Here is a 72,089-nt window from a genome sequence, read left to right as displayed (position 1 = left end):
CTTAATTCTAATTCATCTTTAGTGCCAGGGGGAATTAACAGGCTGGCTGTACATGAAGATAGAAGTCATCCAACATTGTGTATTGTTAATTCGAAGTATCCCAATATTCCCTTCTCCTATCCCTAATTTATAGTAAAACACAAACAACCAAATACCCCTGGACTGATTATTGAAACGAGCCAGAGGAAGGAGAACAAAAGAACTGTATGCTGGTAGCCGAGGGGGACCTGGAAAGTCTGACTCTGGCAGTCCTTATGGGGGCAGTGCTACATACATTCTATGCTTGCTTTTAGCTGTGAATTTAACTGCTATAGGCAAATATTCTTACTGAAGGACAGTGTGTTGTGATTGGCCACAGCTAATCACATGGAACAAATAGGCTGTGATTGGCTCTGTCTGTACAATGTGATCACTGTGCCCAATCACAGCTAGCATACAATAAATGCTATGAAAGGAAACCATTCATTGTTTACAACTGTCACGTGATCTGCTGTGTTTGTTTACAGCAGTCACATGATTCCGGCAGCTATTGACAGATCATTCCAGAGCACGGCCCGTTCTCGGGAGGATGTCATATGATGTGCTCCCAGAACAATAGGGTTCCTGCCTGGCCGCCATTTTACAATGGCATGGGCGGGAAGCAGTTAAAGGATTAGTCCTCCAGGGCTAGTATGAATTTTAAAGGGGGCCCCATGCAAAAAAAAAAAAAATGGCATGGTGTCCCCTCAAAATTACATTATAAATAAATACATTTTCAGAGTGAACCCCACACAAAAAAATGAAAGAAAAGAGCGATGTCCCCCCCCCCCCCGAAAAAAAAAAAAAGAAACATGAGGTTCCGTCCAAATTCTATACCAGAGACTTTAGGTCTGGTATGAATTTTAGGAGGGAATCCCATACAAAAAACAAGAAAGTCTTCTAAAAAATCTATACCATCAATCATGGTGGGCATTGTGCTTGACATGGTCTGTATCGCTGGGCAGTGACATATTGGCAAAGGATGTATGTTTTGTTTTTTAATTAAAGGACTTGTCATAAACTTTCTCTATGTTTTTTTTACACTTTTTTTCTTGAATAAGTAGAGGTTCTATGTACCCCTTACTCTTTCACATGGGGAAATATAATATAAATGTGGTGTCATTTATGTATGTTGTATGTTGGTTTTACACATTTTCAATAAAGGATGCAATTTGTACATGGATGGGAGTCAGCAACATATGTGTATTTTCATGGTATTTCTTTTACATGTATCTGAAAGTACCCTCTAGAAGTCTTTTATAATTAAACAATATAGAGGAGGGGGTTGAGCTTGTATCCATCCTAAGTTTGGTGTTTATAGTGTATTCTAGATTGGTGGAATCAGTTCCCTCTATTGGATTAAAGGGGAAAGCCTTGTATACCTTGTAGGACTTTGTGGTGTGTTTTTTTCGAAGGCGTACATTGACTTCCCCTATGGGGCACGCATCCAGAAGTGTCCATGATCACTGGGTCTTCCAGACCCAGCGCATTACAGATCGGGGTAAAGGGCCAATGACAGAAGTCCTTTACCACGTGATTGCTCTGTCCAATGACGGAGCGATCGTTTGTCAACAAACCGGCACATGTTGGGTTCAGCTGTCAGTGAGCCAGTGCAGCAGTGCAAGTGGGCTGGATTCATGCCTCATCTGTGCTAATCCTTGCCTCATCTTTACCCATCCATGCCACATCAGTGCTCATCTGTGCCTATACATGCCATATCAGTGCTCATCTGTGCCCCATCCATGCCACATATGTGCCCATCCATGCCACATCAGTACTCATCTGTGCCACATCCATCCCACATCTCATTCATGCCACATTCCTGCCTCATCCGTGCAAATCCTTGCCACATTAGTGCTCATCCATGCCACAACAGTGTTCATCCATGCCACATCAGTGCTCATCCATACCACATTTATGACATATCAGTGCTCATCCATGCCTCATCCATGTCACATCAATGCTCACCCGTGCCTCATCCATGCCACATCTGTGCTCATTTGTGCCACATCAGTGCTCATCCATGCCACATCAGTGCTAATCCATGCCACATCAGGGCTCATCCATGCCACATCAGTGATTATCCATGATTCATCCGTGTCACTTAAGTGCTTATCCGTGCCACATCCATGCCACATCAGTGCTTATCCGTGCCTCATCCATGCCACATCAGTTCTCATCCGTGCCTCATCCATGCCACATTAGTTCTCACCTGTGCCACATAAGTGCTTAGCCGTGCCACATCCATGCCACCACAGTGCTCATCAGTGCCAAATCCATGCCACATCGGTGCTCAACTGTGCCACATCAATGTCATTAGGCACTGTAGTGGTACTGAGTGAGCACAATGCTCATCAGTGCCACTACAGTGCCCATCAGTGCCACTACAGTGCCTCACAAAAGTCAGGAAATTAGATGTGTAATTTATGTCCCTAAAACACCTGACGGTACTCCCTGCATGTTGGGCCTCTGTATGTGGCCAGGCTATGTAAAAGTCTCACACATGTGGTATTGCCATACTCAGGAGGAGTAGCAGAATGTGTTTTGGGGTGTAGCTGCAAGTATGCATATGCCATGTGAGAGACAAAAACCTGTTAATATGACAATTCTGTGAAAGCATAAAATAAATAAAATCTTTATTTTTCAAAAAATTGTGGGAAAAAATTGCAACTTCAAAAAACTCACCATACCTCTTACTAAATACCTTGGAGTTTCAACTTTCCAAAAAGGGGTAACTTGGGGGGGGGGGGATACTTGCAGTGACCTCACTTGTCTCAAAAAATGAGAGGCCGTCAGTACATTAGATGTGATTAGGTGTGATCAATTTTCAATGATTAGTACCATAGCTTGTAGATTCTATAACCTCCACAAAGACCAAATAATATATGCTTATTTGGGTTATTTTTACCAAAGATGTGTAGCAGTGTAAATTTTGGACAAAATGTATGAAGAAAAATTACTAATTTCCAAATTTTTATAACAGAAATAAAGAACAATTAATTAATTTTATCAAAATGTTCAGTCTTTTTTCATCTGTAGCGCAAAAAAAAAAAAAAAAAACAGTGGTGATTAAATACCACCAAAAGAAAGCTATATTTGTGAGAAAAAAGTACATACATTTCATATGGGTACAGTGTTGCATGACTGAGTAATTGTCATTCAAAATGTGAGAGCATTGAAAGCTGAAAATTGACCTGGTTGGAAGGGGGTATAAATGCCCAGTGGGCAAGTGGTTAATCAATCAAGGCATTAAATCATGGCATTGAAATAGATACTAGAGAAGTGGGCTACTTGTACCACAATACTGCGTGTGCTGGTGGATAGACCTCAGTGGTCTCTGCTCCTGCATGCCACTTGTATATGCGAAAAACAGTGACCTCACTTCCTGTATATACAGAAAATTAGGGACTTCACTTCCTGTAAAAACAGAAAATTGGTGACTTCACTTCCTGTGTTGAAGTTCTTCATCCTGCATCAGTGATTATATTAAATTCTAGGCGTGCACACGGGGGGTGCCGGGTGGTTCTGGGCCCACCTTAATCACCCAGTGTGGTGCAGATTCCCCCTGTTGATATTTCACCAAAGCCCCCTCAGAAGGGCTCTTAAAAAAAAAAAAAAAACGTAAAAAAATAAATAAATTTTTTTAAAAAATACAAAACAAATACTGTCCACTGCTCTACTGACACTGTCCATATTTTAAAACATTAAAAAAAAGTACATTTATTTATAAGAGTGTGTGTGTGTGTGTATATATATATATATATATATTTACTGTTTATATACCCATTTGTGTTTGAGCCTGGGCCCATCCTAATAGGGTGCAGATTCCCCCTGCTGATATTTCACCAAAGCCCCTTTAAGAGGGCTCCTAAAAAAAAAAATTTTAAAAATAAAAAATAAAAATTGTAAAAAAAACCAGAAATACAAAAAAAAATAATAGGAATAAAAAAAAAAACTACTGACATGTCCACTACACTACTCACACTGTCCATGTTTTAAAACATTTAAAAAAAATGTACATTTATTTATTAGAGTGTGTGTGTGTGTGTGTATATATATATATGTAAATATATTTATACATATTTACTGTATATATACCCATTTGTGTTCGAGCTTTGAAGTGCACACCCTAACGCAATAAGCTGCGCACACCGATGATGGAAATATAAATACTATGGATTTTAAAATAAGAAAACTAGGTGTAGTATAATTCATAACCACCTTTCCCTTTTCATTGAATTGATAGCCTACTCAATCAATAATTGATGAGTGACTCAGCTGCCTCTATCTTGTGTTCCACAATCCTAGTAACTAATTTAGGAAACACATCAGTACAGTGTCCTATTAGCTGTAATCTATAGCACAGTAGACTTTGCCTTGATCTGTCTACTTTGGTCTAACTTATGCAGAAATATTGAAACAAATCTTTTTCTGTGTTAGTTCCACCTGTACTGAGACCTACGATATCATTCAACTTCATGCAAAACTCCAAATAAAGGACAAATGAATTAAAATGAATTAAATTGAATTTAAATTTAAAATTACATTTAAATTAAATTAAATTACATTTAATGTAATTAAAGAGGTGAATGTGTGCAAGGATATCACTTTCAGGACTTTGTTTTTATTTATTACTTGTCCTAGTAGCCTTCTTAAAAATATAAATAACAAGAACTATCTGTCCTAGTAGATGTTTCAGAAACACGACCTCCAGCCTGGACACTGTGTGCTTTCTACTTGCAGTAGCTCTAGGCTGCCACTAAAGTCAATGAAGAATAGATACAAGCTGCTCATTTATCCCAATACAAAGCTTGTCTCTTTTCTTCCCTGTAGCTCCCTCTAGTGGTGACCAGGAGCAGTTGCAGTAGGAAGAGAAGAGTTACTTCTGCACTAAAGATCCTGTGCTTCAAACACTTTTTTGTACACAAAACAGCTACCACTTGCAATTTGTATATTTGATCAGAATGAAGAGACACATAATAATAAAGTTATAAAAGTCAGTTCATAACTCCACATGGGACAAAAAAATAGCATAGCAAGAAAAAAAAAAAAAAAACAATAATGTATACAATTGCGATTCAAGTAATAATGTAATTAACCACTTCTGGACCGGAAGATTTTCCCCCTTAATGACCAGGCCATATTTTGCAATTCGGCACTGCGTTAATTTAATGGAATTTAACGTGCGACGCTGTACCTGAATAGAATTGGTGTGTTTTTTTTACTACAAATAGAGTTTTCTTTTAGTGGTATTTGATCACCTCTGCAATTTTTGTTTTTGCGCTATAAACAAAAAAAGAGCGATAATTCTGGAAAAAAAAAATATATGTTTTTAAAAATTCTGCTATATAACATTCTCAAAAAAAAAACTTAAAAAATCTAAATTTTTTAACATTTTATGCCAATTTTTTTCTGATATATATTTTTGGTAAGAAAATCACGTATTTTGATTGGTTTGCGCAAAAGTTATCGCGTCTACTAACTACGGGAAAGACATGTCATTTTTATTCTTTTGTTTTTTTTTACTAGTAATGGCAGCTATCAGCGATTTTCAGCGGGACTGCGACATTGCGGCGGACAGATCAGACCCCTAACTGAGATTTTTGACACTTTTGGGGGGACCAGTGACATTACTACAGTAATCAGTGCTAAAAATATGCACTGTTACTGTAATAATGACACTGGCAGGGAAGGGGTTAACATTGTGGGTGATCAAGGGGTTAAATGGGAGCCTAGGGGAGTGATTCTAACTGTGGTGGGCGTGGCTTTTGAAATGATCATAGAGACATGCGATCCTATATAGAAGGATCACAGGAGCTCTGTGATCATTCCAGAGAGAAGAATGGTCGGCTGTGTTTACAACAGCCAACCGTCCTTCTCTCTCAGCGGGGAGCGATCGCGGGTGTCAGGAATCAATCGGAGCCCCCAGCCCCGTGCAACGGAGTCCCCACTGCTGAGTGGGGGTGGGAGCGCGCCACTGGCGGCGCATGCTCGCCCGCCCCCTAGCTGCAGGCGCACGACTGACGTAGGTCTACGTCAGTTTGAGCAGGGGGGCAGCACTGCCGCAGTAAAAAGGTGGTGGGCGGTCGGGAAGGGGTTAAACGTTACTAAAAAAATTTACCTTTCCTTTTCAATCTGCAGCGCTGTAATTTTCTGTAAAATGCAATGCCATATGGCATCCTGGAGGTGTTCTTTGGTTTACTGATTCTTCCAGAAGTCTGCACTAAGACACAGGTCAGATTTTGGGCATGTAACAAAAATGTCATTCTTTTTGAGATACTCCCAAAGGGAAATCGTGTCTAAAGAGATGCAGACCCTACAGATTCCTTCCGCACATGGACACAGACAAACTAACCGATATTTCTTCAGAATAACCAACGGTAGGATTCTGCAACAAAATTTGTTAAAATCCCTGCAATGTACAGAGATTATTAAGAGGGGAATGTTTTTTACTCTTTAAAATACACTAAACATCAAATCTGTTTTATAGTTTTTTATAGTTTTGGATATCCACAGTCTGATTTTGTTGCCTTCTTTGTATAGATGTGAAAAACTCCACTGAAAATAAAATGATTCTTTGACCCCTGATTAGCTAAAAGAAACCTTTAGTAAGACAGCATACAGGCTGCCATTAAGTTCTTAACCTCCCTGGCGGTATTCCCGAGTGTGGCTCGGGGTGGGATTTCACTGCCATAAGCGGTAACCCTGAGCCACACTCGGGGTACCGCCAGGGAGCATCGCTGGATCCTTGTAGAGGTTACTTACCTTGTCGCCGGGATCCAGCGATGTGTCCCTTCGGCATAAGGAGGCCGGATCTTCCGCCCGATGCTTGTAAGCCCCGACTTCCGTCTCCTGCGACGTGACGCTCGCAGGGGGGGGGGGGTGGAACCGGCGGCAAATTACAAAGTAAAAAACACAAACACACTGATTTCATTACAAAATAAAATAAATTGATATTAGTTTGCCCCCCCAGTGCCCTTTCCTGTAGTTTTACTGTACTTATATATATATATATATATATATATATATATATATATATATATATATATATATATATATATATAGTACAGACCAAAAGTTTGTACCCACCTTCTCATTCAAAGAGTTTTCTTTATTTTTATGACTATGAAAATTGTAGATTCACACTGAAGGCATCAAAACTATTAATTAACAGATGCGGAATTATATACATAACAAAAAAGTGTGAAACAACTGAAAATATGTCATATTCTAGGTTCTTCAAAGTAGCCACCTTTTGCTTTGATTACTGCTTTGCACACTCTTGGCATTCTCTTGATGAGCTTCAAGAGGTAGTCACCTGAAATGGTCTTCCAATAGTCTTGAAGGAGTTCCCAGAGATGCTTAGCACTTGTTGGCCCTTTTGCCTTCACTCTGCGGTCCAGCTCACCCCAAACCATCTCGATTGAGTTCAGGTCTGGTGACTGTGGAGGCCAGGTCATCTGGCGCAGCACCCCATCACTCTTCTTCTTGGTCAAATAGTCCTTACACAGCCTGGAGGTGTGTTTGGGGTCATTGTCCTGTTGAAAAATAAATGATGGTCCAACTAAACGCAAACCGGATGGAATAGCATGCCGCTGCAAGATGCTGTGGTAGCCATGCTGGTTCAGTATGCCTTCAATTTTGAATAAATCCCCAACAGTGTCACCAGAAAAGCACCCCCACACCATCACACCTCCTCCTCCATGCTTCACGGTGGGAACCAGGCATGTAGAGTCCATTCGTTCACCTTTTCTGCACCGCACAAAGACACGGTGGTTGGAACCAAAGATCTCCAATTTGGACTCAACAGACCAAAGCACAGATTTCCACTGGTCTAATGTCCATTCCTTGTGTTCTTTAGCCCAAACAAGTCTCTTCTGCCACTTGTTTTCCTGTACTTAGCTGCTTTTTTCTTGCTATAATACAAATTCTAACCAGGGCCGTCTTTATTCGTGATTGGACCCTGGGTGAAAAATGTTCTTGGGCCCTCTTGAATCCACTTATCAACTATTTGGGGGCTCAAGGGGCAGCTGCTTTGGGCCCCAAAACAATGACTAGAGGGCTACAGGGCAGCTGCCCCTTTTGCCCTGTGTTAACTACTTGCCTATAGTGCACTTTCACCCCCTTCCTGCCCAGACCGATTTTCAGCTTTCAGCGCTCTCACAATTTGAATGACAATTACTCAGTCATGCAACACTGTACCCATAAAAAAATTGTGTCCTTTTCTTCACATAAATAGAGCTTTCTTTTGATGGTATTTAATCACTACTGGGTTTTTTATTTTTTGTGCTATAAATAAAAAAAGACTGAAAATATTGTGAAAAAAACGCATTTTTCTTTGTTTCTGTCATAAAATTTTGCAAATTAGTAATTTTTATTCACAAATTTTGGCCAAAATTTATACTGCTACTTATCTTTGGTAAAAATAACCCAAATAAGTGTATATTATTTGATCTTTGTGAAAGTTATAGAGTCCACAAGTTATGGTGCTAATCATTAAACATGTATCACACTTGATCACACCTGATGTACTGAAGGCCTATCTCATTTCTTGAGACACTAAAAAGTCAGGAAAGTACAAATACCCCCCAAATGACCCCTTTTTGGAAAGTAGACATTTCAAGGTATTTAATAAGGGGCATGGTGAGTTTTTTGAAGTTGTAATGTTTTCCCACAATTCTTTGCAAAATGAAATTTTTTTTTTTTTACAAATTGACGTATTAACAGGTTATTTCTCTCACACAGCATATGTATACTTGGAACTACACCCCAAAACACATTCTACTACTCCTCCTGAGTATGGCGATACCACATGTGTGAGACTTTTTCACAGCCTGCCAGATACAGAGGCCTAACATCCAAGTAGCACCGTCCGGCATTCTAGAAGCAGAAATTACACATATAATTTCCTGACAACCTATCACAATTTTGAAGGCCTTGGAGCACCAGGACAATGGAAACCCCCATAAAATGACCCAATTTTGGAAAGCAAACAGCCCAACATATAATTTTAGAGGCATAATGAGTCTTTTGAATATGTCATTTTTTTGCACAAGTTTTTGGAAAATATGGAAAGAAAATGAAAACGCATTTTTTTTTACACAAAGCTGTCCATTTATGCAATATTTTGAACACATAGCATGTACATAGCAAAAATTACACCCCAAAATACATTCTGCTATTCCCTGCTGAGTATGGCGATACCACATGTGTAAAACTTTTACACAGCCTAGCCACATACAGAGTCCCAACATCCAAGTAGCACTTTATACAAAGTTGTTCATTTATTCACTTTTAAGACTGGGCCTATTTTTGACACTTGGTATTAACAAGCTAAAATCATTTTTTTTTTTGCTAGAAAACTACTTAGAACCCCCAAACATTGTATATTTTTTTTTAGCAAAGACCCTAGAGAATAAAATGGAGATCGTTGCAATATTTTTTATCACACCATATTTGCTCAGCAGTCTTCCAAATGCAATTTGTTTTAAAAAAATTCACTTATTTGAATTAAAAAATAACAAAACAGTAAATTTAGCCCAATTTTTTTCCATAATGTGAAAAATAATGTTACGCCGAGTAATTAGATACCCAACATGTCATGCTTCAAAATTGCGCACGCTCACGGAATGGCGCCAAACATTGGTACTTAAAAATCCCCATAGCATACATTTTAAACATTTCTACAGGTTACCAGCTTAGAGTTACAGAGGAGGTCTAGGGCTCAAATTATTGCTCTCGCTCTAACGATTGCGGTGATACCTCAAATGTGTGGTTTGAACACCGCTTACATATGTGGGCGGGACTTGCGTATGCGTTCGCTTCTGCACACGAGCTAACGGGGACAGGGCGCTTTCATTTTTTTTTTTTTTTTCTCAAATATTTTATTTATACCAAGAAAAGAGCAAACAAGGTCAAATGAATACAACTTACATCAGTGATAAACCAATAGTAGTAATGTGCACCTATATGGGTGCCCTAATAACAGTATACCAAACCTTACATATCAGAACAAGGCAGCAGCCACGGCTGGGGCCAAAGCCCATGAGACACTTGCAAGCAATGTTCAACAGGATTAGGTTGCTGCCGAGACTACGATATCTATTTCGTCTTCTCCTTGATTTTCTAAAGTAAGGAAAAAAAGAAAAAAAAAAAAAAACAAAACAGAAAAGGAAAAAAGAAAAAGATAAACAAACAAACAAACAACACACCAAAAAAAAGGAAAAAATGGACGCATGTGGTCATGATACATATATTATGTGCACCATTCATTTTCTCATTGTTCACTTGAAACAGCGGCCTTTGCCGGGCACAATAAGTTTTGCCCCCGTTCCGAAAGCATAAAGAGATTCCACGGCCCCCATGTTTTATTATATGATTCCTTTTTAAGTTGTGCAGAGAGGCGTAGGTCTTCCATTTTATTTACTTCTTCAATTTTGCGAATACAATCACTAATTGTTGGAGGAAAGTGTGACTTCCAAAACAGAGGGATACAGGACTTAGCTGCGTTCAGAATATGGAATAAGATCGATCTCTTATACTTCTCAAGAGGGATGGTAGAGACATGTAGCAAGAAAAAGGCGGGGTTGTTCGGGATCTCCCAATCAGTGAATTCTTGAATTAAGGCACTTACGTCACTCCAGAAACGAGATAACCGTGAACAGGACCAGAAAATATGCAATACTGTACCCAGTTCCTCCTTGCATCTCCAGCAGCGGTCTGAGTTATTCGGGGAGAACTTGTGAAGCAAGGAAGGGACTCGATACCATCTCATGAGGAGTTTATATTTTAATCTCCTGGATCTTAGTACAAACAGGAATCTTTAGAGCCAACGTAAATATATTGCGTTCCTGCTTCGCTGTGAATTTATAATTCAGGTCTCTCTCCCATTTTTCCAGACAGGGCAAGCGTCTGTCTGCTGACGTCAGAGACAATAAGTAGTAAACCTTAGATAACAGTCTAGGTAGGAGCTCCATACCTGAGCAATATTCTTCAAATAGCGTAAGGTCTCTACTTAATGTCTCCGGATTTGGCAATGAATATAAAAAATGGTTCAATTGTATGACGTTCCAAAAAGGAAGTCGAAAAGGCCCCTGTGGGTCAGTGAGCTGTGCGATAGTAACCCAGCTGCCTTCCTTTAAAAAGTGTGCGGCCTGAAAAAATTCCCTTTTTTTCAAATCCCATAGTGGGCCATCCAATATACCCGGCATAAAAGCTGGGTTGCCCAAAACCGGAGTCAAGGGAGAGTCAAATGTGGTCAACATTGGGCATTTCATAAGTAAGGATGAGACCCTCAGGGTTGGTCCAATCGTTGGATGTTGTAAAAGGTCTCGAGAATGCGAGGTACTGCGCCACGGTGCTCCACCCAGGTCTACTTCTGACTGTAGTTGCTCAATGTGTACCCACAGCTTAAGGCTAGAATGACGTCTCCAGTCAATGATTCTACTCAAATGTATTGCCTGATAGTATTTGAGAATATCCGGTAAGGCCAGGCCTCCCGTTAACTTTGGCCGGGATAGTTGGGCACGAGAGATACGAGGTTTTTTGTTAGCCCATACGAAACTAATGAATACAGAGTGAACTCTTTTAAAAAAAGAGGAAGGAATGGTAGTGGGTAAGGCTTGAAGTAGGTAGAGCAGCTTAGGAAGTATGCACATCTTTAAAAGGTTGCACCTCCCGAACCATGAGTGCAAACCCTGGTTCCATCCTTCTAGAAGTACGCGAATGCAATCTAATAGAGGGGGAAAGTTGACCGTATATGTTGCAGACAGATCGGGTGGGATATAAGTACCCAGATATTGGAGGGCTGTATCAGTCCATCGAAATGGTAAATTGTCTTTGAGCTGATGGAGCAGATCTGGAGGTAGTCCAATGCCCATAGCTTCGGACTTACCATAATTTATTTTTAAGTTGGATAGCCTACCATATATATCAAATTCACGCAGGAGGTTCGGGACGGAGATCATTGGTTTAGTCAGATAAAATAATAGGTCATCCGCATATGCAGAGACCTTATGTTCGGTGTTCCCCGCACATATTCCGGAGATGTCTGGATTAAGACGGACTTTGCACAGGAAAGGCTCCATGGATAAGGCAAAGAGTAAAGGAGAGAGCGGACAACCCTGGCGCGTTCCGTTAGCTATCCGAAATGGTTCAGACAAAAGCCCATTGGCCTTTACTTGTGCGGAGGGATCAGAGTAGACTTGAGATATCCATGAGATCATGTTAATTCCTAGACCAATATAGCGGAGGACCGAGAACATATACCGCCAATCTACTCGGTCAAACGCTTTTTCCGCGTCTGTACTAAGGAAGATGCTAGGCGTAGTGGTCTTAGATGCAATATGTACCAGATTAAGTACCTTGGTGGTATTATCCCTGGCCTCTCTGGTTGGGATGAATCCCACCTGGTCCAAATGTACCAGAGAACCCAGATGAGGTGAAAGCCGTGAGGCCAAGAGTTTGGTAAGGATTTTTAGGTCAGTATTTGAGAGTGATATGGGGCGATAACTGCTGCAGGCTGCTGGGTCCTTCCCCTCTTTTGGGATGAGTGAAATATGTGCCTTCAAAGTATCATAATGTAAGGAAGCACTGGAGCCCAACCCATTGAAAAGAGCAATCATATGAGGCCCCAGAATAGGGAAAAATGTCCAGTAATAATGAACCGTAAGTCCATCAGGACCAGGAACTTTATCTACCCTGAAGGAGTTGAGTGCAGCACTCAGCTCCTCCAGAGATATTGGTCCCTCCAGCTCTCACTGAACTTCCAGCGAGAGCTTTGGAAGTTGAGAGGTAGCAATATACTCCTCCATTTGGGATAATGGTATCCGTCTATCTTGCAGGTCGTAAAGAGATGCGTAAAAGTCATGGAATGTCCTCAAGATATGTTGTGGGAGAGACATTTTCTGACCTGAGGCAGAGAAAATGTGAGGGATGTAAGCAGCCTTCCGTTGTTCCCGGACTGTCCGTGCCAGAAGCTTTCCACACTTGTCCCCTGAAATATATGTGTGTTGGCGGCACCTCTGTAAGTCTGCCCTAGCTTTAGAATATAAGAGATCGTTGACCTGTTTGCGTAAAAAAGTCAACTCCTGTTCTATGACTAAATCTTGTCATCTCTTATGGAGTAGCTCCAGATCATGTATTTTGGTCAAGAGGGAATTCAAGGTCCCGCAGCTCTTTTTCTTAATCCAAGCACCATTTTTTATTAAAATCCCCCTGATTACCACCTTGTGTGCTTCCCAAACGACACCCGGGTTGCAATCCGTCATCCCATTAATAGCGAAGTAAGCATCCAATTCTTTGGATACCTCTTCTATGACCGTCGGTAATTGTAACAGACTCTCATTGAGACGCCAATACCGTGTGCCCGCAGTAAGAGCCTCAGAAAGGGCATAAGTTAAGGAAATAGCCGCGTGGTCCGAGTATGTAACGGGATCAATACAGGTCGACTTAACTGCATGTAAATGGCGGTGTGGGATCAAGAAAAAAACTATCCTCGAGTAGGAGCTGTGAGGGTTCGAGTAGAACGTATAGTCCCTCTCCCCAGTATGTTGCAGACGCCACACATCCACCAATTGGGAGTTGTGTAGTGCCTGCAGGATTCATTTGTGGGTGCGGGGGGAAATCGAAGATCGACCCGCCGACGTATCCACCACAGGTACTAAGGGTATATTGAAGTCACCTCCAACAATTAATACCCCCTCTGCGAAAGCCGATAATTTGGACAAGGTGCGAGTGACGAAATGATCCTGTTTATCGTTGGGGACATATAATGTGGCAAAAGTAACCACAATATCTCCCACCTTGCCCTTGAGAAACAGATACCGACCATATTAATCCCTACAAGTCTCAGTATGTGTCCATGGTATCTTGGCGGAGATCAATATGGACACTCCCCTAGATTTTGCCATAGCATTAGTGGAATGATATGTGAATGGGTAATGACAGTTTCTCAAAACTGGAAGTCGGTCATCCCTAAAATGAGTTTCCTGAATAAAGGCTACGTCTATTTTACGATGTCTAAGGTCATTAAGCAACAGCCTGCGTTTTTCGGGGATATTCAACCCTTTTATATTTAAGGACCACACCTTTAATGCGTCCATGAAGAAACAATAAAAAAAAAAAAAAAAGAGAAAGATTTAAAAGAAAAAAAAGAGACTAAATAAGCAGAAAACCTGCAAAAGCGCACTGAGGAATGATTCTCACACAGTGCGCTAGCCTAAGGAGGGGGGTGGATGGAGAGGGAGGGATGAGTAAGTACAGAGACCCATCCCCGCCTACCCAGCTCAGCCAATTAAATAATAAAGCAATAAACAATACAATACATGGCACTTTAAAAAAAAAAAAATTACAGCATATTTCAAAACAGAGGGCATCATCAATCAATCCCCAATGCACCGTAAGAAGAAAATAAGATAATACAAGAAATGGAAACAAAAAATAAAGAGGGAGAGAAAATGAGCTGCCTCTCTATCACCACCACTGGCATTAGAGAGGCCCCCCTATATCCCTGTTTGAGACGTTCCCTCAAGAAATGTACGTAAAGTCCCCCTCATGCAAGAGAGCCCCCTAGACTACCCCATTCCCACCCCAGGTATCCCAATTCCTTTTCTTCTAAGAGGCCCTACTATATATATTGCTTAAGAAAGCTTCAGTCCTCCTATATATAAACAAAAAAAAGCCATAAATAATAGAATGCTAATGCATAGAGAGACGGTAGGGCGCCCAGGCCATTCCGCCATTGCCGGCCTCTCTCAAGGTCCTAACGGATCCCCGGATTCTATTCCCCGACCGGGATATCCACCAGGTCAGATCTATATTGCAACTCAGTTTCTCCCCTAAGTCATACCAGTAAAAGTTACAAACATTACAGGTATTGCAATCAAATTAACCAAAGAAAGAAAAAAAATAAAAATAAATACAATATAATGCACCCAAGGGAGTCTCCCCCCATGCAGCCCCCCCACCTCCCATCTGCCTACCATATACAATCCTGGAGTTCCATATCCGGTTAGAAAGTGGAAACAAATGGTAACAGAGTATAAGGCACTCCAGACTAACTTTAGGAGTCAATCAAGATATTCCATAAATGCTTGCAGCTATCCCCCCTCATTCACAGTATAGCATAATATATATTACCGGGGGGGACAGCATATCCATCATTGAATGATGGTGGGGTAGTGCAATGTGTTTATTCAATGGAAATGCTATTTCCAAAGGCAATGTTATCAATTCTGATGGCTTCTGTCCTCAGGGAATCAAAGAGTAGGACTAATGGGGGGTAGCAAGAGGGGGGGGGGGGGTGATGGGTAGTGGAGGTAATGAGATATTTATTTTATGTATTCATTTTTTATTTTTACACAGTTTTAAAAAAAAAAAATTTTGATCATTTTGATATTCCAATTACAAGGAATGTAATTATCCCTTGTAATAGAAATAGGCATGACAGGTCCTCTTTATTGTGAGATCTGGGGTCAAAAAGACCTCACACCTCACAACTACACTAAAACAGAAAAAAAAAATTGTTGAAAAAGAAAAAAAGAAAAAAAAAAAAAAAAAACGGCCCTTTAAAACGGTTGCTAAGCAACGGCTTTTGATGTAGCTTCGGTCCTCCAAGACCATAGAGTCGAGTGAGGGCCATCTTGCCCTCACTCGACTTCCTGTCTCTGAGGATCCAGGACCAGATAGTTTTCCCCGCTGCTGGCGGGTCCGGTAAGCTGGGAAAACGTCTGAGACGCGGCGGGAGGGGGGGGGCACCTATTCCCCTGCACCGTAAGGGTAATTGCACGGCGAATCCGCCATTGGGACCACCCTTATCTGAAAGCCAACCGCCCGCCGTTTAAAAAAATACCGGGGTTATGGCAGCTATCTGTTGCCATAACCCCAGTATTTAGCTTTAAATGGCCAACGTATATAGTCGTTAGGCGGTCGGTAAGTGGTTGCATGTATATAGCAAAAATTGCACCCCAAAATACATTCTATAAAGGAAAGTGTACAGGAATAGTCCGAGTCCATCTCCGATCCGCTACTATTATCGATTTCAAATTCCGAATCGGGGATCAGAATTGGATTCGGATACTGATGAGAGCTCCCCGGTGCTCTCATCAGTCATGGAGAGGACCTGAAGGGCCTCCTCGCTGCTGTACATCCTTTTTGACATGCTGGCTGTGATGGGCTGTGCGTCGGGTGACGGTTGACTGCGGATGATCACTGATGGGTGCCAGGTGACCGATGGGTTGACAGGTGACGGTCACTGATGGGTTGACAGATGACGGTGACTGATGGGTTGACAGGTGACAATGACTGATGGGGTGACAGGTGACGAAGACTGATGGGGTGACAGGTGACGAGGACCGATGGGGTTACAGGTGACGATGACTGATGGGGTGACAGGTGACAATGACTGATGGGGTGACAGATGACAATGACTGATGGGGTGACAGGTGACGATGACTGATGGGGTGACAGATGACAATGACTGATGGGGTGACAGGCGATGATGATTGATGGGTTGACAGATGACGATCACTGATGGGGTGACAGGTGATGATGATTGATGGGGTGAGAGATGACGATCACTGATGGGGTGACAGGTGACGACACCAAGTAGTCTAAGGCAAATAGACTTAATTCGAATTCATCTTTAGTGCCAGGGGGAATTAACAGCCTGGCTGTACATGAAGATAGAAGTCATCCAACATTGTGTATTGTTAATTCGAAGTATCCCAATATTCCCTTCTCCTATCCCTAATTTATAGTAAAACACAAACAACCAAATACCCCTGGACTGATTATTGAAACGAGCCAGAGGAAGGAGAACAAAAGAACTGTATGCTGGTAGCCCAGGGGGACCTGGAAAGCCTGACTCTGGCAGTCCTTACGGGGGCAGTACTACATACATACTATGCTTGCTTTTAGCTGTGAATTTAACTGCTATAGGCAAATATTCTTACTGAAGGACAGTGTGTTGTGATTGGCCACAGCTAATCACATGGAACAAATAGGCTGTGAATGGCTCTGTCTGTACAATGTGATCACTGTGCCCAATCACAGCTAGCATACAATAAATGCTATGAAAGGAAGCCATTCATTGTTTACAACTGTTCCGTGGTCTGCTGTGTTTGTTTACAGCAGTTACATGATTCCGGCAGCTATTGACAGATCATGCCAGAGCACGGCCCGTTCTCGGGAGGATGTCATATGATGTGCTCCCAGAACAATAGGGTTCCCGCCCGGCTGCCATTTTACAATGGCATGGGTGGGAAGCAGTTAAAGGATTTGTCCTCCAGGGCTAGTATGAATTTTAAAGGGGGCCCCATGCAAAAAAAAAAAAAATGGCATGGTGTCCCCTCAAAATTATATTATAAATAAATACATTTTCAGAGTGAACCCCACAAAAAAAATGAAAGAAAAAAGCGAGGCCCCCCCCCCCCCCAAAAAAAAAAGAAGCATGAGGTCCCCTCCAAATTCTATACCAGAGACTTTAGGTCTGGTATGAATTTTAGGAGGGAATCTCATACAAAAATCAAGAAAGTGAGGTCTTCTAAAAAATCTATACCATCAATCATGGTGGGCATTGTGCTTGACATGGTCTATATCGCTGGGCAGTGACATATTGGCAAAGGATGTATGTTTTGTTTTTTTTGTCATAAACTTTCTCTATGTTTTTTTACACTTTTTTTCTTGAATAAGTAAAGGTTCTATGTACCCCTTACTCTTTCACATGGGGAAATATAATATAAATGTGGTGTCATTTATGTATGTTGTATGTTGGTTTTACACATTTTCAATAAAGGATGCATTTTGTACATGGATGGGAGTCAGCAACTTATGTGTATTTTCATGGTATTTCCTTTACATGTATCTTAAAGTACCCTCTAGAACTCTTTTATAATTAAACAATATAGAGGAGGGGGTTGAGCTTGTATCCATCCTAAGTTTGGTGTTTATAGTGTATTGTAGATTGGTGGAATCAGTTCCCTCTATTGGATTAAAGGGGAAAGCCTTGTATACCTTGTAGGACTTTGTGGTGTGTTTTTTTCGAAGGCGTACATTGACTTCCCCCATGGGGCACGCATCCAGAAGTGTCCATGATCGCTGGGTCCTCCAGACCCAGCGCATTACAGATCGGGGTAAAAGGCCAATGACAGAAGTCCTTTACCACGTGATTGCTCTGTCCAATGACGGAGCGATCGTTTGTCAACAAACCGGCACATGTTGGGTTCAACTGTCAGTGAGCCAGTACAGCAGCGTGCAAGTGGGCTGGATCTGAAGTGCCCACAGTGCTGTTCTGTGCCTCATCCGTGCCCATTCATGCCTCATCTGTGCTCATCCATACCTCATCTGTACTCATCAATGCTACATCAGTGCTCATCTGTGCCCATTTATGCCTCATCAGTACCCATCCATGCCCATCCATACCTCATCCGTGCTCATCCATGCCACATCATTGCTCATCCGTGCCCAGTAATGCCTCATCTGTGCTCATCAATGCCTCTTTTGTGCTTATTCATGCCTCATCTGTGCTAATCCTTGCCTCATCTTTACCCATCCATGCCACATCAGTACTCATCTGTGCCACATCCATCCCACATCTCATCCATGCCACATTCCTGCCTCATCCGTGCGAATCCTTGCCACATTAGTGCTCATCCATGCCACAACAGTGCTCATCCATGCCACATCAGTGCTCATCCGTACCACATTTATGACATATCAGTGCTCATCCATGCCTCATCCATGTCACATCAATGCTCACCCGTGCCTCATCCATGCCACATCTGTGCTCATTTGTGCCACATCTGTGCTCATTTGTGCCACATCAGTGCTCATCCATGCCACATCAGTGCTAATCCATGCCACATCAGGGCTCATCCATGCCACATCAGTGATTATCCATGATTCATCCGTGTGACTTAAGTGCTTATCCGTGCCACATCCATGCCACATCAGTGCTTATCCGTGCCTCATCCATGCCACATCAGTGCTCATCCGTGCCTCATCCATGCCACATTAGTGCTCACCTGTGCCACATAAGTGCTTAGCTATGCCACATCCATGCCACCACAGTGCTCATCAGTGTTAAATCCATGCCACATCGGTGCTCAACTGTGCCACATCAATGCCATTAGGCACTGTAGTGGCACTGAGTGAGCACAATGCTCATCAGTGCCACTACAGTGCCCATCAGTGCCACTACAGTGCCTCACAAAAGTCAGGAAATTAGATGTGTAATTTATGTCCCTAGAACACCTGACGGTACTCCCTGCATGTTGGGCCTCTGTATGTGGCCATGCTATGTAAAAGTCTCACACATGTGGTATTGCCATACTCAGGAGGAGTAGCAGAATGTGTTTTGGAGTGTAGCTGCAAGTAAGCATATGCCATGTGAGAGACAAAAACCTGTTAATATGACAATTCTGTGAAAGCATAAAATAACTAAAATCTTTATTTTTCAAAAAATTGTGGGAAAAAATTGCAACTTCAAAAAACTCACCATACCTCTTACTAAATACCTTGGAGTTTCAACTTTCCAAAAAGGGGTAACTTGGGGGGGGGGGGGGGTATTTGCAGTGACCTCGCTTGTCTCAAAAAATGAGATCAGTCAGTACATTAGATGTGATTAGGTGTGATCACTTTTCAATGATTAGTACCATAGCTTGTAGATTCTATAACCTCCACAAAGACCAAATAATATATGCTTATTTGGGTTATTTTTACAAAAGATATGTAGCAGTGTAAATTTTGGACAAAATGTATGAAGACAAATTACTAATTTCCAAATTTTTATAACAGAAATAAAGAACATTTAATTAATTTTATCAAAATGTTCAGTTTTTATTCATCTGTAGCGCAAAAAAAAAAAAAAAAAAAACAGTGGTGATTAAATACCACCAAAAGAACATACATGTGTGAAAAAAGTACATACATTTCATATGGGTACAGTGTTGCATGACTGAGTAATTGTCATTCAAAATGTGAGAGCATTGAAAGCTGAAAATTGACCTGGTTGTAAGGGGGTATAAATGCCCAGTGGGCAAGTGGTTAATCAATCAAGGCATTAAATCATGGCATTGAAATAGATACTAGAGAAGTGGGCTACTTGTACCACAATACTGCGTGTGCTGGGGGATAGACCTCAGTGGTCTCTGCTCCTGCATGCCACTTGTATATGCGAAAAACAGTGACCTCACTTCCTGTATATACAGAAAATTAGGGACTTCACTTCCTGTAAAAACAGAAAATTGGTGACTTCACTTCCTGTGTTGAAGTTCTTCATCCTGCATCAGTGATTATATTAAATTCTAGGCGTGCACACGGGGGGTGCCGGGTGGTCCTGGGCCCACCTTAATCACCCAGTGTGGTGCAGATTCCCCCTGCTGATATTTCACCAAAGCCCCCTCAAAAGGGCTCCTAAAAAAAAAAAACGTAAAAAAAAAATAAAGATTTTTAAAAAATACTGCCCACTGCTCTACTGACACTGTCCATATTTTAAAACATTAAAAAAAATTGTATATTTATTTATAAGAGTGTGTGTGTGTGTGTGATATATATATATATATATATATATATATATATATATATACACACACATATATATACATTTACTGTTTATATACCCATTTGTGTTTGAGCCTGGGCCCATCCTAATCAGGTGCAGATTCCCCCTGCTGATATTTCACCAAAGCCCCTTTAAGAGGGCTCCTAAAAAAATTGTAAAAATAAAAATTGTAAAAAAAACAAAAATACAAAAAAAATAATAAGAATAAAAAAAAAAAACTACTGACATGTCCACTACACTACTCACACTGACCATATTTTAAAACATTTTTAAAAAATGTACATTTATTTATGAGTGTGTATATATATATATATATATATATATATATATATATATATATATGTATGTATATATATTTATACATATTTACTGTATATATACATATATACCCATTTGTGTTTGAGCTTTGAAGTGCACACCCTAACGCAATAAGCTGCGCACACCGATGATGGAAATATAAATACTATGGATTTTAAAATAAGAAAACTAGGTGTAGTATAATTCATAACCACCTTTCCCTTTTCATTGAATTGATAGCCTACTCCAGAGGTGTCAAACTAAAATTCTTCTTGGGCCGCATCAGCATTATGATTGCCTTCAAAGGGCCGGTTGAATCTGTAAGACTAGTTGTCCTGAGCACCCCACCCCCTCTTATATCAGATGTCAAGAGCTCCCCACCATCAGAAGTCAAGAGTTCCCCACCCTCCCTTACAGCACAGTACACCCCCACTTACCTTGTGCTGCTGCTGGGAAGAAGCTGGGGCATTGTGGGGGAAGCAGAAAGTGCAAGGTCTAGAGGAGGACCAAAAGAGGGCTGGAACTCTCCTGCAGCTGCAGGAGAGGTGTGAGGGCCACATGAAATGGCCTGGAGGGCCAGATTCGGCCTGCGGGCCTTGTGTTTGACACCTGTGGCCTACTCAATCAATAATCGATGAGTGACTCAGCTGCCTCTATCTTGTGTTCCACAATCCTAGTAACTCATTTAGGAAACACATCAATACAGTGTCCTATTAGCTGTAATCTATAGCACAGTAGACTTTGCCTTGATCCGTCTACTTTGGTCTAACTTATGCAGAAATATTGAAACAAATCTTTTTCTGTGTTAGTTCCACCTGTACTGAGACCTACCATATCATTCAACTTCATGCAAAACTCCAAATAAAGGACAAATGAATTAAAATGAATTAAATTGAATTTAAATTTAAAATGACATTTAAATTAAATTAAATTACATTTAAATTTAATTAGAGAGGTGAATGTGTGCAAGTATATCACTTTCAGGACTTAGTTTTTATTTATTACTTGTCCTAGTAGCCTTCTTAAAAATATAAATAACAAGAACTATCTGTCCTAGTAGATGTTTCAGAAACACGACCTCCAGCCTGGAAACTGTGTGCTTTCTACTTGCAGTAGCTCCAGGCTGCCACTAGAGGCGCTGAAGAATAGATACAAGCTGCTCATTTATCCCAATACAAAGCTTGTCTCTTTTCTTCCCTGTAGCTCCCTCTAGTGGTGACCAGGAGCAGTTGCAGTAGGAAGAGAAGAGTTACTTCTGCACTAAAGATCCTGTGCCTCAAACACTTTTTTGTACACAAAACAGCCATCACTTGCAATTTGTATTTTTGATCAGAATGAAAAGACACATAATAATAAAGTTATAAAAGTCAGTTCATAACTCCACATGGGACAAAAAAATAGCATAGCAAGAAAAAAAAAAAAAACAATAATGTATACAATTGCGATTCAAGTAATAATGTAATTAACCACTTCTGGACCGGAAGATTGTCCCCCTTAATGACCAGGCCATATTTTGCAATTTGGCACTGCGTTACTTTAATGGACAATTGCACGATCGTGCGACGCTGTACCTGAATAGAATTGGTGTGCTTTTTTTACTACAAATAGAGTTTTCTTTTAGTGGTATTTGATCACCTCTGCAATTTTTGTTTTTGCGCTATAAACAAAAAAAGAGCGACAATTCTGGAAAAAAATATATATATTTTTCACATTCTGCTATATAACATTCTCAAAAAAAAAAAACTTAAAAAATCTAAATTTTTTAACATCTTATGCCAATTTTTTTCTGATATATATTTTTGGTAAGAAAATCACAATAAGCGTATTTTGATTGGTTTGCGGAAAAGTTATCGCGTCTACTAACTACGGGAAAGACATGTCATTTTTATTCTTTTGTTTTTTTTTTACTAGTAATGGCAGCTATCAGCGATTTTCAGCGGGACTGCGACATTGCGGCGGACAGATCAGACCCCTAACTGAGATTTTTGACACTTTTGGGGGGACCAGTGACATTACTACAGTAATCAGTGCTAAAAATATGCACTGTTACTGTAATAATGACACTGGCAGGGAAGGGGTTAACATTGTGGGTGATCAAGGGGTTAAATGGGAGCCTAGGGAGTGATTCTAACTGTGGTGGGCGTGGCTTTTGAAATGATCATAGAGACATGCGATCCTATATAGAAGGATCACAGGAGCTCTGTGATCATTCCAGAGAGAAGAACGGTCGGCTGTGTTTACAACAGCCAACCGTCCTTCTCTCTCAGCGGGGAGCGATCGCGGGTGTCAGGAAGCAATCGGAGCCCCCAGCCCCGTGCATCGGAGTCCCCACTGCCGAGTGGGTGTGGAAGCGCGCCACTGGCGGCGCATGCTCGCCCCCTAGCTGCAGGCGCACGACTGACGTAGGTCTACGTCAGTTTGAGCAGGGGGGCAGCACTGCCGCAGTAAAAAGGTGGTGGGCGGTCGGGAAGGGGTTAAACGTTACTAAAAAAATTTACCTTTCCTTTTCAATCTGCAGCGCTGTAATTTTTTGTAAAATGCAATGCCATATGGCATCCTGGAGGTGTTCTTTGGTTTACTGATTCTTCCAGAAGTCTGCACTAAGACACAGGTCAGATTTTGGGCATGTAACAAAAATGTCATTCTTTTTGAGATACTCCCAAAGGGAAATCATGTCTAAAGAGATGCAGACCCTACAGATTCCTTCCGCACATAGACACAGACAAACTAACCGATATTTCTTCAGAATAACCAACGGTAGGATTCTGCAACAAAATTTGTTAAAATCCCTGCAATGTACAGAGATTACTCAGAGGGGAATGTTTTTTACTCTTTAAAATACACTAAACATCAAATCTGTTTTATAGTTTTGGATATCCACAATCTGATTTTTTTGCCTTCTTTGTATAGATGTGAAAAACTCCACTGAAAATAAAATGATTCTTTGACCCCTGATTAGCTAAAAGAAACCTTTAGTAAGACAGTATACAGGCTGCCATTGAGTTCTTAACCTCTGTGGCGGTATTCCCGAGTGTGGCTCGGGGTGGGATTTCACTGCCATAAGCGGTAACCCTGAGCCCCACTCGGGGTACCGCCAGGGAGCATCGCTGGTTTCTTGTAGAGGTTACTTACCTTGTCGCCGGGATCCAGCGATGTGTCCCTTCGGCATACGGCGGCCGGATCTTCCGCCCGATGCTTGTGAGCCCCGGCTTCCGTCTCCTGCGACGTGATGCTCGCAGGGGGGGTGGAACCGGTGGCAAATTAAAAAACACAAACACACTGATTTCATTACAAAATAAAATAAATTGATATTAGTTTGCCCCCCCAGTGCCCTTTCCTGTAGTTTTACTGTACTTTTATATATATATATATATATATATATATATATATATATAGTACAGACCAAAAGTTTGGACCCACCTTCTCATTCAAAGAGTTTTCTTTATTTTCATGACTACGAAAATTGTAGATTCACACTGAAGGCATCAAAACTATGAATTAACACATGCGGAATTATATACATAAAAAAAAAGGTGTGAAACAACTGAAAATATGTCATATTCTAGGTTCTTCAAAGTAGCCACCTTTTGCTTTGATTACTGCTTTGCACACTCTTGGCATTCTCTTGATGAGCTTCAAGAGGTAGTCACCTGAAATGGTCTTCCAACAGTCTTGAAGGAGTTCCCATAGATGCTTAGCACTTGTTGGCCCTTTTGCCTTCACTCTGCGGTCCAGCTCACCCCAAACCATCTCGATTGAGTTCAGGTCTGGTGACTGTGGAGGCCAGGTCATCTGGCGCAGCACCCCATCACTCTTCTTCTTGGTCAAATAGTCCTTACACAGCCTGGAGGTGTGTTTGGGGTCATTGTCCTGTTGAAAAATAAATGATGGTCCAACTAAACGCAAACCGGATGGAATAGCATGCTGCTGCAAGATGCTGTGATAGCCATGCTGGTTCAGTATGCCTTCAATTTTGAATAAATCCCCAACAGTGTCACCAGCAAAGCACCCCCACACCATCACACCTCCTCCTCCATGCTTCACGATGGGAACCAGGCATGTAGAGTCCATCCGTTCACCTTTTCTGCGGCGCACAAAGACACGGTGGTGGGAACCAAAGATCTCAAATTTGGACTCATCAGACCAAAGCACAGATTTCCACTGGTCTAATGCCCATTCCTTGTGTTCTTTAGCCCAAACAAGTCTCTTCTGCCACTCGTTTTCCTGTACTTAGCTGCTTTTTTCTTGCTATAATACAAATTCTAACCAGGGCCGTCTTTATTCTTGATTGGACCCTGGGTGAAAAATGTTCTTGGGCCCTCTTGAATCCACTTATCAACTATTTGGGGGCTCAAGGGGCAGTTGCTTTGGGCCCCACAACAATGACTAGAGGGCTACAGTGCAGCTGCCCCTTTTGCCCTGTGTTAACCACTTGCCTACAGTGCACTTTCACCCCCTTCCTGCCCAGACCGATTTTCAGCTTTCAGCGCTCTCACACTTTGAATGACAATTAGAGCCCATTCACACTAGCGCAACTTGTGAGGCAACTTGTTTTGCCCCAGGTCGCCCCAGGTCGCTTGACATAACAAAAGCAATGTTAATCAATCAGTGCCGTCTTAATTGGCACTACTGAAGTTGCTCCGACTTCAGAAAAGGGTCCTGTACTACTTTGAGGCGACCTGTGATCCGACCTGTCCTATATACTTCAATGGGAGTCGCCTCCTTATCTTAATTGACACGACTTGTTATCAGATTTCCAGGAAGAAGAAAGAGATTAGCCAGGCATTCCCCACATTGCAGCCATGCCTATAATGGAATATATATACCATTATATATATATATATATATATATATATATATATATATATATATATATATATATATGTAATGGTATATATATATTCCATTATCTCTGCTTGGTCTGTGTGAGTGGCACTGGTGGACACAGATAAGTGGCACTGGTGGACACTGATTCATGGCACTGATACGTGGCACTGATACGTGGCACTGGTGGACACTGATTCGTGGCACTGATACGTGGCACTGGTGGACACTGATTCGTGGCACTGGTGGACACTGATTCATGGCACTGATACATGGCACTGGTGGACACTGATTCGTGGCAATCATATGTGGCACTGATACCTGGCACTGGTGGACACTGATACATGGCACTGATACGTGGCACTGATAGGTGGCACTGGTGGACACTGATACGTGGCACTGATAGGTGGCACTGGTGGACACTGATACGTGGCACTGATACTTGGCACTGGTAGACACTGATTTGTGGCACTGATATGTGGCACTGGTGGACACTGATACGTGGCACTGACACGTGACACTGATACGTGGCACTGGTGGACACTGATTAGTTTCACTGATATGTGGCACTGGTGGACACTGATATGTGGCACTGATACGTGGCACTGGTGGACACTGATACGTGGCACTGATACGTGGCACTGGTGGACACTGATTCGTGGCACTGATATGTGGCACTGGTGAACACTGATATGTGGCACTGATACGTGGCACTGGTTGACACTGATTCGTGGCACTGATACGTGGCACTGGTGGACACTGATTTGTGGCACTGATACGTGGCACTGGTGGACACTGATTCGTGGCACTGATACGTGGCACTGGTGGACACTGATTCGTGGCACTGATATGTGGCACTGATACGTGGCACTGGTGGACACTGATATGTGGCACTGATACGTGGCACTGGTGGACACTGATTTGTGGCACTGATATGTGGCACTGGTGGACACTGATATGTGGCACTGATACGTGGCACTGATACGTGGCACTGGTAGACACTGATTCGTGGCACTGATACATGGCACTGGTGGACACTGATTTGTGGCACTGATGCGTGGCACTGGTGGACACTGATTCGTGGCACTGATATGTGGCACTGGTGGACACTGATTTGTGGCACTGATATGTGGCACTGATACATGGCACTGGTAGACACTGATTCGTGGCACTGATACATGGCACTGGTTGACACTGATTCGTGGCACTGATACGGGGCACTGGTGGACACTGTTTCGTGGCACTGATATGTGGCACTGGTGGACACTGATCCGTGGCACTGATGGGCAGTGGCACTGGTGGACACATACGTGGAACTGATGGGCAGTGGCACTGGTGAAAAATGATACGTGGCACTGGTGGGCAATGAGGAAATAAATAAAAAAAACAGAAAAGGGGAATTAGGTCACAACACGTCATATTCTGATTGGCCAAACACAAAGTCGTCTGTCATATAAGTCCTGCAAAATAATTCACAAGTCGCGGTAAAATCGCTGTAAAAAGTCGCTCCGACATGGGGCGACTTTATGGTCCTGGCAGTGTGAACCGACTCTCACTCAGTCATGCAACACTGTACCCATAAAAAAATGGTGTCCTTTTCTTCACACAAATAGAGCTTTCTTTTGATGGTATTTAATCACTACTGGGTTTTTTATTTTTTGTGCTATAAATAAAAAAAGACTGAAAATATTGTGAAAAAAACGGATGTTTCTTTGTTTCTGTCATAAAATTTTGCAAATTAGTAATTTTTCTTCACAAATTTTGGCCAAAATTTATACTGCTACTTATCTTTGGTAAAAATAACCCAAATAAGTGTATATTATTTGGTCTTTGTGAAAGTTATAGAGTCCACAAGTTATGGTGCTAATCATTAAACATTTATCACACTTGATCACACCTGATGTACTGAAGGCCTATCTCATTTCTTGAGACACTAAAAAGTCAGGAAGGTACAAATACCCCCCAAATGACCCCTTTTTGGAAAGTAGACATTCCAAGGTATTTAATAAGGGGCATGGTGAGTTTTTTGAAGTTGTAATTTTTTCCCACAATTCTTTGCAATATGAAGATTTTTTTTTTTTACAATTTGACGTATTAACGGGTTATTTCTCTCACACGGCATATGTATACTTGGAACTACACCCCAAAACACATTCTACTACTCCTCCTGAGTATGGTGATACCACATGTGTGAGACTTTTTCACAGCCTGGCCTAACATCCAAGTAGCACCGTTCGGCATTCTAGGAGCATAAATTACACATATAATTTCCTGACAACCTATCATACTTTTGAAGGCCCTGGAGCACCAGGACAATGGAAACCCCCATAAAATGACCCCATTTTGGAAAGCAAACACCCCAATGTATAATCTTTGAGGCATAAGGAGTCTTTTGAACATGTCATTTTTTCCCACAAGTTTTTGGAAACTGTGGAAACAAAATGAAAATGCATTTTTTTTACACAAAGTTGTCCATTTATGAAATATTTCCAACACATAGCATGTACATAGCAAAAATTGCACCCCAAAATACATTCTGCTATTCCTCCTGAGTATGGCGATACCACATGTTTAACACTTTTACACAGCCTAGCCACATACAGTCCCAACATCCAAGTAGCACTTTACACAAAGTTGTCCATTTATCCACTTTTAAGACTGGGCCTATTTTTGACACTTGGTGTTAACAAGCTAAAATCATTTTTTTTGCTAGAAAACTACTTAGAACCCCCAAACATTATATATTTTTTTAGCAGAGACCCTAGAGAATTAAATGGAGATCGTTGCAATATTTTTTATCACATCATATTTGCTCAGCAGTCTTCCAAATGCAATTTTTTTTTTAAAAAATGACTTATTTGAATTATTATTATTTGAACGCTCACGGAATGGCGCCAAACATTGGTACTTAAAAATCCCCATAGGAAACATTTTAAACATTTCTACAGGTTACCAGCTTACAGTTACAGAGGAGGTCTAGGGACCAAATTATTGCTCTCGCTCTAACGATCACGGTGATACCTCACATGTGTGGTTTGAACACCGTTTACATATGTGGGCGGGACTTGCGTATGCGTTTGCTTCTGCGCGCGAGCTAACGGGGACAGAGCGCTTTCATTTTTTTTTCCTATTTATTTTATTTATTCATTTTTTATTTTTACACAGTTTTAAAAAAAAAAATTTTGATCATTTTTATTCCTATTACAAGGAATGTAAACATCCCTTGTAATAGAAATAGGCATGACAGGTCCTCTTTATTGTGAGATCTGGGATCAAAAAGACCTCACACCTCACAACTACACTAAAACAAAAAAAAAAAAAAATTGTTGAAAAAGAAAAAAAAAACAAAAAAAAAACGGTTGCTAGGCAATGACTTTTGACATAGCTCCGGTACTCCAAGAACATAGAGTCGAGTGAGGGCCATCTTGCCCTCACTCGACTTCCTGTCTCTGAGGATCCAGGACTGGATAGTTTTCCCCTCTGCTGGCGGGGCCGGTAAGCTGGGAAAAAGTCTGGGACGCGGCGGGAGGGGGGGGGGCACCTCTTCCCCTGCATCGTAAGGGTAATTCTGCGGTGAATCCGCCATTGGGACCACCCTTATCTGAAAGCCAACCGCCCGCCGTTTAAAAAAATACTGGGGTTATGGCAGCTATCTGCTGCCATAACCCCAGTATTTAGCTTTAAATGGCCGACGTATATAGTTGTTAGGCGGTCGGTAAGTGGTTGCATGTATATAGCAAAAATTGCACCCCAAAATACATTCTATAAAGGAAAGTGTACAGGAATAGTCCGAGTCCATCTCCGATCCGCTACTATTAGCGATTTCAAATTCCGAATCGGGGATCAGAATTGGATTCAGATACTGATGAGAGCTCCCCGGTGCTCTCATCAGTCATGGAGAGGACCTGAAGGGCCTCCTCGCTGCTGTACATCCTTTTTGACATGCTGGCTGTGATGGGCTGTGCGACGGGTGACGGTTGACTGCGGATGATCACTGATGGGTGGCAGGAGACTGATGGGTTGACAGGTGACGGTCACTGATGGGTTGACAGATGACGATGACTGATGGGTTGACAGGTGACGATGACTGATGGGGTGACAGGTGATGATGACTAATGCGGTGACAGATGACGATGACTGATGGGGTGACAGGTGACGATGACTGATGGGGTGACAGGTGACGATGACCGATGGGGTGACAGATGACGATGACTGATGGGGTGACAGGTGACAATGACTGATGGGGTGACAGATGACGATGACTGATGGGGTGACAGGCAACGATGATTGATGGGTTGACAGATGACGATCACTGATGGGGTGACAGGTGATGATGATTGATGGGGTGAGAGATGACGATCACTGATGGGGTGACAGGTGACGATGATTGATGGGGTGACAGATGACGATCACTGATGGGGTGACAAGTGACGATGATTGATGGGGTGACAGGTGAAGATGACTGATGGGGTGACAGGTGACGATGACCAGAGATGTATAGTAACGAAGTAGAACTACTTAAGTACTGTACTTAAGTACCAAAATGCGGTATCTGTACTTTCCTAGAGTATAATTTTTTTCTCCTACTTCTACTTTTACTTCACTACATTTTTTCGATGATTTCGATACTTCTACTCCGATATTTTTTTTTTGTGCTGCATCGTTACTCGTTACTTTTCCCTTTTTCTTTTTTGTTTGGTTTCCCTCCTTACAGCTCTCTCCTACTCTTTCAATTATCCTCCCTATTCTGCCTTCCCCCCTCCCCTCCCCTTGTCTATAGGAAGGCAAAGGTAAAGATACCCCCCTTTTTCATGGGTACCTGGTCTCTGGCCATTTGGGTAGCGTTGTTCCGCTCCAGGCTTCCGCTGGGCCGGCGTGGAGTGCTCCCACATGCGCCTCTCGGCGCTCTGACATGGGTGGCGGCCTTCGGCCACTCCACTCCTCCCCTCCTTGTCTCCATTCGCTGACGTCTCAGCGCTGGGAGGCGGGGATTCCGGCGGCCGCGCAGTAGAGACACGTGCGCATGCGCAGTGCGATCGAGGTACTGGCGGCCATCTTCGTTAAGGGAAACATGGGGGGGTCTCTGATGTAAGGGGGGGCTTTGTGTGGGCGGTCTCTGATGTAAGGGGGCTCTGTGTTGGGGTCTCTGATGTAAGGGGGGCTTTGTGTGGGGGGCTCTGATGTAAGGGGGCTCTGTGGGGGGGTCTCTGATGTAAGGGGAGCTCTGTGTGGGGGGGTCTCTGATGTAAAGGGGGCTCTGTATGGGGGTCTCTGATGCAAGGGGGCTCTGTGTGGGGGGTCTTTGATGTAAGGGGGGCTCTGTGGGGGGTTTCTGTTGTAAGAGGGCTCAGTTGGGGGGTTTATGTTGTAAGGGGGGCCTCTGATGTAAGGGGGGTCTCTAATGTAAGGGGGGCTAAGTTTGTAGTGATCATAAAAAAGAAAAGTCAAATGAAGTGCAAAAAAAGTGCAAGAAAAAATGTGCAGGAAGCTGGTGGGGGCGCCACAGGATAAGCTCGCACAGGGCGCTTGAACACCTAAGGCCGACCCTGGTTGGGAGGTTCTTTCCCATTAACAGCAGATATGAAATTATATTCATCTTGTTTTGTCACATATATATATTTGAAGATTCACAATATTTTGAACTTTTTATTGACTTAGATTTCATACACTCTTCCTTTATTTCATTATTGGAATATATTGTTGTATATCACATTGGTTTATATATGATTTTGCGCACCAATAGGCTGTGGACAAAAAAAAAACAGGCAGGGAAGAGAAGGAGGAATGCTTTAAAAGGGGAAGGGAGGGACATACTTTATCTGTTTTTTGTTTACAAAAAGTTACAGCCTAAGGAATTGTGATTGTCCTTTAGGTTAATCATTTGAATAAATCATTTGAAATAATAAAAAACAATATGATGTTCAAACTTTTGACTTCTTTCTTTAATAACTACATAACACAGTACTTCTACTTCTACTTTCAGTACTTGAGTAGAATTTTTTTTTCAAAACTACTGGTACTTTTTACTTTTAGTACTTAAGTAGCAATTTTTTTGAAAAAACTACTTGCAATACTTAAGTAAAAAAAATGTTGAATACTTTAGTACTTCCACTTAAGTAACTTTTTCTGCAAGCACTTCCACTTTTACTTAAGTCACTTTTTGATCGAGCACTTGTACTTTTACTCAAGTAGAAATTTCGAGTACTTTATACAAGTCTGACGATGACTGATGGGGTGACAGGTGACGGTGATTGATGGGGTGACAGGTGACGGGCGATGGTCACCGATGGGTGACAGATGACGGGCGATGGTAAACGGCGGTACTGATGGCAGTCTCTGGTAACAGGTGAACTTTAGGCTACGTTCACATGTGAGCAGAATTGTGGTCATCTGTCACCCATCCGGAAATCATTGCAAATGAAGCTCTTGTACCTTTTTTGGGCGTCATGCGATGTTTGCGCGATGTTACCGCGATTCGGCAGGCGAAAATCACGGCAACATCACACAGCGTTTGGGGTACTATTGCAAATCGCGGGCAACGCACAGGCGTCCCGTGATTTGCAATGATTTCCGGATTGCGGGGAAAATCGCGGGGGTTCTGCCCGCAATCGCTACGCTTACATGTGAACGTAGCCTTATGGGTGGCAATTTCTGGGCACTGATGAGGTGACTGTTGGGTGACAGGTGTAATTGGGGGGGGGGGGGGGCTGAGGACTGTGTGGGGACCTTTATTAATGTGCTTTTACTTTTACAGGTGTACAGAGCAGTAACTCACTGTTTCTGGCTCTGCTCTCCTCACACTGGAAACTGTGTGAGGGGAGAAGAGCTAGTAACAGTGAGTTACTGCTCTGTGTTTACATTTTGTGATCGGCTGTGAATGGATTCACAGCCAATCACATAGTAAACAGCCACTGTCAGTGACTGTTTACTACTGCCGGTGACTAGCTGTGTTCCTAGGGAACACAGAGACACCGACATGACCGCGCTGCGCGCTCCCGATCGCGCATGCGCGGTCATCTTCTGGGCTTTACTATTGTGATCGGCTGTGTGATTAGATCACAGCCGATCACGTGGGAAACAGCCATGCCCATTGGCTGTTTCACCCCTGCCGGTGACGCGCTGGATCCCGGGGACATGCTGCCACCGACAGTGCAGGGCGGCGCGCACACAATCGCGCTCCTGCCCTGCCTGAATGGTCATTTGACGGCGGGCGGGCGGCAAGTGGTTAAAGACAGCCCTGATTCAAAAGCCCCGTACACACGTACCGATTGTCGGCCGCAAATATTCGGCAGCCGACCGATCGGCCGATTGTAGGCTTGTTAGTATGATGCTTCCGACAGCCGACAGCGCATTTTCGGCCGAACAGAATCTGTCCTGCAGGCATTAAAATTTTTGTACGCCGACAACAGAACGGCCGATTGTGCGTCAGTCAGTACAGATTTCGGCCGACAGACAGCAGATTTGCAAGACTGGGCATGCTCAGAAAAGAAAAAAGACAAGGAAAGTTAACCATCACATGACATTACTTCTGCAGTCGGCTGTTGTTGGCCGACAAAATTTGTGTGCAGTCTTTTGCAGTTTTCAACAGACACGACAGCCCTGGACAAAAGACGGCCGATCATTCGGCCGACGATCGGTACGTGTGTACGGTGCTTAACAGTCTATTCAGTAGGACTATCAGCTGTGTATCCACCTGACTTCTGCACTGTCACTGTCAGTGACTAGCTGTGTTCCTAGGGAACACAGAGCCACCGACATGACCGCGCTCCCGATCGCGCATGCGCTGTCATCTTCTGGGCTTTACTATTGTGATCGGCTGTGTGATTAGATCACAGCCAATCACGTGGGAAACAGCCATGCCCATTGGCTGTTTCCCCCCTGCCGGTGACGCGCTGTGTCCCGGGGACACGCCGCCACCGACAGTGCAGGGCGGCGCGCACACGATCGCGCGCCTGCCCTGCCTGAATGGGCCGCCGCCATATAACGGCAGCCCAGAACAATGGTCACACCGCTCATTTGATGGCGGGCAGCAAGTGGTTAAAGACAGCCCTGATTCTAACAGTCTATTCAGTAGGACTATCAGCTGTGTATCCACCTGACTTCTGCACAACACAACTGATGGTCCCAACCCCATTTATAAGGCAAGAAATCACACTTATTAAATCTGACAGGGCACACCTGTGAAGTGAAAACCATTTCAGGTGATTACCTCTTGAAGTGTGACTCTACAATTTCCATAGTCATGAAAATAAAGAAAACTCTTTGAATGAGAAGGTGGGTCCAAACTTTTGGTCTGTACTGTATATATATATATATATATACACAGTATACATATATATATATATATATATATATATATATATATATATATAAAACATGTGTATATATGTACAGTATGTATACTTTAACATATTTATAGTCATTTATTATATTATTTTTTGATTTTGTGTTTCAAACTTTATCATACCTTAGATGTCATAAAGAAGAACGCACAGTAAAAAAAAATCATATGTAAATAGTTGGTTTGTGCTGCTCGTCATTAAGAATTACTAGCAAAATAATTGTACCGCTTTCAGCACCTAAAATCGGAAAGAATCATACCGCCAGGGAGGTTAAAGAAGAACTACACTCACCGGCCACTTTATTAGGTACACCTTGCTAGTACCGGGTTGGACCCCCTTTTGCCTTCAGAACTGCCTTAATTCTGGAATATATTCAACAAGGTGTTGGAAGGATTCCTCAAAGATTATGCTCCATAGTGACACGATAGCATCACACAGTTGCTGCAGATTTGTCGGCTGCTCATCCATGATGCCAATCTCCTATTCTACCACATCCCAAAGGTGCTCTATTGGATTGAGATCTGGTGAGTGTGGAGAACATTGGAGTACAGTGACCTCATTGTCATGTTCAAGAAACCAGTAATGAGATGATTTGAGATTTGTGACATGGTACTTTATCCTGCTGGAAGGAGCCATCAGAAGATGAGTACACTGAGCCATCAGAAGATGGGTACAATGTAGTCATAAAGGGATGGACATGGTCAGCAACAATACTCAGGTAGACTGTGGTGTTTAAACAAAGTTTTTTGGTACTAAGGGGCCCAAAGTGTGCCAGGAAAATATCCCCCACACCATTACACCACCACCACCACCACCAGTTTGTATAGCTGAAATTGCATTGCATTGGAACTGAAATGGTGGAGGACCCTTTATTTGGTCCGCACTGCAATTGGATTGCATGGAGTTCAGACCCATGCAATCCGATCCCTGGCCAATTTCACAGTTCGCACTGCATTCTACAAACTGATTTGGGGTGTCATTAAGATTACATTGACACCCGCAGTGGTTAGCAGAGAGCAGTGTGAAGTGCCTGCGAGTCAGATGCGATGCAGGAACCCACACATAAATTGTGGTGGTTCTCGCATCACATCAGTGTGAACCCAGCCTGAATGTATGCACAAGGATTACATATAGAGGTGTCAAACACAAGGCCCGTGGGCTGAATCCACCCCTCAATGCTATTTTATGTGGCCCTCGCACCTCTCCTGCAGCTACAGGAGAGTTCTAGCCCTCCTTTGGTCCTCCTCTAGACCCTGCACTTTCTTCTTCCCAGCAACGCCCCAGCTTCTTCCCAGCAGCAGCACAAGGTAAGGGAGGGTGGGGAACTCTTAAATTCTGATGGTGGGGGGGGGCTCTTGACATCTGATGTAAGAGGGGTGGTGTGCTCTGGACATCTAATCTTACAGATTCAACCAGCCCTTTGGGGGCAATCATAATGCTGATGCGGCCCGAGAAGAAACTGAGTTTGACACCCCTGCACAGGAGAAAAAAAATAAATGCGATGGTAGCCATTAAACATTCAGTCTCTTTCAAATTGCATGACACAGTTATTGACCCTCACGGAAGATTTCCTGTATTAGTATGTGATCTGAACAATACTACATTTACCACAGTTAATCTCTATGCGCCTAATATGGGTCAACAGAAATTCCTTAACACTCTATTCAAAAAGGTCCAGCGATTGCAACGTGGGCGTCTATTTGTGTAGCGGGGACTTCAAAGAAGATCTCAACATGTCTCCTTCTATTCTTTGGCGCAATAGCACATACTTCTTATCCTTGAAACAAAGGAAACAAACAAACTCGAGATCAACTGGAACCGTTCTTGCAAGAATTTTCTAACCAGTGTGGACACTATTGTTTTCAATGTCTGGTGTGCTCATAAAGCGTACAGTAGAGGCATGTTGCTACAGTTAGCGACAAGAGAGAGGAGGAGGATGCAAGGTGTCGACTCATTGCTGTCACAAATTAAATCCTTAGAGGTACAGTACAATCTAAAACTTCACCCACTTCTACCCTTACTGAAAATCTTTTGTGGTGTAGGCAACAACTCCTGCTACTTCTGTTGAATGAACAGGAGAAAGCATTAAAGACTGCAAAAGCTAAATTTTATGCCCAAGGTAACAGAGCAAGCAAACTCTTGGCCAGCATGCTGAGGACAAGGCAACCAAAGTCCTGGCCTCCCTTTGTAGTGGATTTGGTAAGGAATTCACAAGTCTCCCATCCAACTGATATTGCTAATGCTTTCCAGAAGTACTACTCCTCATTATACAAATTAAAGGATTATCCTACCACTGCCCAGCCTACGGATGCTGCTATCTCTACATTTCTAGATACATACAACTTCCAATAGTAGACCCCACCGTGTAAGCCAAACTGAATGCACCTATTACCTCTTCTGAAATCCTTTAATTTTTTATGGTCTACTTGAGCCCAAATCTATGTTTGATTCAAACAGACAGTTCATGAATACTGTATGTTGTTTTGGTGTACATGGCATGCTTTCCTTGTTGTTTCTCCTTTCTTTTCCTTCTCTTCTGTTTCAATCTTTGTTTTCCCTAGAAATGAGGAATGTCTGGGGAATGTCTGTTCTTGGATGTTTTTCTCTTTTGAAAGCCCCTCTGTCCAATTGAGATTATGAGTGGGCTTGGTACTTTATACAGTATATTGTCACAAGTATTGTGACACCTGCCTATACACACACATGAACTTTTATGGCATCCCAGCCTTAGTCCGTAGGAGTCAGTATTGAGTTGGCCCATCCTTTGCAGCTATAACAGCTTCAACCCTTCTGGGAAGGCTGTCCATAAGGTTTAGGAGTGTCTATGGGAATGTTTGACCATTCTTTCAGAAGCGCATTTGTGAGGTCAGGCACTGATGGTGGAAAGAAGGCCTGGCTCGCTGTCTGCGCACTTATTCATCCCAAAAGTGTTCTATCTGGTTGAGGTGCACAAAGCAAGGTCCATAAAGACACGTATGTGCGAGTTTGGGGTGGAGGAACTTGATTGGCCTGGACAGAGTCCTGACCTCAACCTGATAGCACACCTTTGGGATGAATTAGTCCAGAGACTGCAAGCCAAGCCTTCTCGTCCAACCTAAGTGCCTGACCACACAAATGCGCTTCTGGAAGAATGGTCCAACGTTCCCATAGACACACTCCTAAACCTTGTGGACAGCCTTCCCAGAAGAGTTGAAGCTGTTACAGCTGCAAAGGGTGGGCCAACTCAATATCAAACCCTATGGACTAAGATGCTAATAAAGTTCATGTGCATGTAAATACTTTTCACAATATAGTATATATTGTATTATGTATAACTTATTTTCCTTACCTGAGAGCGGTGTGCTCATTAATATGTAATCCAACGGCGTGGCACATTGTCAAATGTGATGTCCAGTTATGTCTGGTTTATTTTGTTTCCTTGCTTTGTAAAAATTTTATAGAAATGATTGGATTATAAAGATATGAGTGTCTATGAAGCACCCATTTTCTTTTTGAAGTCTTTGCAATACGATGGACTTTATTTGCTTTCATGTTGCTGCACTTTTTTCTTAAAAAGGATTTTTGTGTTTGGATTCCAAGCAGAAGCAAGGAGCAGTCATTGATTTCTTGATGAAGGAGAGATGCAGGCTGTCTGACATTCACAGAAGGCTACAGACAGGGCCGGACTGGGAATAAAATTCAGCCCTGGAAATATTTTCATACCAGCCCCATAGCATACCGACCCAACAGCATAACATCATCATATTCTTGTTCATAAAAGGGAAAACCATGCATTTTAAAGCACATTTGAAGAGTGCATTATAGATAAGAGAGATATGAAAGCATATAGGGCTTTGTATATATATATATACAGTATATATATATATATATATATAAGCAAATTCCAGTTAAAAGTGCGGACATGGTACAGGAGGTGGTCATAGGCTGTGTGGACATGGCACAGGAGATGTCAGAGTCTGATAGCATGGTACAGGAGGATATGTCAGAGGCTGGGGGCATAATACAGGAGATGCAGGGGCTGTGGGAATGGTACAGGAGATGCAGGGGCTCTGGACATGGTACAGGAGATTCAGGGCCTGCGGCATGGTACAGGAGATGCAGGGACTGCGGGTATGGTACAGGAGATGCAAGGACTGCGGACATGCTACAGAAGATACAGAGGCTGTGGCACAGTACAGAAGATGAAGAGGATGCAGACATGGTACAGGAGATGCAGGGGCTGTGAGCATAGTACAGGAGATGCAGGGGCTGCGGACATGGTAGAGGAGATGCAGAGGTTGCGGGCATGGGGCAGGAGATGCAGAGGCTGAGGGCATGGGGCAGGAGATGCAGAGGCTGAGGGCATGGGGCAGAAGATGCAGAGGCTGTGGGCATGGTACAGAAGATGCAGAGGCTGCAGGCATGGTACAGGAGATGCAAAGACTGCGTACAAGGTACAGGAGATGCAGAGGCTACGGGCATGATGCAGGGGCTGCGGGCATGGTGCAGGAGATGCGGGCATGGTGCAGGATATGCAGTGCTGTGGGCATGGTGCAGGAGATGCAGAAGCTGAGGGCATGGTGCAGGAGATGCAGAGGCTGAGGGCATGGGGCAGGAGATGCAGAGCTGCCGGCTTGGTGCAGGAGATGCGGGGCTGAGGGCATCAAGCAGGAGATGCAGTGCTGTGGGCATGGTGCAGGAGATGCAGGGGCTGCGGGCATGGTGCAGGGATGCACGGGCTGCGGAGCGGTCTTACTTAGGGATGATCAAACTTTTCAAAAGTTCGGTTCGACCAGAACACCCGAACTTCCCGAAATTTCAGCCAGGATTTCAGAACCCCATTGAAATCAATGGGACCCGAACTTCGGTAATCAAAAAACACCATTTTGAAGCCCTAAAACCCAATAAATGCCCCTAAAAAGTGCCTAGGGTTCTGGGTCATGCCACAGGGACTATTAATCACACACAAAAAAAAGTTCTTAAAAATTGTCATTTTTGATAGAGAGCCAATTATTGAAAAAATTATTGAAAAAAAAAAAAAGAAAAAAAGAGATTTCTTTGGATTTAGTGTCTGGGGGGGGGGGTCTAAAAGTGTACCTGTGAAGTTTCAGCTCTGTAACATGTCCAGAACCAGAAAAAAAAATGTTTGTATTAGAATTGCAATAGAACAGGATAGGGCTCCGCTATTTTCACACCTTGCCGGTTTTGTAGCAGGCGTTTTTTTGGGCATTTTTTGGGCATCTTTGGAGCAGGCATAACATCAGAACTTCTGTGTAGGGGTATATATAAAAAAGAAAAAGAATTCTAATAAGCGCTAATACCACAGTGTAAGCAGCGCTAAAAAATTGGAGGAAGGCATTAACATGACAATACCAACTTGTGATAACATGGTGGAAAAAAACCAAATAATGATTTAAGTCCCATGTCAAAAAAATTTCCATACAGAAAGAAAAATAGTCCCATGAGTGTGATGAATCTTGACGGTGAACACAACATATCTTTAAAATGAAAGAAGATATCCCATCACCAGATAAAACCAAATTAATTGGGTGCTCACCAGATCAAATGGGTCTACATTACCATATAGCAAGCAGACCAAATGGGCTTTTAAAGATGATCCAGATTCCTCCTAAGATACGACCATGGATGTAATTTCAGGCTTATGAAGTGGTTTGTAGAGGGATGTAGATCTCTCATAGCCAGGCTTCATAAAAGCCAGAAAGAAGAGTGCACATAGCGTAATATTGCTAAAAAAAACCTTTTAATAAAAAAAGACTTGCACTTACAATGTTCGCATCGTAACAGGCAATAAAACATGTAGATAGAAGTTCTTATGGTGAGCTCCTGACGCGTATCGTCCACATAGACATCATCAGAGGATATTGTATATATAGGTGTGAAAGTAGCAGAACACTATGCTTGCGCTAATGAAATAATTTACACCCATATGGCTTCGCTCCTTTCACACCTATATGTGTGTATGTGTATAAATACATATAAGTGTGTGTGTATATATACCCCTATACACAAGTTCAGATGTTATGCCTGCCTCCAAAGACCCCCAAAAAATGCCAAAAAAAAAACGCTTGCAACAACACACCTGGGCGTTTTTTTTTGTAGCAGGCGGTTTTTTGGGCATTTTTTGGGGGTCTTTGGAGGCAGGCATAACATCTGAACTTGTGTATAGGGGTATATATACACACACACTTATATGTATTTATACACATACACACATATAGGTGTGAAAGGAGCGAAGCCATATGGGTGTTAATTATTTCATTAGCGCAAGCATAGTGTTCTGCTACTTTCACACCTATATATGTGTATGTGTATATATACATACATGTGTGTGTGTGTGTGTGTGTATATACCCCTACACAGAAGTTCAGATGTTATGCCTGCCTTCAAAGACCCCCAAAAAATGCCCAAAAAAACACCTGCTACAAAAACGCCCAGGTGTGTTGTTGCATGCTTTTTTTTTGGGCATTTTTTGTGGGTTGTTGGAGGCAGGCATAATATCTGAACTTGTGTATAGGGGTATATATACACACACACTTATATGTATTTATACACATACACACATATAGGTGTGAAAGGAGCGAAGCCATATGGGTTTTAATTATTTCATTAGCGCAAGCATAGTGTTCTGCTACTTTCACACCTATATATGTGTATGTGTATATATACATACATGTGTGTGTGTATATATACCCCTACACAGAAGTTCTGATGTTTTTATGCCTGCCTCCAAAGACCCCCAAAAAATGCCCAAAAAAACCGCCTGCCACAAAAAGCCAGGTGTGACAGGGGTGAAGCCACTATCCTGTTCTATAGCAGATCTAAGAGAAACAATCTTTTCTCTATAGCGGTCACCCTGACATGGAAGGGTTTGGTCACCCTGCCATAGCAGTCAGAGTCAGTTAATCCTACACTACACTACAGTCCCCTGACACCTAACACTTTCCCTACAGAAACGATATTTTTAAATCTAACTATAGTGGAAAATAGTACCCTAACTACACTAGATATCCCTTTCCTCACACTAATAATTGCTAAATGACACTTTGAAGCAGGAGTAACAGAACTGCTTCCACTCTCTTCCACAGCCCCTGTATTACAATGCTAGAGATTTGGCAGGGCTATCTTATATACTGGGGGGCTTATTCACTAATGATTGGCCTCTGGATCCCCTAAACCGAATTGGCTAGGTGAGAAGTAAGTATAAGCGCGCTCTTCAACGTGGTGGTAGCGCCACACATCATGCATATCCTCCGTTTGAAGTAGATTGGTAAGATTGGGTAGTCTGGATTTCCCCCTGGATGAGGAATCCCCGGCATAGTCCACCACCAAGTTGAAGTCACCGCGCACAATCAATTTCCCGACTTTTACCTTATTGATTTTGTACCACAATTTACGTATAAAACGCAGCTGGTGCGTATTTGGTGCATAGACATTTACGTTTGTATATGGACAATTATCGATAACACACACAACAATTACATATCTGCCATCTGTGTCCGTCACCACGGTTGAAGTGGAAAGGGAGACAGAGTCTGCAAATGCCAGCAAGACACCTCTTTTTTCACCTGAGTCGATGCTAAAAACACATGTGGGTACTTAGGATGGGAACAATGGGGGGTTCGGTTCACCTGAAAGTTGGTCTCTTGAACCGCCACAATGTCCGCCTTAGAGCAAGTGGCCTCCGACCATAGTGAATATCTTTTGGCGGGATGATTCAGTCTCTTAACATTTAACGATAGCAGTTGGAGAGGCATAGTAGAAGGCTAAATGGAGAAACTGGTATAGTCCGATCCATTGGTATGTTATAGGATGTGATATGCCAATCTATGGCCAGTCACTACTGTAAAAAAAAAACAGTACCTTTGAGTGAATGGAGATGCAGTAAAGGAGAACTATGGTGCGAGGAAGGTCAGCGAAGTAGAACTGGAGCCGTGTCCACTTGTCTGAGAAAGTGCAGAGTTGGAGAAGAAATCCCAGAAGAAAAGAGACGTCTGCTTGATACGTTGGATCAGTCCCGAATAAGCTGGGCGAGGTCATAGTTCAGGAGAAGGCACTGTATGGAAAAAAAAAATGGAACCAGCAACAAAAGGAAAACAAAAACAAAGTAACCTAAAAGGGTCCGTACGAGCAGTAGAAACTGTAAAAATTGCGGGGAGAGGAGTACGATGGAGTGTACTCATAAAAGTGAGAAAGGCCAGGTGTACCCAGAGACATAGGACGATGTGACCTTCAGGTGTGACGTTGGGAGGGTCTAGACCTCCTGGATACCACCTGCCAATCCGGCTGAACATGGTGTGGAGAAGGAGATGCCCAGCCCAGCGGTACGTTTGGTGGATCTTTTACAATGCTCCACTGGCGAAGAAGTTGCAGACCGTGGTCAAGACTAGTAACATACGAAGTGGTACCTTGATGAGTCACACAAAGTTTGGTGGGATACTTCCATTTGTAAATGATCCGATTATTCCTCAGCACTTTAGTGATGGTGTTGAGATTACGCCTGAGTTGGAGAGTATATTGGGAATTGTCAGGGAGTACCTGGAGGGGCACAGCCTGTTCAGGGAGATGCTCTTTGTGTCGAAAAGCTTCCAGGATCCTCTCTTTAGCCTGGAAAAAATGGATCCGCATCAGCACATCTCTTGGGACTTCCTGAGGGAGAAATGATGGTTTAGGGATACGATGGATCCTGTCGATCATTAAATCAGCAGAGGACAGATCAGGCACCACCTTTTGAAAGAGATCTTTAACCACTTTACCACCGGAGGATTTTGCTGTCTTACGTCCAGGCCACTTTTTGCGATTCGGCACTGTGCGATTTTAACTGACAATTGCGCGGTCGTGCGACGCCGTACCCAAACAAAATTTACGTCCTTTTTTTTCCACAAACCGAGCTTTCATTTGGTGGTATTTGATCACCTGTGCAATTTTTACTTTTTGCGCTATAAACAAAAAAAGAGAGTAAATTTTGAAAAAATAACAATATTTTTCACATTTTTTTATATGAAATTCCCCCCAAAAAAATGTAAAAATCTAAATTTTTTAAAACTTTTGGCCAATTTGTTTTCTGCTACCTATGTTTGGTAAAAAAAATCACAATAAGCGTATTTTGATTGGTTTGCGCAAAAGTTATTGCGTTTACTAACTAAGGGAAAGATTTCTGTCATTTTTGGTGGTTTTTTTTTTTTAACGAGTAATGGCGGCGATCTGCGGTTTTTTTTGCGGGACTGCGACATTGCGGCGGACAGATCGGACCCTTGACTGACATTTTTGACACTTTTGGGGGTACCAGTGACATTACTACAGTAATCAGTGCTATAAATATGCACTGTTACTGTAAAAATGACACTGGCAGGGAAGGGGTTAATTTTATTGGAGAGGGAGGGGGTTAATGCATGCCTGGTGCTTACTAATGTGTGTGGGGGGAGGTGACTGAGTGACACAGGGACAGATCGCAGGTTCAGCTAAGCTGAACCCTGCAATCTGTCACTGTCTGTCATTAAGGAGATCCGCCTGCTTTGTTTACACAAGCAGGCGGATCTCCAAACTCGATTCCCCGACGATCGGGGAAGAGCGGCAGTGATCACCGCCGCTCCTCCCCTGGCCCGACTCCCGCTGTGACTGAATACAGCGGGAGCGAGCCTCCGGCGGCGCGCGTACGCCGCCCACAAGGGGAGGAGTCCAGCAACGTAGGTCTACGTCGCTGGATGGGAACGAGCCACTGTGCCGCAGTACCAGCTCAGTGAGCGGTCTGCAAGTGGTTAACATAATGAGGCAATTGATTGGGTGCTATAGATTCGGGAATTCCCCTGATTTTTAGGTTGTTACGACGTGCTCTGTCCTAAAGATCAGCCAGTTTGGCCTGAACGCGGTGCATATCTTCCTGGTAAACTGCGTGGGAATTGACTAAGATGTGGTGAATTCACACATTTTTTTTTCAACAGTGTCCACTCTTTCCCCTAGACCAGTGATTTCTGATTTCACAATGACAGGAGGAGATGGAAATGTCAATTTTAGCTTGTAGGGAAGAATGCAACATCTTTAGCATGTCTTTGATCATAGTGTCAGATACAAGTTGTCCCGTGGTTTGAAAAGAGGAGAAAGGATTGGGTGCAGGCTGATGTGACATGGGATGATATTGATCCTGGCTTACCTCCATAGACATCGTTAAGGCAGCTTGTTGTTCTATGTCCCACCGAGGCCCGGATTTTGCAGGGCTCTGCGTGGAGGGTGTGGGGGGTGAAGAATCCCCGGAGCGCTGGGCGCTGTTGACTGCTGACATGTGTCCCTGTGTCTGCAGCACGGGTTCTGCTGTGTTCTCTGCTCGAGCACCAATCACAGCCGCCACTAGAGAGCTTCCAGTGCGGACCGGCGGTTTGTCTCCGCCGCCATGTTGGCGGAGACTGGAGGAGACGGTAGGGAAGAATTCTGACAATTTCTTTAACAGGACCGCGTCCGTCTTCTGCGGTATGCCATGTAATTGTCCGGGTATTCAGTCATCCTGGCAGGAGGATCGTAGGCTTGAAAGTGCGCTGTAGATGGGCGTAGATGCGGAAATGTCCCGGGCACACGCTGGAGCTCTCAGTCTAAGCGTCCTAATTAGATACAAGTGAATGTGTTGTTTAGCTTTGACCTCACATTATGTGGTTTGTAGATCTAACAGAAAATTGTATGTAACGGGGTTTTGAGGGCGCCCCATAGTGTCTTTGGGTTCCCTAAACCTAGTTAACTCACTATGCCTGACAGGCGGATCCTGAGCCTCCGCTATCTGGGAGCTGGGGTACATGTCTGCGGCAGTGCCTCCACCCAGTGGGGCATCCGGGGTAGGGATGTGGGGTCCCACTGGGAACATACTTGGTGCAATGAGACTGACACAGCCTAACTGGAACTAACTTTATATAGTAAGTAGCAAATGAACCAACATACATGGGAAAATACAATAGAGTAACACAGATAACAATGCAATGTGGATTTTCCTCACCCACCCACTAGCACACCTGCGTCCTACCCCCTTATCTTCACCCTAATGGCCATTGGTGCACATAGGAGAGTTGGGGCCCTTATAAGTCCTGCTCCGCAGGGTCACTGAAGCAGCCTGAGATGTGCAATGTCCACTCTGGACCTCAGAGTCTTTACTGTGAGTGAGGAGACAGGTGCCCTGTGGTGATACAGGGAGAGGCTTGGCTTACCCTCACAACACCATTAACCCGATCAGTCCGCTGCAGTCTCCTCTCACTGGATTCACCAGACGTCTGGACTCAGCGCTTGTCTTTGCCAGGGGTCCCTCTCTCAGCTGGTGTGGTCTTGGGTGAAGCAAGTTCTCTCAGCAGGGTTCTATCTCTGTGCTGCAGTCTTTCACAGCTAGTCGCATGTCCTTTCTCTGGCTGAGCATGTGGTAACTTCTAGAAGTCTTCCATGACCTCCTTCCTCAGAGCTGTGTAGGAAGTCCTCCCAGGACATTAATAGGTGATAAAACCTGAGCAGAAGGATAAGAAGTCATCCAGAGCTGGTGTCTATCTCCCTCAGTCTTCTCATCTCCTCACACACCACTTCCTGGTCACACTGTGATGATGCCACAATCATGTGACTGAAAAAGCCAAGTCCTGTGATCAATGCTCAATGTTTTATTAACAGCATACTGAGTCCATCTGCCATCTACTGGGCATTTCAGATAATACAGCCTGTGTAAAATACACAGGGTTACATGTACAACAAAAGTTGAACATGTATGGCCAGCATTAATCAGTAGTAAGGGAAAACAAGGGGGAGTAAAGCAGGTTTATTGTACATAGGTATGAAAAATAAGTACTGCCATCTAGCGTTTGAAAGTGAATTAGCATACAAGTAATCATCAGATTCAAACAGCAATTCTGTTCAGTACTTTAATGCCCTCTAGTGGCCTTAGTTAACATTGCAGCTCATAATAATTAAGTCTGGATGAGAAGGAAGCTGTCAGTTAGCAAACTGTGTGGTGTACCAATCTGACCATTGTTGCCATTTGGCTTTTTCTTTTTGGAATGATGCACACGAAGGAGTCATAAGCAGTTCATATGTATGATGAGTTTGTGTCGTGGATATAATCTCTGCGAGAGAAGGGGGTTGGATACAATTCCATTTTCTTGTGATAGAGATTCTGGTAGCCAAGAGTATGTGAAGGGCCACCGTGCGCGAGCGCACCAGGATTTGTTCAATTGATAGGTTCAGTAGGGCTAGTTCGAGGGAGGGAGGGATCGGCTGTTTCAGGATCGTGGAGAGCAAGAGAAATACTTCAGTCCACAGCGTGGCTATGGGTACGCAGTTCCATAGAATGTGTTTAAGTTTGCCTACGTGTCCACACCCCTTCCAACATGCAGCTGGGGAGTCTCCCTTGAATTTTGCCAGAAGAGACGGTGTGATGTACCATCTGAGGGCGATTTTCATCTGTAGCTCTCTGAGCGAGGCGATAAGTGTGGCCTTGTGTCCTAAGGTGAAAGCTTTCATCCACTGAAGAGATGAGAAGGCGACCCCCATGTCACGCTCCCATTTCACCAGGGGATGGGTCTCCGTGAATATCGTTTTTTCTCCAAGGATAGGGTATATTGTGGAAATGCTCTTTGTCGTCCACGAGGAAGAGGATAGGTAAGTCCATAATGCAGAGGGGATCTGAGGACGTAGTTGGGGATTCTGGCGGAGGCAGGCAGTGATCTGACCATAGCAAAGCCATTCTGAGGGTCCTAAATGCAATTTCGTAGATATTTTGGCGAAGGTTTGGGTTTTCCCTTGGAGTATAGGGAGTCCAACTCGTTGGGCCCACCAGAGCTCTTTTTTACTTTAGGTTTTTCCACCAGAGCTCCACCTTATATCAGATGTGCCCACCAGATCTCCTTCTTACATCACGTGAACCCATCAAAGCTCCCTCTTACATCAGATGTGCCCGCCAGAGCTCCCCATTACATCAGAAATGCTCACCTGAGAACTTTTTTTTTACATCTGCTGTGCCAACCAGAGCTCCTTCTTATATCAGGGGTGCCCACCAGAGCTACTTCTTACATCAAGTGAACCCACTAGAGCTCCCTCTTACATCAGATGTGCCCACCAGAGCACCCCCTACATTAGATGTGCCCACCAGAGCTTCCTCTTACTTATGTGCCCACCAAAGCTCCCCCTTACATCATATGTGCTCACCAGAGCTGCTTCATACATCAGATGTGCCTACCAGAACTCCTTCTTACATAAGGTGTGCCTACCAGTACTCCTTCTTACATCAGGTTTGCCCACCAGAGCTCCTTTTTACATCAGGGGTGCCCACCAGTGCTCCCTCTTAAATCAGATATACCCGCCAGAGCTCCCCCTTATATCAGAAATGGCAACCAGAGTTCTTTCTTACATCAGATGTGCCCACCAGAGCTCCCCCCTACATTATATGTGCCCTCCAGAGCTTCCCTCTTACATTAGATGTGCCAACCAGAGCTCCCCCTTACATCATATGTGCCCACTAGTGCTGTTTCTTACATAAGGTGTGCTCACCAATGCCCCCCCCTTACATCACAGGTGCCCACCAGAGCTCCCTCTTACATCAGATGTGCCCACCAGAGCTACTCCTTTCATCAGATGTGCCTACCAAAGCTCCTTTTCACGTTAGATGTGCCCACCAGCCAAATGCCTGCTGTTCTGATCAATGTATTCTGACAGCGGCGGAATCCCCAGTGTTAGAATACAATAGCACATCGGAGAGGATTCCTTCATCATCCACTTCAAATGTGTGGATGGGGGGTCTATATTGCATCCACTGACATCAATGCTGAAAGGGGGTCTTTATTGCATCCACTGACATCAATGCTGAGGGGGGTCTTTATTGCCTTCACTGATATCAATGCTGGGGGTCTTTATTGCCTTCACTGACATCAATGCTGGGGGTCTTTATTGCATCCACTGACATCAATGTTGAGGGGGGTCTTTATTGCATCCACTGACATCAATGCTGAGGGTCTTTATTGCCTTCACTGACCTCAATGCTGAGGGTCTTTATTGCATCCACTGACATCAATGCTGAGGGTCTTTATTGCCTTCACTGACATCAATGCTGAGGGTCTTTATTGCCTTCACTGACATCAATGCTGGGGGTCTTTATTACATCCACTGACATCAATGCTGGGGGGGGGGGGTCTTTATTATGTCCACTAATATCAATGCTGGGGGTCTTTATTGCGTCCACTGACATCAATGCTGAGGGGGGTCTTTATTGCATCCACTGACATCAATGCTGGGGGTCTTTATTGCATCCACTGACATCAATGCTGCGGGGTTTTATTGCGTCCACTGACACCAATACTGGGGGGTTTAATGCGTTCACTGACACCAATACTGGGGGGTTTAATGCGTCCACTGACACCAATACTGGGGGGTTTAATGCATCCACTGACATCAATACTGGGGTGTTTAATGCGTTCACTGACACCAATACTGGGGGGTTTAATGCATTCACTGACATCAATACTTGGGGTTTTAATGCGTTCACTGACATCAATACTGGGGGGTTTAATGCGTCCACTGACATCAATACTGGGGGGTTTAATGCGTTCACTGACACCAATACTGGGGGGTTTAATGCGTTCACTGACACCAATACTGGGGGGGTTTAATGCGTTCACTGACATCAATACTGGGGGGGTTTAATGCGTCCACTGACATCAATACTGGGAGGGTTTAATGCGGCCACTGACATCAATACTGGGGGATCTTTAATGCGTTCACTGACATCAATACTTGGGGTTTTAATGCGTCCACTGACATCAATACTGGGGGGTTTAATGCGTCCACTGACATCAATACTGGGGGGTTTAATGTGTTCACTGACATCAATACTGGGGGGTTTAATGCGTCCACTGACATCAATACTGGGGGGTTTAATGCGTTCACTGACACCAATACTGGGGGGTTTAATGCGTTCACTGACACCAATACTGGGGGGGTTTAATGCGTTCACTGACATCAATACTGGGGGGGTTTAATGCGTCCACTGACATCAATACTGGGAGGGTTTAATGCGTCCACTGACATCAATGCTGAGGGGGGTCTTTATTGCATCCACTGACATCAATGCTGGGGGTCTTTATTGCATCCACTGACATCAATGCTGCTGGGTTTTATTGCGTCCACTGACACCAATACTGGGGGGTTTAATGCATTCACTGACACCAATACTGGGGGGTTTAATGCGTCATCTGACACCAATACTGGGGGGTTTAATGCGTCCACTGACATCAATACTGGGGTGTTTAATGCGTTCACTGACACCAATACTGGGGGGTTTAATGCATTCACTGACATCAATACTTGGGGTTTTAATGCGTTCACTGACATCAATACTGGGGGGTTTAATGCGTCCACTGACATCAATACTGGGGGGTTTAATGCGTTCACTGACACCAATACTGGGGGGTTTAATGCGTTCACTGACACCAATACTGGGAGGGTTTAATGCGTTCACTGACATCAATACTGGGGGGGTTTAATGCGTCCACTGACATCAATACTGGGAGGGTTTAATGCGGCCACTGACATCAATACTGGGGGATCTTTAATGCGTTCACTGACATCAATACTTGGGGTTTTAATGCGTCCACTGACATCAATACTGGGGGGTTTAATGTGTTCACTGACATCAATACTGGGGGGTTTAATGCGTCCACTGACATCAATACTGGGGGGTTTAATGCGTTCACTGACACCAATACTGGGGGGTTTAATGCGTTCACTGACACCAATACTGGGGGGGTTTAATGCGTTCACTGACATCAATACTGGGGGGGTTTAATGCGTCCACTGACATCAATACTGGGAGGGTTTAATGCGTCCACTGACATCAATACTGGGGGATCTTTAATGCGTTCACTGACATCAATACTTGGGGTTTTAATGCGTCCACTGACATCAATACTGGGGGGTTTAATGCGTCCACTGACATCAATACTGGGGGGTTTAATGTGTTCACTGACATCAATACTGGGGGGTTTAATGCGTTCACTGACATCAATACTGGGGGGTTTAATGTGTTCACTGACATCAATACTGGGGGGTTTAATGCGTTCACTGACATCAATACTGGGGGGTTTAATGCGTTCACCGACATCAATACTGGGGGGTTTATTGTGCCCACTGAATTCAGTGCTGAGGGTCTTTATTGCATCCACTGACACCAATGCTGGGGGGTCTTTAATGCGTCCACCTGCACCAATGCTGGGGGTTATTAATGTGGGGGAGGGGTTTAATAATACTGACACCTGTGCTAGGAGTTAATAATGCAGCCTCTGACACCAATGCTTGGAGGTCTTTAATGCATCCACCGACATCAATGCTGGGGTTATTTAATGCGTCCACTGACATCAATGCTGGGGGGGGGGTCTTTTTTGCATTCACTGACATCAATGCTGGGAGTCTTTTTTGCATAGACTGACACTAATACTAGGGGGTCTTTATTGCGTCCACTTTCATTAATGCTGAGGGGGGTTTTTATTGCCTTCACTGACCTCAATGCTGAGGGTCTTTGTTGCCTTCACTGACATCAATGCTGGGGGTCTTTATTATGTCCACTGACATCAATGCTGGGGGGTCTTTATTATGTCCACTAATTTCAATGCTGGGGGTCTTCAATGCGTCCACTGACGTCAATGCTATAGGGTTTTAATGCATCCACTGTAATCCATGCTGAAGGGGGTCTTTATTGCCTTCACTGACATCAATGCTGAGGGTCTTTATTGCATCCACTGACATCAATGGTGGGGGTCTTTATTGCATCCACTGACATCAATGGTGGGGGTCTTTATTGCATCCACTGACATCAATGCTGGGGGGGGGGGGTCTTTATTGCCTTCACTGACCTCAATGCTGGGGGTCTATATTGCATCCACTGACCTCAATGCTGGGGGTCTTTATTGCCTTCACTGACATCAATGCTGGGGGGGGGGGGGTCTTTATTATGTCCACTAATATCAATGCTGGGGGTTTTTTAATGCGTCCACTGACATCAATGCTGGGGGTCTTTATTGCATCCACTGACATCAATGCTGGGGGTCTTTATTGCCTTCACTGACATCAATGCTGGGGGATCTTTATTGCCTTCACTGACATCAATGCTGAGGGGGGTCTTTATTGCATCCACTGACATCAATGCTGGGGGTCTTTTTTGCCTTCACTAACCTCAATGCTGGGGGTCTTTATTGCATCCACTGACATCAATGCTGAGGGGGGTCTTTATTGCCTTCACTGACATCAATGCTGAGGGGGGTCTTTATTGCCTTCACTGACCTCAATGCTGGGGGTCTTTATTGCCTTCACTGACATCAATGCTGGGGGTCTTTATTGTCTTTACTGACCTCAATGCTGGGGGTCTTTATTGCCTTCACTGACATCAATGCTGGGGGGGTCTTTATTTCCTTCACTGACATCAATGTTGGGGGTCTTTATTATGTCCACTAATATCAATGCTGGGGTCTTCAATGCGTCTACTGACATCAATGCTGGGGGTTTTAATGCATCCACTGTCATCCATGCTTCAGGTTTTAATGTGTCCACTGACATCAATGCTGAAGGGGGTTTTATTGCATCCACTGACATCAATGCTGGGGGTCTATATTGCATCCACTGACATCAATGCTGGGGGGGTCTTTATTGCATCCACTGACATCAATGCTGGGGGGGTCTTTATTGCCTTCACTGACATCAATGCTGGGGGTCTTTATTGCCTTCACTGACATCAATGCTTGGGGTCTTTATTGCATCCACTGACATCAATGCTGGGGGTCTTTATTGCCTTCACTGACATCAATGCTGGGGGTCTTTATTATGTCCACTAATAGCAATGCTGGGGTCTTCAATGCGTCTACTGACATCAATGCTGGGGGGTTTTAATGCATCCACTGTCATCCATGCTTCAGGTTTTAATGTGTCCACTGACATCAATGCTGAAGGGGGTCTTTTTTGCATCCACTGACATCAATGCTGGGGGTCTTTATTGCATCCACTGACATCAATGCTGGGGGGGGGGGTCTTTATTGCCTTCCCTGACATCAATGCTGGGGGGGGGGTCTTTATTGCCTTCACTGACATCAATGCTGGGGTCTTTATTGCCTTCACTGACATCAATGCTGGGGGTCTTTATTGCCTTCACTGACATTGATGCTGGGGGGGGGGTGTCTTTATTGCATCCACTGACATCAATGCTGGGGGTCTTTATTGCCTTCACTGACATCAATGCTGGGGGGGGGGGGTCTTTATTGCCTTCACTGACATCAATGCTGAGGGGGGTCTTTGTTGCATCCACTGACATCAATGCTGGGGGTCTTTATTGCATCCACTGACATCAATGCTGGGGGTCTTTATTGCATCCACTGACATCAATGCTGGGGGTCTTTATTGCCTTCACTGACATCAATGCTGGGGGATCTTTATTGCCTTCACTGACATCAATGCTGAGGGGGGTCTTTATTGCATCCACTGACATCAATGCTGAGGGGGGTCTTTTTTGCCTTCACTGACATCAATGCTGAGGGGGGTCTTTATTGCATCCACTGACATCAATGCTGAGGGGGGTCTTTATTGCATCCACTGACATCGATGCTGGGGGTCTTTATTGCATCCACTGACATCAATGCTGGGGGTCTTTATTGCATCCACTGACATCAATGCTGGGGGGGTCTTTATTGCCTTCACTGACATCAATGCTGGGGGTCTTTATTGCCTTCACTGACATCAATGCTGGGGGTCTTTATTGCCTTTACTGACATCAATGCTGGGGGTGTTTATTGCCTTCACTGACATCAATGCTGGAGGTCTTTATTGCATCCACTGACATCAATGCTGAGGGTCTTTTTTGCCTTCACTGACATCAATGCTGAGGGTCTTTATTGCATCCACTGACATCAATGCTGGGGGTCTTTTTTGCCTTCACTGACATCAATGCTGGGGGGTCTTTATTGCATCCACTGACATCAATGCTGGGGGTCTTTATTGCCTTCACTGACATCAATGCTGGGTGTCTATATTGCATCCACTGATATTAATGCTGAGGTGGGTTTTTATTGCCTTCACTGACCTCAATGCTGGGGGTCTATATTGCATCCACTGACCTCAATGCTGAAGGGGGGTCTTTATTGCCTTCACTGACATCAATGCTGGGGGTCTTTATTACATCCACTGACATCAATGCTGGGGGGGGTCTTTATTATGTCCACTAATATCAACGCTGGGGGTTTTTTAATGCGTCCACTGACATCAATGCTGAGGGGGTCTTTATTGCATCCACTGACATCAATGCTGGGGGTCTTTATTGCCTCCACTGACATCAATGCTGGGGGTCTTTATTGCCTTCACTGACATCAATGCTGGGGGATCTTTATTGCCTTCACTGACATCAATGCTGAGGGGGGTCTTTATTGCATCCACTGACATCAATGCTGAGGGGGGTCTTTATTGCATCCACTGACATCAATGCTGGGAGTCTTTTTTGCCTTCACTGACCTCAATGCTGGGGGTCTTTATTGCATCCACTGACATCAATGCTGGGGGTCTTTATTGCATCCACTGACATCAATGCTGAGGGGGGTCTTTATTGCATCCACTGACATCAATGCTGGGGGTCTTTATTGCCTTCACTGACCTCAATGCTGGGGGTCTGTATTGCATCCACTGACATCAATGCTGGGGGTCTTTATTGCATCCACTGATATCAATGGGCGGGGGGTCTTAATTTCATTCACTGACATCAATGCTGGGGGGTCTTTATTGCATCCACTGACATCAATGCTGAGGGTCTTTATTGCATCCACTGACATCAATGCTGGGGGTCTTTATTGCCTTCACTGACATCAATGCTGGGGGCCTTTATTGCATCCACTGACATCAATGCTGAGGGGGGTCTTTATTGCATCCACTGACATCAATGCTGAAGGGGGGTCTTTATTGCCTTCACTGACATCAATGCTAGGGGTGGTTATTGCATCCACTGACATCAATGCTGGGGGTCTTTATTGCCTTCACTGACATCAATGCTGGGGGCCTTTATTGCATCCACTGACATCAATGCTGAGGGGGGTCTTTATTGCATCCACTGACATCAATGCTGAAGGGGGGTCTTTATTGCCTTCACTGACATCAATGCTAGGGGTGGTTATTGCCTTCACTGACATCAATGCTGGGGGTCTTTATTGCATCCACTGACATCAATGCTGAGGGTCTTTATTGCCTTCTCTGACATCAATGCTGAGGGTCTTTATTGCCTTCATTGACATCAATGCTGGGGGTCTTTATTGCCTTCACTGACATCAATGCTGAGGGGGGTCTTTATTGCATTCACTGACATCAATGCTGGGGGTCTTTATTACATCCACTGACATCAATGCTGAGGGGGGTCTTTATTGCATCCACTGACATCAATGCTGGGGGTCTTTATTGCATCCACTGACATAAATGCTGGGGGTCTTTATTGCCTTCACTGACATCAATGCTGAGGGGGGTCTTTATTGCATCCACTGACATCAATGCTGGGGGTCTTTATTGCCTTCACTGACATCAATGCTGAGGGGGGTCTTTATTGCCTTCACTGACATCAATACGGGGGTCTTTATTGCATCCACTGACATCAATGCTGGGGGGGGTCTTTATTGCCTTCACTGACCTCAATGCTGGGGGCCTTTATTGCATCCACTGACATCAATGCTGGGGGTCTTTATTGCCTTCACTGACATCAATGGTGAGGGGGGTCTTTATTGCCTTCACTGACATCAATGCTGGGGGTCTTTATTGCATCCACTGACATCAATGCTGGGGGTCTTTATTGCATCCACTGACATCAATGCTGGGGGTCTTTATTGCCTTCACTGACATCAATGCTGGGGGTCTTTATTGCATCCACTGACATCAATGCTGGGGGTCTTTATTGCATCCACTGACATCAATGCTTAGGGGGGTCTATATTGCATCCACTGACATCAATGCTGGGGGTCTTTATTGCATCCACTGACATCAATGCTGGGGGTCTTTATTGCATCCACTGACATCAATGCTTAGGGGGGTCTATATTGCGTTCACTGACATCAATGCTGGAGGTCTTTAACCACTTTATGACTGCCTGCCTCACGAGCAGGCAGCTAGGGGGCGAGTGCTCGTCAGCGGGAAAGCCGATGCACAGGGCAAGCGGCTCCAATTGCTGCCTGACACCCGCGATTGTTCCCCGCTGAGAGAGAAGAATGGTCAGCTGTTGTAAACACAGCCGGCCTTCCTTCTCCCTGGAATGATCATAGTGCCCCTGTGATCCTGCTATATAGGAACACAGGTCTCTGTGATCATTTCACAAGCCACGCCTCTAGGTACACATTTAACCCCTGATCACTCAGTGTTAACCCCTTCCCTGCCAGTGTCATTAGTACAGTAACAGTGCATATTTTAGCACTGATTACTGTAGTAATGTCACTGGTCCCCCCAAAAGTGTCAAAAATGTCAGTCAGGGGTCCGATCTGTCCACCACAATGTCGTAGTCCCGCTAAAAATCGCAGATCGCGACCATTATTAGTAAAAAAAAATTAAAATTACATAAATCTTTCCCATAGTTAGTAGACGCGATAACGTTTGCGCAAAGCAATCAAAATACGCTTATTGTGATTTTTGTTTACCAGAAATATGTAGCAGAAAACAAATTGGCCTAAAATGTTAAAAAATTTTGATTTTTTAATTTTTTTTTTTTTGGGAATGTCATATAGCAGAATGTAAAAAAAATATATATTTTTTTTTTTTCAGAATTGTCGCTGTTTTTTTGTTTATAGCGCAAAAAATAAAAAACGCACAAATACCACCAAAAGAAAGCTCTATTTGTGGGAAATAAAGGACATCATTTTTATTTATGTACAGCGTCGCAGGACTGCGCAATTCAACGCAGTCCTGAATCACAAAATATTGCCTGGTTATTAAGGGGGCAAATCCTTCCGGTCCAGAAGTGGTTAATGCATCAATAGACACCAATGCTGGGGGATTTTAATGCATCCACTGACATCATTGCTGGGGGTCTTTAATGCATCTGCAGACATCAATGCTGGGCATTTTAATGTGTCCACCGGCACTAATGCTGGGGGTTTTAATGCATCCACTGACACCAATGCTGGGGGTTTTAATGCGTCCACTGACATCAATACTGGGGGGTTTAATGCGTCCACTGACCTCAATGCTGGGGAGTTTTAATGCGTGCACTGACATTAATGCTGGGGGTCTTTACCACATCCACTGAAATCAATGATGGGGGTCTTTAATGCGTCCACTGACATCAATGCTGGGGGTCTTTAATGCGTCCACTGACATCACTGATGAGGGGTCTTTATTATGTCCACTGACATCAATGCTGGGTCTCTTTAATGCGTCCACTGACATCAATGCTGGGGCTCTTTAATGCGTCCACTAACATCAATGCTGGGGGTCTATAAATGCATCCACTGACATCAATGCTGGGGGGTTTTATTGCGTCCACTGACATCAATGATGGGGTTTTTTTTGCGTCCACTGACACCAATGCTGGGGGGTCTATAAATGCGTCCACTGACATTGATGCTGGGGGTCTTTAATGCGTCCACTGACATCAATGATGGGGGGGGATGTAATGCGTCCACTGACATCAATGCTGGGGCTCTTTAATGCGTCCACTGACATCAATGCTGGGGGTCAATAAATGCATCCACTGACATTAATGCTGGGGGTCTTTAATGCGTCCACTGACATCAATGCTGGGGGGTTTTATTGCGTCCACTGACATCAATGATGGGGGGGGGGGGTTTGCGTCCACCGAAATCAATGATGGGGGGGGTTTTATTGCATCCACTGACATCAATGCTGGGGGTTTTAGTGATGCGTCCACTGACATCAATGCTGGGGGTCAATAAATGCATCCACTGACATCAATGCTGGGGGGTTTTATTGCGTCCACTGACATCAATGATGGGGGGGGGTTTGCGTCCACCGAAATCAATGATGGGGGGGGTTTTATTGCGTCCACTGACCTCAATGCTGGGGGTTTTAGTGATGCGTCCACTGACATCAATGCTGGGGGTCTTTATTTCATCCACTGACACCAATGCTGAGGGGTCTTTAACCTCTTGCCGACCAGCAACTGCAGTATTACTGGGGCAGGGCGGCTCGGCTGCGCAAAATCACATCGGTCTATGTGATTTTGTGCACGAGGCCGAGGCATGAGGTGTTTAGACACAGCAGAAGGTGGGCCATGGAAGAGGGGCGGCAATTGCCGCTGGCCTCCCGCAGTCGTCTGAGAAACTGATAGAAGACCCGCCTGCTTATGTAAACGAAGCAGGCAAGTCTTCTGTCAGACAGGCAGGGAGAGATCAGGAGTTTCAGCTAAGCTGAAACCCCGATCTCTCTGTGACTATTACAGAGCCCCCCCCAGTCAATCACTTTTAGGCATACATTAACTCCTTTGATCACCCTCAGTGTTAACCCCTTCCCTGCCAGTGTCATTTATACAGTAACCGTACATATTATTTAGCACTGAATACTGTTTTTTGTCACTGGTCCCCAAAAAGTGTCAAAAATGTCAGTTAGGGGGCCAATCTGTCTGCCAAAATGTCGCAGTCCTGCTAAAATAATACTGCTCGCCGCTATTTCTAATAAAAACAAACAAATGTATAAAAATTTAAAAAATCGATTCCGTAGTTTGTAAACACTATAACTTTTGAGCAAATCAATTAAAATACTCTTTTTGTGATTTTTGTGTCATATTGATAAATTTGCTACAGTTTTCTTTTTATGTATTGTATAGAAAGCTTGTATATGGTGTGACAGGAAGTCAGGTAAATCTGTGAATGTAGTCACAGACAGGAGCTACACTTCCACCTGGGTTAGACAAATCACCAATTACTATAGGGTGTCGGCTGCAGAGGTAGCCAGGACTGTCTAAGGAAGTTGAAAGGCCTTCAGTTGTTCAGAATGAGGAAATGAAGGCCTCTATAATTTGTCCAAAGGAAGTTCTATTGATTGCTGCCTCCTGTCGCCGTGTGGGCTGGGAGAGGAGGACAGACAGATGAGTGCCTCCCGACAAGCTGGTGAGCATGGGAGAAGACCCCCTGAAGTGATGTGCGCTAAGGAGGGTAAACAAGTGTGAAGACTACTCAAAGTGAGGTCTTGGATCGTATCTAGGTGAAAAGAAACCAATGGACATTTCCTGTGTGAAGGGGAAATTAACCAGTTGTGAAGACTTCTCAAAGGTGAGGACATGGACTGTTTTTCTATGTGGAGAGAAAACAAAGGGACATGTTCCATATGAAGAGGAAAAGGGACATGTTAAATCAACTTAGCTGTGTGAAGAGATTATAAATGAACTATTGATGGTCTGCTGTAGGATCAGCAAAGTCTGCCCAACAGTAGGTTGGAGACAGACTCTTAGGTAGGTTCCAGTGTGAGAAGGTAGACGCTCACATTGGCAAGGATTTATTTTGTCTTTTATTTTATTTTGCTGGTTTTGACACTTGCAGTCTGGTGAAGAAAAAATGCATTAATAAACCAAACTGTTGTTTGCAAGCACTTCTCGGCTATCTTCTTGTGAAAACGCACCCCCCAAGGGGTCATCCACGCCCGCCACCGAGCTAATCCCTCACAATGGGTAAACAAGATATGAAAATAAAGATGAATTGAATTAAAAAACAGAAAATTACTTGGCACACCCAAACATTATATATGTGTGTGTATATATATATAATATATATTTTCTCTTACGTCCTCCGACAGTCGCCGCCTCTTCATATTCGTCACAATGGGGTATTAGACTTTGCTCCGAAGGAGAAGCTAGGCAACAGAATATGTTAACATTAAAGCTTTTAACATATCCCACCCTCAAGGGGTGGTCCCCTCAGTCAATACCCTCCTACTTCCTGCAACCATATCTCAGTTTCAATGTCTAGCTTGTCAGGAGTAGCTGGTTCTCTCTGTGCTGGGGCTTTGTGCCCCAGCCTCTTTCTTTTTTTTTGATTTTTTGTTTGAGTTTTTTTTCTCTCTCTTTACTTAGCTGTTCTTTTTGTCAGCATTAGTTAGTTCTTCTGACGAAGAAGATCATGCGGGCTGGGTCTCGGGCTGATCCCCCTGGTCGCAGGTCGTGGATCAGTGGCTTCCCAGCCTGCCATCGAGCGTTCAGCCAGGTAACGCTCCTGGCACAGTGAACGACCCATCCCTGTTCGGTGCAGGGATGATTGGTGAGGTGGCTACCTCACTGGACGCTGTGCGGTTTCTTAACCCCAATTTTGTGCGTCTTGTATGCGACTCTCCCTGCCTCATGTGCAGCGGCTTGTTCGCCTGTGCGGGTCCCCCACACCATTGAGAGGTAAGTGTATCTATGTGGGGACCTGTCTGTCGGGGGGGGGGGGTGTCAGTCTGGGACTGTGTAACCTGCCTCTGTTCACACTGTTTGTCTCCCTATCACTCTGCTGCATGCTGCGGGCTGCAAGGGGGGGGGGGGAGCTGTGTGACACTGTCTGTGTCAGCCTTGTTCAGTGTGAGAAGCTGTGTGCTGTGGGGCATGTTTTGTGGCATGTTGGGGCACGATACAGCGATCGCTGCGGCGATCTGCCATGTTTTTTTATATGGATGGTGTTATATGCATAACTGTACTGTAGGAGCGGCGGTTTCGGCGCCATACGGCGCCATTTTGCCTGCACTCGCTCCGGCCGCATGTTCTCCATGCAGGCGGCCATTTTCTTGTAGCCTCCCATAGGCTTTAATAGAGCGCCCTGGTTTCATCACTTCCTCTTCTCCTGGGTACACCGATCGAGGCAGCAGCAGCGGCGAGGGTCTCCTCAGGTTTTATCCTTCTGTTCTTGCTATATCCATTGCCTGTGTTCAGTTTATTGTTCCCTGTGGGGGTTTCATTGTGCTTGTGTGTGGTGCGGTGGGCTGCGCTCGCCGCGCTTGTTAAAGGGGCAGTTAACCCTTTATTCTCCGGCATATCATATTGGGGCAATGGATTCTCAGGAGGGCAAATTTCCTGCCAGCTTGGTGGAAAGCCAGGGGACCGCTGTTTCCCCCCCAGGGGGGGATTTGGCCACTATTGTGGTTGGCCTTGCTGCTCAGGTGCAGATGCTGGTGGCTACTCAATCTACTAAAAGACCCAGAGTTTCTATTTCCTCTGATTCTGAGGGTGAAGGTGATGGGGCTGTTATGGCGGGGGTCTCCTTATCAGGGTCCCGCTCCTCCCTGGATCTAGTGGGGTCCGAGGTGGAGGCTGAGGTTGAGGGGGTGATAATTCTCCCCCTGGCTCGCCTGAAGAGCTTGCAATCATGGATGAATTGATTGCTTCCATAAAACAAACGCTGCGTTTGCAGGATGAAGTGTGTCCCCCCGCTGCCTTGGCGGCTTATGGGACGCAGAGAAAACGCAGGACGCCGCAGGTTTTTCCCTGCAATGATGATTTTCAGCGCGCTGTTAAGGAACAATGGCGCAATTTACGCAAACCTTTTGCTGTGCCAAGTAGGTTCAAGCTGCGTTATCCTTTTTTGCCTTCCACTGATGAACGGTGGTGTGTGCCACCCCCGGTGGATCACGCAATTGGGGTTTTGAACAAATCCACTGCGATTCCTGCAGAGGATTCCCCGGTGTTCCGTGATGCCACGGATAGAAGACTGGAGTCTCTTGCCCGTCATACTTATTCTGTTACGGGTTCGATGCTTAAAGCTCTGTTTGCCTCTCTTATGGCGGCCCAGGCTGTCGCAAGTTGGACGCAGATGCTTAGGCGCTTCCTAGTGGCCGATTCGGCCTCGCCGGCGACCCTGGATATGGTGGATCAAATCCACCAGGGTGTCATGTATCTGTGTGATGCGGACTTGGACTTAGTCCCTGTTGGCTGCATGTGTACACAGCGTGGCGGTGTTGTCTCGCCGCCTGGTTTGGTTGAAGTGTTGGTCGGTGGACCAATCGTCGCGTAAGACCTTAGCCAATCTGCCTTATGATGGGTCTCGCCTTTTTGGGGAGTCCTTGGATGCGTTGATTAAGGGGATCACCGGAGGTAAGAGCACTCTCTTGCCCCATTTCCCCAAGGCTAAGGGGACTTCTGGGAAGAAACATGCTAATTTTCGGCCTCCTCAGGGGTCCTTTCGTGCCTTTCGGTCGCACTACAAGGGCAAACCGTTCAAGGGACAGGGCTCTCAAAAGAAGCCCTGGTCTGGTAAACAGAAGTCCGGTCAGTCCGGACCCGCTGCTCATAACAGTGCGGCCTGAAGGGGCGCCCTCACCCAGTTTTGAGGTGGGGGGACGCTTGCTCGGTTTTCTTCAACCCTGGTTGGCCCGCGTGCGGGACCGGTGGGTTCAGGAGATCGTTCGATCTGGTTACAAGATCGAGTTTCTCTCTCGGCCGGAGAGCAGATTTTTTCCCTCAACTCTTCAACTGTCTCCAGAGCGTTTACGGGACCTGCACCTGGCGGTGCGAGACCTGAGGGCTCAGGGAGTGGTGGTTCCGGTGCCTCATCGGGACAGATTTCGGGGGTTTTATTCCAATCTGTTCACCGTGCCCAGGAAGGAGGGCAAGGTTCGTCCAATTCTGGACTTGAAGGCTCTAAACCGCTCTGTGCGGGTTCGCAAGTTCCGCATGGAATCCCTGCGGTCGGTGGTGGCTGCCCTGGTTCCGGGGGAATTCATGGCCTCCATCGATTTGAAGGATGCGTATCTTCACATCCCCATTTTCGAGGGTCACCAGAGGTACCTTCGATTCGCCATTGCGGAGGATCATTACCAGTTCGTGGCGTTACCTTTTGGTCTCGCCTCGGCTCCACGGGTTTTCACCAAGGTGCTTGCACCGGTTCTGGCATTGCTGAGGGCCCAGGGCATCTCTGTCCTGGGGTATCTGGACGACATCCTGGTTCGGTCTGCGACCAGCCAGGGTCTGGAAAAGGACCTGTCTGTCACGATGCAAACTCTGCAGGAGTTTGGTTGGACGATAAATTTTCCAAAGTCGATGCTGAGTCCGTCGATTCGTCTTCCCTACCTGGGAATGATCCTGGACTCGGTTCAGGCAAAGGTCTTCCTGCCGGAAGACAAACTCAGGACTCTTCAGGAGGAAGTCAGGTCCCTCAGGGACGTTCCGCACTCGTCTCTGCGGACGTGCATGAGATGTCTTGGATTGATGGTCTCTGCCTTCGAGGCGATTCCCTTCGCCCAGTTTCACATGCGGGGTCTCCAATCGGAGATCCTGTCCAGGTGGGACGGGCGACCTCAATCTCTGGATCTTCACATCTCGTTGGGCCATCGCACCAGAAGGGACCTTCTGTGGTGGCTCCAGTCCCCGATGGTGTCGGGGGGCAAGTCTTTTCGTCCTATCTCGTGGACGGTGATCACTACGGATGCCAGCCTGTCGGGCTGGGGTGGTGTTCTGGGCGTTCTGTCTGCCCAGGGAACTTGGTCGGAGGGGGAGTCCTCCCTTCCGATCAACATTCTGGAATTGCGTGCGATAAATCTCTGCCTTCATGATTGGACGGACCGGCTGCAGGGCTGTCCGGTTCGGGTGCAGACGGACAATGCCACGGCGGTGGCCTACATCAACCACCAAGGGGGCACCAGGAGTGCCCGAGCGGCTCGAGAAGTGGCCGACATTCTGTCTTGGGCCGAGACTCATGTCCCGGCGATAACGGCGGTTCACATTCCAGGGGTGGAGAACTGGCAGGCGGACTATCTGAGTCGCCAGACCCTGGATCAGGGGGAATGGTCTCTCCACCCGGCTGTCTTCCAGATGTTGTGCGCGAAGTGGGGTCTTCCAGATGTGGACCTGTTCGCGTCTCGTCTCAACAACAAGGTGAGAAGGTTCGTGGCAAGGACGCGCGACCCTCGGGCAGACTCGTTGGACGCGTTAGTGGCCCCGTGGCATCAGTACAAGCTGATGTATGCATTTCCACCGATTCAGTTGCTGTCCAGGTTCCTTCGCAGGTTGCACTCGGAACGCAGCACGGTGATTCTTGTGGCGCCGGATTGGCCTCGCCGGTCCTGGTACGCAGACCTCGTGAATCTGGCGGTCGACGCCCGTGGCGTCTGCCTCTTCGAGACGATCTCCTGTCTCAAGGGCCGATATACCATCCTGCTTTACAGTCGCTGGCTTTGACGGCCTGGCTGTCGAGACCGAGGTCCTGAAGGAGAGGGGTCTCTCCCCTGAGGTCGTTCATACCTTGATCAACGCGAGGAAGTCTTCCTCGGGGAAGGTTTACTACCGTACTTGGAAGGCCTATTTTGCCTGGTGTGAGTCCAGGGGGTTTTCACCCCGCACGTACTCGGTTTCTCGAGTATTGTCCTTCCTTCAAACCGGTGTCGATCAGCGTTTGGCGCTGGCTACGATAAAGGGTCAGGTGTCTGCGCTGGCCGTTCTTTTTCAACGTCCCGTGGCTTCCTTCCAACTCCTTGGTTGGCACTTTTGTTCAGGGTGTGCGGCATCTGGTTCCTCCTAGGAGGGAACCTCTGCCTCCTTGGGACTTGAATCTCGTTCTATCTGTGTTACAATGTGCTCCTTTTGAACAGATCAGGGAGATCTCGTTGTCTATGTTGTCCAAAAAGGTCGCCTTTTTGGTTGCGATCACTTCGGCTCGCAGAGTGTCGGAGCTGGTGGCTTTGTCCTGCAAGTCTCCGTATCTGGTTATTCACTTGGATAATGTGGTCTTGCGACCTAATCCTTCCTTTCTTCCGAAGCGAGTTTCGGAATTCCATCTCAATGAGGATATTGTCTTGCCTTCGCTGTGCGCGAAGCCTAAACATCCGAAAGAGGTGAGACTACATTCTTTGGATGTTGTTCGGGCGATTAAGGTTTACCTTAAATCGACTGAGTCTTTTCGAAAGACGGATTCTTTGTTTGTTCTTCCAGAGGGTCCTCGGAAGGGCATGGCGGCGTCGGCTTCTACCATCGCCAAATGGATCAGGCAGACCGTTGAACAGGCATATGTCTTGCAGGGGAAAGTTCCCCCTATGCCTGTGAAGGCGCACTCTACTAGATCTCTGAGTAGAGATGTATAGAACTGTTCGCCGGCGAACAGTTCCCGGCGAACTTCGCATGTTCGCGTTCGCCGCTGCGGGCGAACATATGCGATGTTCGGTCCGCCCCCCATAATACATCATTGAGGCAAACTTTGACCCTGAACCTCACAGTCAGCAGACACATTTCCAGCCAATCAGCATACCTCCCTCCCACAGCCTCCCACCTCCTATAAATAAGCAAGGGCAGCATCCATCTTAGATCATTCTGAAGCAGTGTGTGTAGTGAGAGTAGGGAGAGAGCTGCTGCTGCTGCTGCTGCTGTTAAGCTAGGGACAGTTAGTCAGTGTTCCTGGTCTTGCAGTGTTCTTGGTCCACTACTGCTGTAAGGACAGCACCCCAAAAAGCCCTTCCAAGGGCTGGTATTTGTGTATTTTTTTTTTATATATATATATATATATATATATATATATATATATATATATATATATATCTAGCGTCCCCAAAAGCCCTTTTAAGGGCTGGTAATTGAGTTGTTTCTTCTTATATATATATATATATCTATCTATCTAGTGTCCCCAAAAGCCCTTAATTGAGGTTTTTGGCTGGTAATTGAGTTTTTTTTTTTTTTATATATATACATATATATATATATATTTAGCGTCCCCAAAAGCCCTTTTAAGGGCTGGTAACTGGTAATAGAGTTTTTCCTATATATATATATATATATATATATATATATATATTGTACACTGCAGTTGCCTGCCCGCTGTGTGTGAGAGGCCACAGACCTACCACAGACTGTACTGTGTGCACACCACACTCATTTCGGGTGGCACAGGCACAGTACCTGGCATTTTAAAAAATATTTTTTTTTTCCTCTGTCATAATTGCAGTGAGTGCTGTGTCAGGTCCACAGAGTGCACTGTACCCACTGCAGTGCACTGCCCACCACTGATATATATACGGTGGCACAGCATCTTGTTGCAATAAATTGAAAAAAAAAAATATTTTTTATGATTGCAGTTGCCTGGGCTGCCAGTGACTGTCAGGTCCACAGAGTGTACTGTGCCCACTGCAGTGCCACTGTGTGCCCACCCACCACTGATTTATAAGGTGGCACAGCAGCTTGCAAAGTAAAAAAATATATATATTTTTTTTAAATTGCAGTTGCCTGGGTGCCAGTGACTGCTGTCAGGTCCACAGAGAGTGTACTGTGCCACTGCCCACCCACCACTGATATATAAGGTGGCACAGCAGCTTGCAAAGTAAAAAAAAATATATATTTTTTTAAATTGCAGTTGCCTGGGTGCCAGTGACTGCTGTCAGGTCCGCAGAGAGTGTACTGTGCCACTGCCCACCCACCACTGATATATAAGGTGGCACAGCAGCTTGCAAAGTAAAAAAAAATATATCTTTTTTTAAATTGCAGTTGCCTGGGTGCCAGTGACTGCTGTCAGGTCCACAGAGAGTGTACTGTGCCACTGCCCACCCACCACTGATATATAAGGTGGCACAGCAGCTTGCAAAGTAAAAAAATATATATATATTTTTTAAATTGCAGTTGCCTGGGTGCCAGTGACTGCTGTCAGGTCCACAGAGAGTGTACTGTGCCACTGCCCACCCACCACTGATATATATGCCTGCAAGAGAAAAAGCCAGCCGCAGAGAAGCCGTATTCCTGAAAATATAAGAAAAATGCTGTTTTTTAGGGGTTCTGGACATGCTACAGAGCTGAAACTTGACAGGTACACTTTTTAGACCCCCCAGACACTGAATACAAAAAATGACATGCCTGCCTAAAAAAATGCCCGCTAAATGCCTGCAAGAAAAAAAGCCAGCCGCAGAGAAGCCGTATTCCTGAAAATATAAGAAAAATGCTGTTTTTTAGGGGTTCTGGACATGCTACAGAGCTGAAACTTGACAGGTACACTTTTTAGACCCCCCAGACACTGAATACAAAAAATGACATGCCTGCCTAAAAAAATGCCCGCTAAATGCCTGCAAGAAAAAAAGCCAGCCGCAGAGAAGCCGTATTCCTGAAAATATAAGAAAAATGCTGTTTTTTAGGGGTTCTGGACATGCTACAGAGCTGAAACTTGACAGGTACACGCTTTAGACCCCCCAGACACTGAATACAAAAAATGACATGCCTGCCTAAAAAAATGCCCGCTAAATGCCTGCAAGAAAAAAAGCCAGCCGCAGAGAAGCCATATTCCTGAAAATATAAGAAAAATGCTGTTTTTTAGGGGTTCTGGACATGCTACAGAGCTGAAACTTGACAGGTACACGCTTTAGACCCCCCAGACACTGAATACAAAAAATGACATGCCTGCCTAAAAAAATGCCCGCTAAATGCCTGCAAGAAAAAAAGCCAGCCGCAGAGAAGCCGTATTCCTGAAAATATAAGAAAAATGCTGTTTTTTAGGGGTTCTGGACATGCTACAGAGCTGAAACTTGACAGGTACACGCTTTAGACCCCCCAGACACTGAATACAAAAAATGACATGCCTGCCTAAAAAAATGCCCGCTAAATGCCTGCAAGAAAAAAAGCCAGCCGCAGAGAAGCCGTATTCCTGAAAATATAAGAAAAATGCTGTTTTTTAGGGGTTCTGGACATGCTACAGAGCTGAAACTTGACAGGTACACTTTTTAGACCCCCCAGACACTAAATACAAAAAATGACATGCCTGCCTAAAAAAATGCCCGCTAAATGCCTGCAAGAGAAAAAGCCAGCCGCAGAGAAGCCGTATTCCTGAAAATATAAGAAAAATTCTGTTTTTTAGGGGTTCTGGACATGCTACAGAGCTGAAACTTGACAGATACACTTTTAGACCCCCCAGATGCTAAATCCAAAGAAATTTTTTATTTTTATTTTTTTTTAATTTTTCCAATAATTGGCTCTCTATCAAAAAATTATAATTTTTAAGAACTTTTTTTTGCGTGATCCCTCTCCGGCATGCCACAGTCCAGGTGTTAGTCCCCTTGAAACAACTTTTCCATCACTATTGTGGCCAGAAAGAGTCCCTGTGTGTTTTAAAATTCGCCTGCCTATTGAAGTCTATGGCGGTTCGCCCGGTTCGCCGGTTCGCGAACATTTGCCGATGTTCGCGTTCGCCGTTCGCGAACGGCGAATTTTAGGTTCGCGACATCACTATCTCTGAGTACGTCTTGGGCCTGTCGTCATGGGGCTTCTGTAGCCCAGGTGTGTAAGGCGGCGACCTGGTCGACCGTACACACTTTCACAAAATTCTACAAGGTGGATGTTCAGGCATCGGCGGATGCTTCCTTTGGCCGCAAGGTTCTTAGTGCGGCTGTTCCCTAGGGTCACCTGTTGGGATCCCTGGCTGTTGGGATAAGTTTTTTTTTTTTGATCCCCTGGTTATTTGTTTTTTCTGGGTTGTTGCTCCTGTTGAGCAAGTTTTTTTCCTATTGCCCAGCTGGTTTCCTTCCTTTGGTAAGGTTCCTTTCTTTGATGCGGAGACTGCGTTGCCTTACGGCGCGGATGCGTTTCCCACCCCTCATGTTTGCACTGCTTTGGGACGTCCCTATTGTGACGAATATGAAGAGGCGGCGACTGTCGGAGGACGTAAGAGAAAACGGAATTTTTGTAAAATCTTACCTGTAAAATTCCTTTCTCTCAGTCCTCCGACAGTCGCCGCCCCCGCCCCTCTTTTGGGGTTTTTGGTTATATACTCTACTGCTATTCCACTGAAACTGAGATATGGTTGCAGGAAGTAGGAGGGTATTGACTGAGGGGACCACCCCTTGAGGGTGGGATATGTTAAAAGCTTTAATGTTAACATATTCTGTTGCCTAGCTACTCCTTCGGAGCAAAGTCTAATACCCCATTGTGACGAATATGAAGAGGCGGCAACTGTCGGAGGACTCAGAGAAAGGAATTTTACAGGTAAGATTTTACAAAAATTCCGTTTTTTTTGTCGTTTTGAATACTTTGAAGCGCAGAGGAGGGGTTTGGAGTCTTTTAGACCCCAGATCCCTCCATAAAGAGTACCTGTTGCTGCCTATTACTGTCACAAGGGATGTTTACATTCCTTATCAAAGCAGTAAAAGCGATCAGGAAAACTATTTTAGAGGGACAGTGTAAAAAAGAGAAAAAAGACAAAAAAAATAAATTTTTTAAAATCGCCCCATCCCTTTGTGCTTGCACCCCAAAGAAAACGCATACGTAAGTCGCGCCCACAAATGTAAACCGCATTCAAATCACAAATGTGAGGTATCGCCGTGATCTTTAGAGCGAGCGCAATAATTATACCACAATACCTCCTCTTTATCTCTAAACAGGTAAATGTTTAACATTTTTAAATCATGCGCTATGGAGATTTTTAAGTGCCGTAGTTGGTCGCCATTCCACAAGCGTGCGCAATTTTAAAGCATGACACATTAGCTATCTATTTACTCGGCATAACATCATCTTTCAAAAATTATACAAAAAAAAATAAGCAAATTTTACGGTTTAGTTTTTTTTTTTTTAATTGAACTGTATTTTTTTAAAACAAATTGCGTTTAAAAGACCGCTGCGCAAATACAGTATGACATAAAATGTTGCAACAACGGTCATTTTATTAATTAGGGTCACTGCTAAAATATATCTGCATTTTTGAATACCTTGGATTTTTTCAATCTGCCTCTATTGGCTGCCGAGTAAACCGGAAGTGACGTCGCTTCCAGATTACATCGCTTCTGGGTTACTACATCGGAAACACACAACCACGTCAACAAAATGACATACGGGTACGTGATTTTGCGTGAAGTGGTTAACCACTTAAGCCCCGGAAGATTTTACCCCCTTCCTGACCAGGGGGTATTTTGCGATTCGGCACTGCGTGACTTTAACGGACAATTGCGCGGTCGTGCGACGCTGTACCTAAACGAATTTGACGTCCTTTTTTTCCCACAAACAGAGCTTTCTTTTGGTGGTATTTGATCACCTGTGCGATTTTTTGATCACGCGCTATAAACAAAAAAAGAGCGTCAATTTTGCAAAAATAACAATATTTTTCACATTTTTTTATATGAAATTCCCCCAAAAAAAAAAGTAAAAATCAAAATTTTTTTAAATTTTCGGCCAATTTGTTTTATGCTACATATGTTTGGTAAAAAAAATCGCAAAAAGTGTATTTTGATTGGTTTGGGCAAAAGTTATCGCGTTTACTAACAAAGGGAAAGATTTTTGTCATTTTTGTTGTTTTTTTTTTTAACGCGTAATGGCGGCGATCTGCGATTTTTTTTGCAGTACTGCGACATTGGGGCGGACAGATCGGACCCTTGACTGACATTTGTGACACTTTTGGGGTTACCAGTGACATTTCTACAGTAATCAGTGCTATACATATGCACTGTTACTGTAAAAATACACTGGTTGTGAAGGGGTTAACTTTATTTGGGAGGGAGGGGCTGTGTGTATCCCTAGGGGCGTGCTTTCTACTGTGATTGGCTGTGGCTTGAGCTGTAAGGACACTGATCAACGGATCTACATACTAGATCCGTTTGATCAGTGTCTTTACAGCGAGGAGAATGACAGGTGGCTTGTTTACACAAGCTGCCTGACATTCTCCCTCTCCCCCGCCGATCGCCGAGTGACCGGCGGACATCGGGTCCGCTGGTCACACGCGCGGGGGGGTCCGTGACCACGCGGGAGTGGGAGCGCGCCTCCGGGGGCGCGCGCTCGCTCCCTAGACCCTCACAAGCTAGTGACGTAGCCCTACGTCACTTTGCCTGTGAGGGGCTGACTGCCGACGTAGATCGGCGTTAGGCAGTCGGCAAGTGGTTAAAGTGTATTTTTTCCAAATTTAGGTTTGAAAGACTGCTGCGCAAATACAGTGTGACATAAAATATTACAACGACCGCCATTTTATTCTCTATTGTCTCTGCTAAAAAATAACTCTCTAATGTTTGAGGGTTCCAAGTAGCTTTCTAGCAACAAATACTGATTTTAACTTGTAAGCAACAAATGTCAGAAAAATGTCTGGTCTTCAAGTGGTTGATAAAGACCTACTGAAAGTAAAAACATGTTTGCAGCATGGCCCCAGCACCATTGATTCATTTAAAACATTATGTGTAACGCCTCACTCACTGTGTGCTGCCCAGTGCTTGCCGCGCTACCCGCCGCCATGATTGAACGTGATGATGACGCGGAAGGGGGCGGTAACCGTTTCGGTTACCGCACCCCCGCGTCATCACGTTCATGCTGCCGGCCCGTCCTCCAGTGACGCTTCCGCTGCCTGTGATTGGTTTGCTGCTGCTGGCCAGTCACATCCAGGCAAACCGCGGCCGGCCCTCCCCGCTGCCAGTGATTGGTGCACGATCATCTCCTCGGCTGCTGCTGCTGGCCAGTGACCGACAGTAGGGCAAACTGCGGACCCGGAAGGACACCTACTGTACCAGTCCTATACGGGAATGTTAAAAAATAAATGTAAATAAATTTAAGCATCCAATCCTGAGTCACCTTTCTGTGAGAACTCTTTTCTGCCTGTTTGTGGGACTGTTAGGTTCGGCCAAAGAGTAGTAAGCGCCACATTTTGTCCAGCTGCACCTTCATGACTGCCTGAACAGCTTTATTTCGGCAAGCAGGAGCACCACTGTTCTTTCTCCAAGAGTAAGTGCCGCATTTGTGCACCATCAGATCTGTTCCATCCATACCAGTCTGCCTGCACCTCATGACTGTGACTTGGGCCTAAAAGATTACTGTGCTGCATTTTGTGCATCTCACTGTCTGACTGTGCCATCCATACCAGTCCGCCTGCACCTCATGACTGTGGCTTGGGCCTCTGACCACCTCCTGTATCATGTCTGCAGCCTCTGACCTCCTCCTGTATCATGTCCGCAGCCTCTGACCACCTCCTGTATCATGTCCGCAGCCTCTGACCACCTCCTGTATCATGTCCGCAGCCTCTGACCACCTCCTGTATCATGTCCGCAGCCTCTGCCCACCTCCTGTATCATGTCCGCAGCCTCTGACCACCTCCTGTATCTTGTCTGCAGCCTCTGACCACCTCCTGTATCATGTCTGCAGCCTCTGACCACCTCCTGTATCATGTCTGCAGCCTCTGACCACCTCCTGTATCATGTCTGCAGCCTCTGACCACCTCCTGTATCATGTCTGCAGCCTCTGACCACCTCCTGTATCATGTCTGCAGCCTCTGACCACCTCCTGTATCATGTCTGCAGTCTCTGACCACCTCATGTATCATGTCTGCAGCCTCTGACCACCTCATGTATCATGTCTGCAGCCTCTGACCACCTCCTGTATCATGTCTGCAGCCTCTGATCACCTCCTGTATCATGTCTGCAGCCTCTGACCACCTCCTGTATCATGTCTGCAGCCTCTGACCACCTCATGTATCATGTCTGCAGTCTCCGACCACCTCATGTATCATGTCTGCAGTCTCTGACCACCTCCTGTATCATGTCTGCAGTCTCTGACCACCTCCTGTATCATGTCCGCAGTCTCTGACCACCTCCTGTATCATATCTGCAGTCTCTGACCACCTCCTGTATCATGTCCGCTAAATGTACAGTGTGTGTCGTAAAACGTTTGACATTTCGAACATGGGAGAGGCAGCGCTGTCTAGCCACGCTAAAGGTGCAAAGCACCAGTCTGCAGCTACGTGCTTGACCGCTTCCAATCTGATCGCTGGCTTTTTTTTACCCGTACGCCTGAAGTGACACCGGCTCCCAGCTGCGGCAGCGGTGCTTCCATCTCATCCACTGTAAAACAAGGGACCATTTGAGTCACGCTGTATCCAGAAACGAAACCCTAACTGCAGAGGTACTGTACACTACAAAGATTGTCATTTATTTTAGTAAAAATATGCTGGGTGTGACATAGATTTTCTTCTTATTTAACATGTATACATAGACATTTCATGAAACATTAGGTCATGAATATTTACGTGAAGTCATGGAAAAGTCATGGAATTTTATTGGTGAAAATGTGTATGAACCCTGGATATCTTGATATCCGTAGGGTTATACTGCCCCCTACAGGAGTAGGACACTAGGCAGGAAAAAAGTTCTGGCCACACCCATGGGCAGTCCCAGGGGGTATATCCTCTCTCTCCCTGCCACAG

Source organism: Pelophylax lessonae, assembly GCF_965119305.1.
Source record: "Pelophylax lessonae genome assembly, chromosome: 9".
Lineage (NCBI taxonomy): Eukaryota > Metazoa > Chordata > Amphibia > Anura > Ranidae > Pelophylax > Pelophylax lessonae.
This window is presented reverse-complemented; position numbering follows the sequence as displayed.